Raw genomic sequence first — 70,404 nt, forward strand, 5'->3', positions numbered from 1 at the left:
AGTTGTGTGTTCGGGGCGAACACGGGATGCTTAATTTTATCGGGAGACCAAAACCAATTCCTCCTCTCGAGTCTCTTATTTATAGAGTTCTATACCCACCTTCTATACCCACCAATAAGGGGTCGGCCAAGCTAGCTTGGGAACCAAGCTAGGGCCGGCCTAGGTATATTATTGGGTGGCCGGCCCTAGCTTGAACCCAAGCTAGTGGGGGCCGGCCAAATTAAATTAAAAGGGATTTTAATTTTGGTTTTTATTATGTGGAAGAAATAATTTTTTAAAGAGGATTAAAATTAAAATATCTCTCTTGTAAAAGATCTACAAAAGATTAAAGAAAGAGATTAGTTCTCTTTCCTTATTTGTAGATTGGTGAGTTATTTTATTTTCTCTTTAAAAATTATTCACATGTTATAAAATTAAAATTATAGAAATTTCCTTTTATCAACCATGAAGAGATTTTTAAAGAGAAATTTTATTTTTTAAAATTTCCGGAAACAAATTAGGAAGTTTTAATTGTTGATTGAAACTTGTCCAATTTGTTCTCCAATGATGTGGCCGGCCAATGAAGATTTATTTGGGAAATTTTATTTTATTTTTCTCAAATAAATCATGTCAAGGAAATTAAGGAAATTTTATTGTAATTAAATTTCCTAATTTGCCTAGGCCAAGGAATATAAAAGAAGGGGTAGGGGTGCCTTCATGAGACACAATCTCTATTATTCTCTCTCCCTCTTTTCCTTAGTGTTGTGGCCGGCCATCATCTCTTCTCTTCTTCCTCTTTGTGGTGGCCGAAACTCTCTATTGCTTGGAGCTCTTGTGGAGGCCGGATACTACTTGGAGAAGAAGAAGAAGAAGGAGAGGAAGCTTGCATCTCTTAGAGCTTGGTTGGTGTTTTTCTTCTTCCTTGGTGAAGCTTTCTTGTTTTGGCTGAACCTAGCTAGGAGGAGAAGAAGGTGCTTGGTGGTTTCTCATCTCGGAAGATCGTTGCCCACACAACGTCTGAGGTTAGAAGAAGATCAAGAGGTTTTTCTACAAGGTATAACTAGTAATTTTTCTTTCCGCATCATGCTAGTTATTTATGGAAATAATACCAAATACAAGAGGCTTACGTTCTAGAATTTCGAATATGTTTTTCGATGTTGTGTTCTTTTATTTTTTCTTTTCCTTGTGATTTGATTGTTCTCTTTGGTTAACCTAAAGTTATTAGCTTTCTATTAAAGGTTTTGTCTAGTCGGTGGTGGTTGCTCCCATATCCAAGAAGGCCATGTGCCTCGCCACGTCAGTACTGGGAACCTTTTATGGAAATTAATATTTAATGGAATTAATAACTTAAGGAGACTTGGGTCGAACGTGTTAAGTTCCGCAGGAGATCCAAGTCAAAACCTAAAAGAACAAATAGATTAAGTTTTGGATCAAACGTGTTAAGTTGCAGGCGATCCAAAATTTAATTTAAAAGAACACATGGTAGCTAGGAAAGGTTCAGACCTTTGTACAAAATTTTTGCAATGGAACCTATAGGTTTTCCGAGTAGCAACCCTGTTGGTATCTGAAAAAGGCTTCCCCAGTACAAAATTTTGTACAAAGGTCTGAACCTTTCCTAGCTACCATGTGTTCTTTAAATTAAATTTTGGATCGTCATGAACTTAACACGCTTGATCCAAAACTTAATTTGTTCTTTGGTTTTGACTTGGATCTCTTGCGGAACTACCTAAGTCATTAATTCCATTAAATATTTCCATAAAGGTTCCCAGTATTGACGTGGCACATGGCCTTCTTGGATATGGGAGCAACCACCACCGACTAGACAAAACCTTTAATAGAAAGCTAATATTTAATTTCCTAAAATAACTTTAGGTTAACCAAAAGAACAATCAAATCACAAGGAAAAGAAAGAAACAAAGAACACAACTTCGAAAAACATATTCGAAATTCTAGAACGTAAGCCTCTTGTATTTGGTATTATTTCCATAAATAACTAGCATGATGCGGAAATAGAAATTACTAGTTATACCTTGTAGAAAAACCTCTTGATCTTCTACCGTATTCCTCTTCTAACCTCGGACGTTGTGTGGGCAACGATCTTCCGAGACGAGAAACCACCAATCACCTTCTTCTCCTCCTAGCTAGGTTCGGCCAACAAAGAGGAAGCTTCACCAAGGAAGAAAAACAAAATACTAACCAAGCTCCAAGAGATGCTAGCTTTCTCTCCTTCTTCTTCTTCTTCTTCTCCGAGTAGTATCCGGCCACCACAAGAGCTCCAATAGAAGGGTAGGGTTCGGCCACCACAAGAGGAAGAGAGGGAGAGGTTGGCCGGCCACACCAAGGAACAAAAGAGGGAGAGGAATAATTGATGTTGTCTCTTATGAAGGCACCCTCACCCCTTCTTTTATATTCCTTGGCCTAGACAAATTAGGAAATTTAATTACAATAAAATTTCCTTAATTTCCTTGACATGATTTAATTGAGAAAAATTAAATAAAATTTCCCAATTTAATCTCTAATGGCCGGCCACTTCTAGAGGAAATAAATTAGACAAGTTTTAATCAACAAATTAAAACTTCCTAATTTGTTTCCGGAAATTTTAAAAATAAAATTTCTCTTTAAAAATCTCTTCATGGTTGATAAAGGAAATTTCTATAATTTTAATTTTATCAACATGTGGATAATTTTTAAAGAGAAAATAAAATAACTCATCAATCTACAAATAAGGAAAGAGATCTAATCTCTTTCTTTAATCTTTTGTAGATCTTTTACAAGAGAGATATTTTAATTTTAATTCTCTTTAAAAATTATTTCTTCCACATAATAAAAACTAAAATTAAAATCCTTTTATTTAATTTGGCCGGCCCCACTAGCTTGGGTTCAAGCTAGGGCCACCAATATATACCTAGGCGGCCCTAGCTTGGTTCCCAAGCTAGCTTGGCCCGCCCATAGTGGGTATGAAGGTGGGTATAGGTGGTATAAAACTTCTACAAATAAGAGGCTACGATAGGGACCGAGAGGAGGAATTGGTTTTGGTCTCCGATAAAATTAAGCATTCCGTCGCCAACACACAACTTAATTTTATCAATGATAATTCATTCCACTAGAGAATTATCATTGAACTACCGCACCAATCCCAAATTACATTTTGGGCTCCTTCTTATTATGAGTGTGTTAGTCTCCGTGTTTAAGATATCAAATGTCCACTAATTAAGTGAGTTACTGACAACTCATTTAATTAATATCTAAGTCCAAGAGTAGTACCACTCAACCTTATTATCATGTCGGACTAAGTCCACCTGCAAGGTTTAACATGACAATCTTTATGAGCTCCTCTTGAGGACATTATCAACCTAGTATCTCTAGGACACAGTTTCCTTCTATAATCAACAACACACACTATAAGTGATACCATTTCCCAACTTATCGGGTTTATTGATTCAACGAACTAAATCTCACCCATTGATAAATTAAAGAAATAAATATCAAATATATGAGCTTGTTATTACATTAGGATTAAGAGCACACACTTCCATAATAACCGAGGTCTTTGTTTCTTTATAAAGTCAGTATAAAAGAAACGACCTCAAATGGTCCTACTCAATACACTCTGAGTGTACTAGTGTAATTATATAGTCAAGATAAACTAATACCTAATTACACTACGACCTTCCAATGGTTTGTTCCTTTCCATCATGGTCGTGAGCTACTGTTTATAATTTATAAGCTACTGATAACATGATCTTCTGTGTGTGACACCACACACCATGTCATCTACAATATAAATTAATTGAACAACTACATTTATCATAAATGTAGACATTCGACCAATGTGATTCTTATTTCTAGATAAATGTTTATACCAAAAGCTAGGCTTTTAGTATACACTCCAACACAACCAACAAAAAGTACCCAGCCAGAAGAAGTTCTTCTTAGTGGTGGTTGATTATTTATCTAAGTGGGTGGAAATTGAACCTTTAGCAAGGATTATGAAAGAAATAGTATTTAAATTTTTGTGGAAGAACATTATCTGTCGGTACGTCCTTCCTCGTAGGTTGGTGTCTGACAATGATCGACACTGTCAGGAGCACAAGCTTATGGAGTGGTGAGATGACTTTGACATTCCGCAGTCTTTTACCTCAATCACTTATCCTCAAAGTAATGGGCATGCAGAGGTAACTAATAGAGAAATCAATTGAGTTCTCAAGATAAATCTTGCTCATGTTGGCGGCAGTTGGGTTAACGAACTATCAAATATCTTATGGGCTTACAAAACTACTCATTGGGAAAGCATGAGGATGACTCATTTTCACTTGATTTAGGGAGGAGAAGCACTGGTCCAGCTCAGTCGCTCAACTCTCCCAACTTAGTCGCTCGACTCCTCCAGCTCATTTAGGATTTGCCTCTTACATGGTTTGTTGAGCCGCTACCCCCATAAGATGCAAACAATATAGTCATTACCTCTTGAAGGACGTAGAGAATGTAGCCGTTTATTTCGAAAACATGGATAATGTAGTTGTTTCATCTAGAGGACATGGGCAACGTAAGTGTTCATCTCGAAGCACACAGAGAAGGGGTGGTATAGCTATACCTCTCTGTAAAAGGACGCCCGCTCTCATGAGCGCAAGTATGCAGACACAACTATTGAGACCCTTTGACTACTCCATTGCTTTCATCTTCCCTGAGTCCTTTGGCTAATTTGAGTGTCGAAGTGGTCATGTTCAGTCCAACTTTGGCGTCCATTCTAACTCCTTTTGTTGAGTGTATGTAGGGTCTTGGTGCAACCTCCTCATCATTGTGTTACCTGTAATCTTCTCCATGACAATTGCTCTTTGATGACTTATTAGATCGTGATCTCATACAAGAATAGCGTAGATGTACTTCTTCTTAGTGACCATGTAGCCGAAACATTAGGCAGGATTAGTCAAGAATGCGATTGATGTTGCTGCGGTCGTAGAGATTGTACTCGAATGCATGGATTAGTGGCATCTGTATTCATCGAACTTTGAAATTAGCTAGTACGCCTCTTGAATTGGTATATCAACAGAACATATTTTTTGACTACACAGATATTTCAGCAATAAGTTAACAAGTGTAGTTCACTTGCAATCTAAAGCTAACAAGTCTCCATGTTGCCGAGCAATGCTCTTCTGTCGACCCAATTACCAATAATCCATGTTAAATTTGGCCCGGTTGGATCCAAGATCTAGCCAAACCTATAAAGCAAAGCATGGTAGTTAATGCTCACTTGCTCTAGATGATCTATTAATTGTGCTTTAAGTGCCAGAGATTAATTTATTAGAACTTTCCACTGCAAGCTTCACGGATTTATTTATTTGAAACCTCCATAAATAATGAGAGAATATATGAACAAAGATCACCGGCCAATGGACCAACTCTGTGTTTGAGGAATTAAATTAAAGTTGGTTCGATCTACCACCACTATTGTTATTCTTCCTTCAAAATTAGTAGATTAGTTAGAAGATTCAGAATGGTTGCTCTCATGCAAAGATGATTAGTTGGAACCTGAATTATATAAAGAATTACTGTTTCGAGTGATTCAATAATTTACCAAAAGCTAAGCTAGTTAGGTGCTAACTAAATCTTATATATATTATTCTCTCATCACTTTGTAGTAGATATATTCTGGAGGAGATTAGCTTTTCTATTACTACAATCTAACCACTCGAATTAGTCCCTAATCAATAACTAAATCGATTTGCTTTATAGACTGTCACTTCTCGAATTAAGTGCATATTCTTTTGCCTATCAATAAATATTCTTTGTTCTCCCTTTGTTTGACATATCCTAGTTTCTCTTTAATATGTTACATCTTGTCTTCCTATATATCACTGAATGGGCTTCGAAAGTAATTAATTATACTATTATTAAATTTAGAAAAATTCACTGCTTTAATTAATCACTAGCTCTCTTCTCTTAGTGCTACTTGCGTCGAACCTTTTGCTCATTAGTGCATGATTAGTATATGATGTGGAGTGCGGGTTAAAGGATGGAGATAGCAGTCAACATGGAAATCAAAGTTAAGGAAGTCAATATTAGAGAACCAACGAACTCACCAAAAGGAGGTGAGTGGAGCTCTCTTGTAATGGCCGATCGGGCATGTACCGCCCGACCGAGAAAGGACTGGTCCAAAGAGAACACCCGCCCGATCATCAGGCACTCATCATGGAGCAGAGGAACGTTGGGACGGCCGGAGCGTTAGTCCGGTCAAGCAAAACAAGCTACCGAGTCAAATCATCGCAGGGAAGAGCAGCGGAGTCCGACTGACCGAAACAGTTCACAGCCGAGTGACTATCCCGCTCAGGCGAACAGAGGGATCATCGATGTATCTCTTAATATCCTTCTGGGAGATAGTATTATTGACATAAGGTATAGTCAACAGGCGGATCGTATGACGGAATCTTATATTATCTTGTCAGAGATATGCATGCCTTGTTAAAGTATGGTATCAGAGGTATTTTCCTGACAGGTCCTTTCATAGGACAAATTGGAGAGCATACTCATGTCTCGAGAAACGTGCACATCGCTTACTGAGGCGTTATATAAAGGGGGTCCATACACTAGCGGAGGTACTCATTATTCATTATTCATGCTTGCGTTCACTATTGCTATACTTTCTTCTACTATTTCAATGATTGATTTGAGCGTCGGAGGACTAACACCGAGGACTCCTTTCCTAACTTGGCATTGACGAATCTTTTATTGCAGAGTGGAGTAGAGTCTATATCCAATCAATATAGTAATCACATCTCTAATTAATCATCTTCTTAATTTTCGGACAGAATCAGTATACATGAATATTCACTCAGGGACAAAACCTGTTGCTCGCACTCATTTAACACCCTTGATCACAAAGCCATGAGACAATATATAATTCCCTAGCTTTCAAACCTAGTCCATGGTCAATACTGAAGAGATTTCCATATCTTAAATTTTATGGTTGTCAACCACATAACTGGAACCTACTTGGGAGTGGAGGATGAATAAGAGATAAGGGCAGTTAAAGTGAAGCATATTTATATAAAAAAGATCACTTTAATCTTTGAAGTTGTAGGATATATAGTTAATTAGTATATTCAATATCCGCGTTCCATAGGTATTCTTTGCTGGCAAATATCGAAAGTTGTATAACTTTTGAAGAGGTGTAAATTAATATTCCATGGTGATATGACACCACAAAAGTGGTACATTGGACCCATAATTGGGTGCTTATCCCTCAATCATTGGATAGCAAAGAACAGCTCAGAGAAAATCTAGAGATGACTTTTAAGAGTGCATCAGTATCGTACAAATGTGAATGCCAACATAAAAGAGATATCACGATTAAAAAGTCTATGAAGCTATCACGATGTAGAGATTTGATGGATTAAACTTTGAGTGAAATATAAAAATAAAATAAATAAAAAGAAAGAAAGAACATATCAATTCTCTTTGGTATCAATTTGTAGTTATAAAATACCTATATAAGGTTTTTTTGATTGGACTAGAGCCCAGGACAGTCTTATTTTAAATCCGTCTTTGGCTATTGCAAAGGAGACGATGCGTTTTGTTAGCTTGACTAAGTTGAAGTTCAGCTAAATTGGTTGAATTCACTTATAGGTAGGAGAATAATTGCGATGTGTAGTGGATTGAAGTGGTGTTTGAAATATGATATGGCACCAAGTATGGGAGATATGTTTTTCAGTAATTTACTAAACCGCGTAGTTAACTTTTCGTAATACTAAAACACATTCAAATTTTATACTTGTTTCTCATTATATCTTCACCAATAGTTGATTGTTATATATGAACTTACTGTAATTTTTTTTGGATGTCAGTTAACTATTAATCTGATTTATCATAGATCTTAATACCCTAATTTTAATATCTCAATTCATATTTGAGGATAGAGTTATCCTAAGGATGATGATGATGCAAAGAATATATAATAACTTAGTTTGAAATGTTTCTAAAGTGTTTATCCTTAGTGAATTTGGATCAAATTTGATGAATTTATAATATTTAAAATTGTAAAATATTGTATGAATAAGAGGAATCCCGAAACTGTGTGATCGATGTCAATGAGTGGATTGAAGTGATGTTTGAAATATGATGTGGCACCAATTGTATGGAAGATATATTTTTTTTGCTTTGTAGACAGTTCAATATAATCACAAGTGATTTGAATTTTCATCCCTAGTCAAAATATTTCGGGGTCTGGAACCCTCCTAACCAAAATATATATATATATATATATATATTAACTGGTTACTCAATTTGGGCGACAAGAATGAACGACCCTCATAGCCAAATTATATGGGGTGCCCGAGACCCTCATAGCTAAAATATTCAGGGCATCCGGAACCCTCATAGCCAAAAAATTTGGAGCACCCAGATTTAGTCGAGGCACCCCGAGCTATCAGAGTCATCCACCCTAGTCATCCAAATTGGACGCCTAGGATAACACTTAACCCAGGGTGCTATTAGTCAATATAATAATTGGATGGGAAAGGAAGTAAGGGCGTAACCTTCGAGCGGCTAAGATTAGTCCATACGTTAACTTCTTGAGTGCGGTGTAGTGACACTCGGTATCTTGTAATAAATGACTTGATAAATACACTGGTTGTTACATATTTCCCTCTTGCAGTACTAAAATAGACCTGACTGTGCTCTCGATAGTCGACAAATATACCCATAACGGTTTGCTGACCATTAGTTTGGCAAACACGAGCAGGGTGGACATATAATCTTTCAACTCTTCGAATGCCTTGTCACACTCAGCATCCCATTGAAATTTAGTAGCTATGCGGAGTATCTTGAAGAAGGGTAGACTCTGATCAACCGATCTTGAGATGAAGCGTGATAGCTCCGTGATTCGCCCGGTCAACCATTGAGCTTCCTTCAAGTTGCACAGTGGAGCCATGTCTCTGAAAGCGCGTATACCTTGCTTGGATTGACTTCAATCCCTCGTTCGGTCACTATGTAGTCAAGGAACCAGCCACTCTTGTCTCCAAACAAGCACTAAAGAGGGTTGAGCCCGAGTCCATATTTTCTTAGTGTTTGACATGTCTCGTCGATATTAGCACAAAGATTCGTCGGCCGGAGGGACTTAATAAGGATATCGTTCACGTTTACTTCTATGTTGCGGTCGATCTACTTTCGAAACACTTTATTCATGAGTTGTTGGTAAGTGACACTTGTATTTTTTAGTCCAAATATCATAAAATTGTAACAATAGGTTTCTTCGGTCATGATGAAACTTACCTTCTCTTGATCCTTTCAGGTTAACAGGACTTGGTGGTAGCCTTGGTATGCATCCAACATACATATCAATTCGCAACCTATCATCTCCACCAGTTGATCAATGCATGGCAAAGGATAATAAGCCTTTGGACATGCCTTATTCAAGTCCCTGAAGTCAATGCAAACTCATCATTTATTTTCCGGCTTAGACACCAACACTACATTGGCTAACCAGCTCGGAAATTAGGCTTTTGTCAACCTCCGCTCGAATGATTTTGTTCTGCTCAGCTCCAAAATCTTGCTTTCTCTATTTGACCAGTTGGGTGTACAGGAAGACACGGAGTACATGTTCAATGACCTTGGATGAGATGCTAGTAATTTCCTTAGGTGCCTAGGCGAACACATCATTGTTGCACATTAAGAACTTCACTAAGTTGGCCTTGAGTTCGGGCATCAAATCGACCGCTATCTAAGTGATGGCCTCTGATCAGTCGGGGTATATCTAAACTTCCTCTTTTTCTTCATAGACTAGAGTTAGGATGCTTCGTGTATGACATTTACCCCTATCCGCTGGATCTTTAGCGCTGCTCGAGCTTCATTCTTGACAACATTCACATAGTACTTATGCACAACTAGATGGTTTCCTTTTACTTCCCCGACCTAATCATCCATGGGGAATTTGATTTTCTAACAAAAGGTTGAGACAACTGCTCGAAACTTATTCAAGGTCGGTCGCCCCAAGATTACATTGTAAGCCAAGGGAACGTCTACCACGATGAAGATTGATCGGCAAGTCCTCATTAGAGGATTCTCCCCTAAGGATATGACAAGCTTAATTTGTTTGAGCGGCTAAACTTTCCATACAAGGGTGTTATCATGGGCAGAAGTTTGCTCTTCTCTATTTACAACTGCTTGAACGCCATCTTGAAAAAAAATGTTAGCTGAGCTACCTATGTCAACAAAAGTACGATATATGTTATAATTAACTATAACAACCTTAATGATAAGAGCATCATCATGGGGATACTTCCACTCCTTCTAAGTCTCTGGGCCCATAGCTAATTTCGGCCCCTTGTGCTTGCTTTGGTTGCATCGGATCGCATGGATTTTCAGTCGATGGGCGTGTGACTTTCTTGCCCAGTTGGAGTCTCTATCGATCGGCCTTCCAGCTATCATACTGATGTCTCCCCGAACCACGTTGCTGCGGTTTTCTTCTTGTCGAGTAGGGGGACACTCTTGTTCAACTCGGGAGGGGGTCGGGGCCCTATCCTAGCCGTTGGGGTTCTCGCAGGCGCTGCTCAGCATCTCGGTGATCTCTTCTAGTTGTTTCGTTTGGCCGTTGATAGCGCCGATTATTAGGAGATGATGAGCACTGGTGAAACCCATGGTCGACCGACGCGTCTCCTGCATGTATTAATAACAGTTCCTAGTGTTATGGGTTCCTGAGCGATGGTATAGTGCATAATATCGGGGTTCATCGAGGGGGCTCAGGGAATCGCGTTCGTTCGACCTCTACGTGTTGTGAAATATTAAGCCTTTGCTCTTGGTGGTGCGGTTGGGGTCTTGATTGGGACCTTTATGCAATAGAGGTGGGAGAGAGGCTCGACACTCGGGGGCAGAGACAGGAACGAGCACGACAACCTCCTTCTTCTGAGAGGATTGTGCCTCCTCTATATTGATGTATTTAGTTGCCCTTCCGAGTAAATGATTGAAGTCTCTTGGGGGCTTTTTGATCAGGGACCAAAAGAAATCCTCATTTGTGATCCTTTGGGAGAAGACACTTACTAAGATCTTTGGGGTGGCCATGGGGATGTCTATGACCACCTGATTGAATCTTTTGATGGACACAAGACCCATCATTGACGCAACCGGGTTGTTCTGCAAGGGACACCCGGCTATTGCTTGTTGTTGTTGTACCATCCTCCACACTCAAGCAACTATTAGTAGCTCCAAGTCTTCTTGCGACAAAGTAACAGTGATGAGTTGTTCAATCTCTTCTATCTCCGCATTTCAGAGTCAGGCGAAGATTCTCACAGAAAGTGCCAAATTTGATCCTAGCTATATGAAATTGGGAGAGACGGAGATGTCGTGCAATCCTACGTATCAAAAACAGATAATAGAAGGAAAAACGTCATTAATCGAGACAGGGAGGGGTCCCCAGCTTAGACACTTCAACGCTCAAGTCAGGTGTCCGAGAGGAAATGCAATGAACAACAGTAATGAACAATGGAATCCAAGTGTCTTTATTTGTGTGAAATAGCGTAATGCAACGTTAGCGTACCAACACATGTAGATAGAGACCCTTCTTTTATAGTGTTAATTTTACCCTGCACGAATCTCGAAATATTGCCAAAAAAAGACCAACCCTTCTAGCATTCTGACATTCTTTCCAAAAATGGGCCTACCATCTCTATGTTTTGCAGAGTAGAAGTTTATTTCATAAAGACTGCATAGGGAATATTCCTTTGACAACTGTCCCACAAAATACCAAAGGGAATATTAAGTCATTGGGTTGGTGGGTCAGCTATATGCTTGATGGATAAACTAGTCGGTCGACTAACTGAGTCCCCTTTGGAGTCCAATCTGCTCTTGTTTGCAGGTGCGAAACGGATGGATGCCATTCTTAAGAACTTGGCCTGCACTCAACCTTCACATTGATATAAAAATCCTAGTCCGATCGGGCTGCGTGTCTAGTGTGTCCGATCGGACTTCCGGTTCGATTGGCTAGAGCATTTGGTGGGGACACTTGACTTATCTTTGAATGACACTCATACGACTCAAGGTTTCGTTGACTTTGAGGAACTTAGGATCCGATTGGACCCGCGATCTGATCGACCAAACCAATCAGTCGAGACATATGACCGTGCAAACCCTGAGTGTTTGACCTCTTCTAGGCCCCTTAGATCCGACAGGCTATAGGGCTGCCCGGGTTTATGCTAGGAGTCTTGCCCGTAAGAAGTGGGGAGCTGGTCCCCATTGGAAGTGGTCTGTTCAGATACATGCACATTGATTTTGACTGTCACCCTATCAACCAGCTTCCTTGACTTTAACCCGACGTAGGGCCCTAGTTTATTCGCTGTATAAATATTGATTTGTAGAAAACCAGCACTAAGTGGTGCACCAAGACTACAAACCAACGCTGGTTTGTAGAAATCAACAAAAAGATGATATTGATTTGTAGAAATCAACACTAAGTGGTGCACCAAGACTATAAACCAGTATCTACAAATCAACACCAATTTGTAGAAACCAACAGTAAGATTATAAACTAGCACCACCTTAATACTAATTTCTACAAACTAGCACAAGTACTAGTAAGTTATGCTCATTAGTCATTTCTATAAACCAGCAGTTTTAGAAATCTTGGTGCTAATTTAAATCAGCACCATCACTTAGTACTAGCTTCTATCAATACCATCTTACTACTGGTTTGTCAAGATACTGGTTTCTATAAATTAACACCACCCCTTGATGCTGATGGTTGGTAAAAAACACTAAATGGTGATACTGATTTCTCCATATCATTTTTACAGGTACGAAAGAGAAGAAAATTATTATGCTCTTTTAAATATGTACAGGTATCCTTATAGATATATTCCGTACATAAACTAATTCTGATTTTTCTTCTTTGACAATAAGTATATATTTTTCTGCTTTATAGATTATAATTCCAGTGGATTGGAATCTTCCTTTTTACAAAATTTTCATAATGTGCATCAAGTCATTCATATATATATTCTGTTTGTTTTTCTTATAAGCATGTATGGTATCTAATGCAATTGTAAATTTACTTGAACAAAACTGTGGAATCAAGACAAGGTCACAATATATTAAGATTGGAACCTGCTAATTTACTTGCACACTACAAACTCAAACATTTCAAACAGAACTACTCTTAAACTTGCTAATTAAGATAAGGACATAGGCTCGCATTAACTTTGACTATATATGATCACTACATTACCACTGCTTCGTATAGATGGATACTGCGGAAAGCTTTTGTTTAGTATCTACGGCTCCGTAGCATCTATCTACAAGTGTTGCAAAATTAGTCTGGTGCTTGATTAGCCTAGTCGTTGTTGCATTCGGATCTTGGCAAGGCTCTGCAAACGAGAGGGTTCTTCATCTCCATGGACATCTTCAAGCACTCGGTCAAGTCCACTCCATTCTCGCAGGCAGGGACCCAATCAAAGCGCTGAAGCAGCTGTGCCACCCACAGGTGGACGGTGGCCAGAGCCAGGGCCTTCCCCGGGCACACCCTCCTGCGGTAGTCCTGCCGGACCCGAATGGCGCCAGCCTCAGGTCAACCCCCAGAACGCTCACGCTCTCCTCTATGAATCGCTCCGGCTTGAAGGTTTCGGGGGCATCCCACACGCTCTCGTCGTGGGTGATCGCGTACATGTTCACCATGGCGGTGGTCCCGGCAGGGACGAAGTGGTCGCCGACGTGGGTGTCGTGGATAGCGAGGCGCGCCCAGGAGAGCAGGGGACCCGGCGGGTGCAGCCGCAGGGTTTCCTTCACGATGGACTGGAGATAGGGGAGGCGAGGTACGTCGGAGTCGGAGATTGGCCGGCGCGAGGAGCCAACGACGCCGTCGATCTCCGATTGGGCCTTGCGTTGTATATCCGGGTGCAGGACCATTCTCGCCATGATCCATTCGAGGAGGATGGCCACTGTGTCCGTTCCTCGAAAGATCATTTCCTGTAACAAATTAAATGAATTCAAGATTAATTGGTATATATCGAAAGAATCTGGACACGGCGGAATTCTAACTCACCCAGAGGACAGCGATCATATCGGAATCACAAAGACTCTCTTCTTTCTGCAACTTTAGCAGCACATCCACGAAGGAATCGCCAGTTACATCATTGGACACAACCCCATCGACCCTCCTTCGACGGTGCTTTTCTATGATTCTTCCGACGAAGTTATTGACCCTGTCCACTAATCTCCTGCATCTCTTCCTGATGCCCTGAGGATCCATCCACCTCAACAGAGGAAAATGGTCGCTCCAGTTGAAGGCACCGAGAAGCTCGTACCCTTCCTTGACAAGTTCTTCCAATTCCGCGCCCTCTCCGTTGCCAAAATCGAATCTTTGGCCGAAAACGCTCATTACAATGTTGTTAAGAGAAGCAAAGTGGAGAATTTTCCTCATACCGATGACCTCATTCGAGTCCCTGCTCGTCATTATGTCCAGGATCATTTTCTGCCCGATCTCTATCCGGTGCTGCTCGAAGGAGGCGATTCTCATGGGGCTGAACAAGTAGGTGGCGGAGATCCTTCTGAGTTTGCGCCAGTACTCACCGAAGGGTGCGAAGCCGATCGCTCTGTGGAATAGGAGCTCGTAGGCGGATTCCTTGACTGGGCGGTCCGCGAAGGCAGAGCTATTGAGGATCTCGCGGGCGGTTTCGGGTTGGCTCGCGAGGACGAAGCGGGTGAGGCCGACGGAGAAGGCCATCAAGTCGGCGGCTTGGAGGGAGTGGGCGAGCGCGGCGAGGACGCGGTGCGCCAGGGAGCCTGAGAGGGCAAGGACTACGCCGTGGGGGCCAGGTATGGATCGGCCAGTCCTGGACAGAGCCCACGCGAGGCCGCCTGGGTGGAACCAGAGAACCGCGAGGGCGACGGCGATGACTGCGGCCATTGAAGGGAGCGCCGCCGACGTCGGCAGGAAGACGAGGTGCAAATAGGAGTCGAGGACGGAGAGCGAATCCATTGGAGGAAGAAAGAAGCGAGGTCGCGGTGGGAGTCGATCGGGTGGAGGTTTTAAGGATGGGAAACGGGAGTAGTATGAGGCGATCGAGGTGGGTTGCGAGGGGAGAAGGGCGTGATGCAACGGTTATATAGCAACCGCCGCTTGTGAAATATTCTCCGTAGATTTTTCTTTATAATCTTCTGGCTCTTCACCTTCGGATTGAGAGACCCTTTACGCTCGCTATTAATATGGGGGACGGCGGCGGCACCTCGCGCGGCTACGGTTACTCTTGCTTTAATTATATTTTTCCATCGTTCGAAGTAAACGCCCTCCTATGAACTCCGATGAAGGACATGGGGGGCAGGTACACGTGGCTATACGTAAGCGGTGGATCGTGAGGCGGGCACGTGCGGCCCAGTGGTCCGGTCCGGTTCACTATGCCAACTAGAATACGACGCCCCCTAAGTCTATACCTTGTCATTTGTAGAAAACCGGACCCACGAGGAGCTGTTCGTCCATTGGAAAGTTGGGTAGGGAATTGAGATATACGGAACGAGTATCGCCCGCTCGGCCTCTCCTTCAAAGTCGTAACCGTGGTGAGTATGGGGACGGGCGACGGGGCCGGAGGCGGATCGGGACCCATCCCGACACCGGGACCGCCGCGGCATTAAAGGCATCGTCCTCGTCGCCTCCTCGGAACGTCGCCGCGTGGCGGCGGCGTCACCGCTGCCGTTACCCATTCCCGACGGCGCTGCAGGTTGTTAGTTGCAGCGCCGCGCGTAATGATGACGAGGCGTTAACGTTGTGGTGGGTCGAAACGGACCCCCTTTCCGCCGCCTCGCGGTTTTGTAGAGTTCGAAGGAGGGACTGGCTGGCAGGAGATGATAGATGGAGAGGAGAGGTGGCGGCTATGGTACAGGAGTAATATCACACAGTGATGGCGGTATATGCGGGGAGCTTACTTTAGACGGCGGAAAGGGGATCACTGATTAGCAGGGTATCGAGTTTATTGTCTTCCTGATGTGATCTGGATGGGGGCAGGGATGAGACGACGATTACGGAACACGTATCGTTTTCACTTTTGGGGGAAAGCAGATCCTCCTCCTTGATCTTCCCACGGATCACCATTCCTTTTTTTTTTTTTTTTTTTGGCTCTAAATGAGATAACGAGAATGGACACAGTTGTTGCTGTTTTAATTTAATCGTGTCATCGCAATCTCCATGGAACATCTGTCCTCGATCAATATGTTCGGGGTAGCATGAAAATGATAAAGTTGTACTAGGAGCTGCCCGCGATGTTAAGCTCGATTACTGCGAGAACATGTAAACAAAAAGGAGACGCAGATATCGCAGCAGCATATTCTTGGTCGTCTTCAATCCTCATCCGGTGGGCTTTCATGCTTTTTGCAAAGTGGGAGATGCCATTCCAGTTTTGAGCGTGATAATTGTAAAAGTGAGATTCATAGAAATCGAGTGAGTGAGTGAGTGCAAACATCATTTTCCGGAGAATTGAGAATGTTGTTGTTATAGAATATCAGCCTCACCCTCATGTTCTCGCTCATCTGAAAGGTATGAATTCTCTATTCGACTTGTTTGTGTGTGGGCTTAGAATATCCAGCCCAATCCGAAGCCCATTACAAAGAGCAGTGGAATTAATGGGAGAAAATTGAGTTCTTTCCACCTCCCAAGCCCTATCGCCTGCCGTCCGTCGTCCGCTCCTCCACCACAATTGCGCCTGTGAAAGAGGACAGTGGACCACTGCTTCAAAAACGATGTTGGATGTCTCTCCCGTGAATTATTCAAGGCCTACCCTTCACATCTGAATGGATCTGACAAGGTTAGTTCCTGTTGATGTATCTGTGTGCTTCGTTACTCGGAGCTTTCGACATGGAGATGATCTTTGTATATTTTGATTTATTATTATATTAATTAAGTAGAAGTTGATGGTCCCTTTCAAGTTTAAACATGTTGTATAGTCAATGCTGCATTAGTATCTGACCCTGCGGTTATAAGTTTTCCTTTGATTCAGAATACTAAAAACGACATATAATCTCCTGTTTGTAATTTATTTTGTTTGCAGTAAAGCTTAAGTGACACAATCTAGTTAAATAATTCGGAGTGGTTGTGGGAAAATATAGTCTTGGAGGATGATTGTGTTTCTCGTTTGGTGCATGGATTTGAGGTTAATAAGATACCAACATTTCTATAAGTTTAATCTGGCAATTCTACTATTTAAAAGGATTCTGCTTTCTATCTATCATCGGTAAGTATGGATCAGAATGAGTGTCATGTGCCTCATAATGGTGTGCATATGTGCTCTCTGTCACTGCTTAAGTCAATTGGAGTGCATCCACATGATATTCAGTAACTATACGTTTACAATCTGTTTCACAATCTATCTATTTAACTATTTCTTTTTTCTTGCACTGAGTTTTACTCTTATTTCTTATTTAAAATATAATTCATAGGAGAAAACTTGTATCCTATGTGCTGCTCCTTGCTGCTCTTTCTAAATTTCTGTGCCTCCCCAATTGATACCATTACCATGGTAAATTGTTCATCTAGTATGGGGGAAATCGGCATGCGAGGTGATCTCTTCTACACTCCTCGCTCAAGAAGCCTTCCCTTTTTTTCAGCTAGCTTTGCTGCAAAGGTAGGCAATTCATAGTATTAGAAAAGTTTGCTTTTATCAATATGGAATCCGATCGACCCTATGTTTATCACTTTTTTGCAGATTATAGTAAGTCAATCCGTGCGGCATTCGAGAAGAGATCCATCTCTGTTAGTGCATTTTTATCTTTTATTTCAGATATCAATCTCAAAATTTTAGTTTCTATCGTTTTAATTTAGATTACATTCATGTTGTTACTGGATTGTCCTTTCCTGTGTCTATGATGTACTATAGTAATCACTGTGTTCAATAAGAAGGGGTGGATAATCATAATTTTGTACATATTTAAAAAGGGTAGAGTAAATGGTTAACATAGCTTCCAAACAAACTCTAGATCCCTTATCTTGCTATGGACGTTTCTTTACCTTTTGTGTGATCTGCAGTAAAATAAAAAGGGTAAGCAAAAGGGAGCATCATTTGTGGATGAAGAGAGATTCAGCAGGGTCTGGACAAAAAGCTCTGAATCTTGTCCATACTGTAAGATATTAAAATACTATTGTTTTCATTTGGAACCTATGTTTCATAAACCTTGACTATTTCCTACTGGCTGCCTTTGTTCCCTTGCTACCATTTGATGAAATTTACAAATCCATGTAACTCAGGAATCCAAATAAAGAGCTTAAGATGGATGTATAAAGGTATAAACTATAAACTAGTCAGAAACATGATGGCTTAGTCATCAATATGAATATAGTGCATGGTTTGACATTTATATATTAGAAAAAACTGTATGAAACCCTGAACATATAGCATGTCTTGTATGGTTTTGGTTCTGACCCTCTTACCCCATCCCTAGCAGCATTTTTCTAGTATGGAACTATTGACATCTTGTGCCGTGCTGAGTGGCATGACCAAAATGTATGATTTGGTATGCATAAATTCTTAGATGCATGTTGAGTGTCAAAACATTAACACATAACAATATTTTAACTTCGCTGCATATCAGCATAATACTCATCATTTATCTTCAAGTATTGTTTTTTTTTTGCCTTTTTGAGTGAAGGAAAGGCCATTGACCTTCCTTTATATTATTAAGAAGTTATATACACAAATGTGATATTTACTTTTAATGGTCTAAACTATGCTTGTGGAGAGATGGGAGCTGAATTGAACCAAAGTAATGTTCCTTCTGGTACCTGGTTTAAGTTTCCAAGGTTACGAGTTTTTTCTTTCTAGTGTTGTGATCCAAATCCAACCAATGGCAAATCTCTCTAGGAATAGTTATGAGTATTGTGCTGCCTGGTTTAAAGAGAAGATCTTTTATGTCTTTGTTATCATTTGGATTTTTATTTTTCTCAATGTTTCAGCCATTTAGGCACTGTCCCTACTCTAAAAACATTTAGCTCATTAAGTATAATTTTAACAGATTGAGAAACTTCCCAATGAGAAAGAGGTTATTTATTGTATGTTGGACAAGTGGAGTGCTTTTGAAACTGAATTCCCTGTTATTGCTGCTGCAAAAGCCTTGGAAATTCTTCGAAGACGAAGAAAGTGGCTTCGAATCATTCAGGTAAGGCATGCTCATAATGTTTCATGTCTAAGGACAAATCCATGGTTTTATTGTTGACAAATCACTTGTATTCAAGAAAATTTTCATCAATTGAATAACTATTCTGTCACTAGATTTTAGTTGATTAGCTTTAACAAGTCAATTCAATAAACTTCCTAAGAAATCCAATAAAAATTCAGAAGTAGAGCAGTTAGCAACTTCAAGACAAAAGATTTCTTATGGATATATTAACTGGCTTGTTCAATAACCATTATGATTCAGCATTCTTAGCACTCTGCAGACTAAATAAGTTTTGATGTCTGGCATCTCATGTAAAGCACATTATGATAACTTTTTCTTATTTGGTTTTTGCATGAACCAGGTTACCAAGTGGTTGTTCAGCAAAGGCCAAGTACTTACAATGGGAACATTTGACACATTGCTCTTGGCATTTGATATGGATGGGAGAGTGGATGAAGCTGAATCCGTATGGAAAATCATTTTACAAACAAGCACTCGTTCAGTCTCCAAAAAGTTGTTTTCAAGGATGATTGCTTTGTACGACCATCATCACCATCCTGATAAAATTTTGGAGGTAACCAAAATTAGCAGAATTGGCAGTTGTTGGATTCACAGCTAATTTTTTCTCGGTTCTCAACTGCATTAGTGTATTTTGCTGATTAAAAAAATGATAGCATTAAAAATTTTACATTATGTTTGCTAGAAGAAGGGGAGCCTTGGCGCAATGATAAAGTTGTTGCCATGTGATCAAAAGGTCACGGGTTCGAATCCTGGAAACAACCTCTTGCAAAAAATAGGATAAGGTTGCGTACAATGGATCCTTCCTCGAGACCCCGCATGGCGGGAGCTTCGTGCACCGGGGTGCCCTTTCTTATGTTTGCTAGAAATTATTGTTGTTTTCCTGAAATACCCTTAAAAACTCTTTTTACTAAATTTGAGACTTTGTTTTTTTTAGGTTTTTGCAGATATGGAGGAATTAGGAGTAACACCTGATAACGATAGTGTTACAAGGATAGGAAGAGCCTTTGAAATGTTGGGACAAAATGATAAGCGAGATCTGTTGTTTAAAAGATACAAGAGCAACTGGAGGTACCTCCACTTCAATGGCGAGCATGTCAGAGTTCGCTCAACAGAAACATATAACTAAGTATCCAGTTTCATGGGATCGACTTATTATCAAACACAACACAAATCAGAACAGAATGGTGCACCCACTTTTTGGGACGAAACCCGAAGGCAGAACAGAACTATGAGTAAATACCGTTTTAGAGTATATCCGCCATCTTGATGGCTTGTGGCTGAACGTATGGATGTTCTATGTTTGTAGTATTTCATTGTGAATACAATATGCATCTCCAGTTATACTGAAAATGAAATTTGTTCTCCTTTTTGTAATTTTTGCAGACAACAATCTATCTATTTAACTATTTCTTTTTTATTGCACTGAGTTTTACTCTGATTTTCTATTTAATCTATAATTCATAGGAAAATAACTTGTAAAAAATAATCTATAATTCATAGGAAAAAAACTTGTATCCTATGTGCTGCTCCTTGCCGCTCTTTCTAAATTTCCGTGCCTCCCAATTGATACCACTACCATCGTAAATTGTTCATCTGGTATGGGGGAAATCTGCATACGAGGTGATCTCTTCTACACTCCTCGCTCAACAAGCCTTCCCTTTTTTTTCAGCTAGCTTTGCTCCAAAGGTAAGCAATTCATAGTATTAGAAAAGTTTACTTTTATCAATATGGAATCTGACCGACCCTGTGTTTATCATTTTTTTACAGATTATAGTAAGTCAATCCGTGCAGCATTCGAGAAGAGATCCATCTCTGTTAGTGCATTTTTATCTTTTATTTCAGATATCAATCTCAAGATTTTAGTTTCTATCATTTTAATTTAGATTACATTAATGTAGTTACTGGATTGTCCTTTCCTGTGACTATGATGTACTATAGTAATCACTGTGTTCAATAAGAAGGGGTCGATAATCATAATTTTGTACATATTTGAAAAGGGCAGAGTCAATGGTTAACTGAGCTTCCAAACAAACTCTAGATCCCTTATCTTGCTATGAACGGTTCTTTACCTTTGTGTGATCTGCAGCAAAATAAAAAGGGCAAGCAAAAGGGAGCATCATTTGTGGATGAAGAGAGATTCAGCCGGGTCTGGACAAAAAGCTCTGAATCTTGTCCATACTGTAAGATATTAAAATACTATTGTTTTCATTTGGAACCTATGTTTCATAAACCTTGACTATTTCCTGCTGGCTGCCTTTTTTTCCCCTGCTACCATTTGATGAAATTTACAAATCCCTGAACTCAAGAATCTCAATAAAGGGCCTAAGATGGATGTATAAAGGTATAAACTAAACATGATGGCTTGGTCATCAATATGAATATAGTGCACAGTTTAACATTTATATATAAAAAAAAAGTGTATGAAAACCTGAACATATAGCATGTCTGTCATTAGCTTTTCTTTGATTTCTTTTGGCTTTGTATTATGCTTCATATCTTTCTTATAACTGCTAAATCCTTAATATCCCCATATAGTTAATCTTTGAATCAATATATTAGGAATGGGATATCTATGATACTAGTTGACATTTAGAACAACAGTAAATCTTGATGGCTAGAATCTGGCCCGCTAGAAATCTCCATATTCCAATTATAATGCATGCATGTACATGCATGTAATTAATATATACATATGATATTACTAAAATACCCATGTATATGCATGCATGTATGTATTCTAGCTGATCAGATTCTGGCCATTTAGCAATACCCTTAGAACAATTGCTCACTTGTACCATTATTTAGCTTTTGTTGAGTGCTGATTGGGGAGAGGAAATGGTGTCTATCATTTAATGAAAGGTCATTCAACAGCAACATTCCAATTGTTGCCACCAAAGACATGACAACCTTCCATGCTAGCATTAATGATATCCTCATTAATTACGTGTCCAATCTCACCTCTGGTCATTCAATACAAGATCATTACCACTCATTCTATAAATATGTTACTTATTAAGTGACCGAGGCCATGAGAATTTCCCCTCAAGTTTCAATCCAACTTGTGATCAGTGTTTAGACCTAAAAGCGTCAGAGTTCCTACTGGCCCCATTCCTGGCGACACTTGGACACAACCACTTCAGTTACCTCTATCAAAGACAACCCAATTTTGGACCCAATCTCCTTCACACCTAGGGTTTTGGTTCTGACCCTCTTACCCCATCGCTAGCAGCATTTTTCTTGTATGGAACTGTTGATATCTTGTGTCATGCTGAGTGGCATGACCAAAATGTATGATTTGGTATGCATAAATACTTAGATGCATATTGAGTGTCGAAAGATTATCACATAACAATATTTTAAACTTCGCTGCATATCAGCGTAATATTCAACATTTGTCTTCAAGTCTTGTGTTTTTTTTTTTGCCTTTTTGCCTTTTTGGGTGAAGGAGAGCCCATTGACCTTCCTTTATATTATTAAGAAGTTATATGCACAAATGTGATATTTACTTTTAATGGTCTAAACTATGCTTGTGGAGAGATGGGAGCTGAATTGAACCAAAGTAATGTTCCTTTTGGTATTTGGTTTAAGTTTTCAAGGTAATGAGTTTTTCTTTCTAGTGTTGTGATCCAACCAATGGCAACTCTCTCTAGTAAAGCCCAATAAAATTATCCTATTAATTATATATATATATATATATATAGATTATCTTTTATATTTTTAGTTAATATATTTTATAGTATTTTTTTTAAAAAAATTTATCCTTTATTTATTTTTTTATCCTTTAGTTAATATATTATTTAATTATGTATAAAAATAGTAAAAAAAATCAACCTCCTAGGCACCGCCTAGGCGGTATACGGTCATTGACTGCACCGCCACCGTATACCGCCATTTACAACACTGTCATTTGGATTTTTATTTTTCTCCATGTTTCAGACATTTAGGCACTGTCCCAACTCTAAAAACATTTAGCTCATTAAACATAATTTTGACCGGTTGAGAAACTTCCCAATGAGAAAGAGGTTATTTATGGTATGTTGGACAAGTGGAGTGCTTTTGAAACTGAATTTCCTGTTATTGCTGCTGCAAAAGCCATAATGTTTCATGTCTATGGACAAATCCATGGTTTTATTGTTGACAAATTACTTGTATTCAAGAAAATTTTCATCAATTGAATAACCATGCTGTCACTAGATTTTAGTTGATTAGCTTTAACAAGTCAATTCAATAAACTTCCCAAGAAATCCAATAAAAATTCAGAAGTAGAGCAGTTAGCAGCTTCAAGACAAAAGATTTCTTATGGATTTATTAACTGGCTTGTTCAATAACCATTATGATGCAGCATTAGCACTTTGCAGACCAAATAAGTTTTGATGTTTCGACATTTCGTGTAAAGCACATTTTGATAACATTTTCTTATTTGGTTTTTGCATGGACCAGGTTATCAAGTGGTTGTTGAGCAAAGGCTAAGTACTTACAATGGGAACATTTGACACATTGCTCTTGGCATTTGATATGGCTGGAGAGTGGATGAGGCTGAATCCGTATGGGAAATCATTTTACAAACATACACTCGTTCAGTCTCCAAAAGGTTGTTTTCAAGGATGATTGCTTTGTACGACCATCTTCGCCATCCTGATAAAATTTTGGAGGTAAACAAAATTAGCAGAATTGGCAGTTGTTGGATTCACAGCTAATTCTTTCTCAGCTTCTCAACTGCATTTGTGTCTTTTGCTGATTAAAAAACGATAGCATTAAAAAATTTCACATTATGGTTGCTAGAAATTATTGTTGTTTTTCTGAACTGTAGATATGGAGGAATTAGGAGTAACCCCTGAAGATGATACTGTTACAAGGATAAGAAGAGCCTTTGAAATGTTGGGACAAAATGATAAGCGAGATCTGTTGTTTAAAAGATACAAGAGCAAGTGGAGGTACCTCCACTTCAATGGCGAGCATGTCAGAGTTCACTCAACAGAAACATATAACTAAGTATCCAGTTACTTATTATCAAACGCAACACAAATCAGAGCAGTGCATTGTTGCAGAATGGCACTTTTTGGGACGAGATACAAAGTTGCTCGTTAGCAAGCAAGTAGGAAACCTGAAGGCAGAAGCTCGACTATGAGTAAATACCGTTTGAGTATTGGCTGCATCTGCCATCTTGACAGCTTGTGGCTGAATGTCTGGATGTTCTCTGTTTGTAGTATTTCATTGTGAATATAAAATGCATCTCCATTTACAAATGTTTTGTCAATTAGGCATGATAATTTCCTTTGAATATGATGGAAGATTCATGGATGGAAGAGGATATGGAGGAATTTTTTGAAGCCGATTAAATAATTAGATAATCAGATATGAGTATTCCAATAATCAGGTATGAGTCCATACTCAAATTTGAATATCTGATTATTATTACCTAAATATTCAATTAAATAATATATTAAAGTAAAGAATCGGTATAAAAAGTCTCAAGGAGTTATAATTCTTTTTAAATTCAATCTATTTAAATTAGAATTTAATATATATTTTATCAATCAAATTGAGTATTATTTTTTTTTCTATCCACCAATCGATTGAGAGTTCATATCAATCAATTGCGTAAATGTGTTGAGTTGATAAGAATTATATTTTTTTAGATTTTTTATATATATAAAAAATAAAGAATAATTAGATATATAAGAGTTAAAATATAGAAAATTTTATATACAGAGAAGAAAGAGGAAAGAGTTCTTATCCTTTGTTTTTAAATTTGTCTGTCCCCATGTCCCTTAAGGATGTGTGTGATATCCTCGTGATGTGCAAGATATCCTTAAGATGTAATCTGATCTGTCCGATCGGCAAAGAGACACGGGGACAGTCAAATTTGGAGGCAGAGAATCCGAACTCTCGTTTGATTTGTAGAAAAAGAGAGAGCGTTTTCTATAAAAAAATAGAAAATACGGAAAAATCATTTTTCAAAAAAATGATTTTCTAAAAATGAAAATATAAATAAATCAAACGCCCCTCAACTTTTTGTCACGAGGAGTAAGAATAATTTGTTATTAGGGAGTTGCGAACAATTTTCTCAAATAAATTAGCTTCGTGAGTAACATTTCTAGCCCAATCCGAAGGGACTTAAGCCCGTTAGGCCTGGCCATTAATTTCGCTCTCCGCTTCTTACATCTACCTATTTATTTCTAGCGTCTCAGTTGCCCAAGCCCTAACGCCTGGCTTCCATCGCCCGCCGTCTCCGCAGAGGGAAAGAGAAGGTAGAACCATGGAGAACAACGTCTCAAAGACCGTCAAGGACGTCTCACCCCATGAATTTGTCAAGGCGTACTCCGCCCATTTGAAGAGATCCGGCAAGGTTAGTTCCTAATGATGGATCTTAGTGCCCTGTTGCTTTTGATATGGCGTTCCGTTTTTATGTTTGCGTGTGTGCGGTGGAGGGGTGGGGTGGGGTGCGTCAAATAAGTTTGAGAAACGTATCTAATCCCGCACTCACAAGTGTTCTTCTGATTCAGAACTTCCAGCGTAGGATACTGAAATCTAAATATGCTCTCCTTTTTGTTATTTGTGCTGAGAAACGTCTGTAATACAATATAGCTAAATAATTTGAAAATTTTAATTTTTGCAATAATCCGAAGTGATTATGGCAAACATTGTCTTCTAGGAAGATTGTATCTCTCACAGGGTGCAGTTTTTGAACTGAATGACGGACCAGGATTTCTTTAAGATGAATATGAGAATTCGACTTTTAAAATGATTTTATCCTCAATTTATCATCAACAAATATCAGAATAAGTGTGTTCTCCATAATAGTGGTGTGTGTATGTGGTTTCTATAGGTGTTTAAGTCACTCCATCATATTTTATCAATGAATTAGTAAATAGTTGCAATTTGTTTCATAATGTGCCCTGTGTTTCAGACATAGTTTATGCTTGAACAATAATTCATATTAAAAAATTGCATGTTTTCTTTAGGCGATGTCATGTATATATTCTTAAATAGAGTAAGGGGGAACTTTGTTCGCGGAAGGGAATGGAAATGGGAATGAGATTGATAGAAGTGGAGAATGGGTATAGGTATGATTTGAATCTGAATAGTATTTTTTTTCCCATTCCCCTCCTTTTGTAAGGTAATGGCTCATTCCCATGTTTAGGGTAATGAATCCGTGGGACCCACCACCAATCCTCCAAACCAAACACTCACTTTCAATCCCTTTCCTATTCCCTACTCTCATTCCATCCAACCAAGCATCTCCTAATTCTACAAAATATTTATATATATATATATTGTAGACATGTTTCAAATTCAATTTTCGCCCTCTGTTATATATGACTTCTTTTATGTAGTTATGCTTATTTTATGTAGTCGTATAAAGCATAATCAAATTTCAAAATCTAATTCTAAGCTAATGTTTCTTCTGCCGCATGTAGTTTAGTTTTATTTGATACTGTATTGAAATGTTCAGTGTAGGATGTCAACAGCTCATGAATAGCTGCATGAGCATTATATAAAAGAACAGTATTTGTATTTGTCCACATTATCTTGTCCAAGTTTCTTTTGTGATTTTATGTTTGCTGTTCTTTTAAACAGATGGAACTTCCTGAATGGACAGACATTGTGAAGACTGGAAGATTCAAGGAACTTGCTCCTTACGATCCTGATTGGTACTACATCAGAGCTGGTAATACCATGCATATGATACTTACATTTCAACAAGAGATTGCCACAAGAAATCTTATTTGTATCTAATCTGTTTGAGTGATTATTGTTGTAGCGTCAATGGCAAGAAAGATATACCTGAGTCAGGGAATTGGAGTAGGTGGTTTTCAGAAGATCTATGGGGGTCGCAAGAGGAATGGAAGCCGCCCACCACATTTCTGTAAAAGCAGCGGGGCAATTGCCCGTAATATTTTGCAACAATTGGAGAGGATGGGCATTATCGAAATTAACCCTAAAGGGTAAGCATATTTCATCATTATTGCTTCTCTTCTCCACTCCAATTCTACTATACATCTGGCTTCCTTCGTCTATCAAATTATGTGTGTTGCAATAGGGGATATGTCATGCATTATATTTCAGTGAACAGGAAATCTTGACACTTTTTGTTTCATAAAACAATCCTTCTTGCATGCTTACTTCAGTTTTATTGCAAGGTTTGTTGCTTGTTTTTTCTTGCTACACCGCAATGATACTTTTCCCTTTTTGAATTCAGTGGAAGGAAGATTACTTCTCAAGGGCAGAGGGACCTTGATCAAGTAGCCGGACGTGTCTAGGTGCACCCAAATCTGCTCCATTTTTAATCATCTCGGAGATGTGAGTTAATGTTTGCTCGGAAACACTGAAGTTATCTTGCTGCTGTGGATTGTTGAACTAATCCATGAAAATTGGAAAAATACCCTTAAAATTTCTTGCTATTTTTCTGACTATTAAGAATTAATCAGGTTAATGGATTAGATGTTTGCTCAAGCAGCAGGTTGTTAACGTTGCTGCTTTCAGGCAATTGCCGGTCTTGCTCTTTGCTTGCTCATATTATTCTCCACTTGCATTCCTCATCCATTGCTTTCTTGGGGAGCGGGATTTTAGTGCATACTTAGTTAAATTTTTTGAACTTATTTATTAAAAATTTTATCCAGGTTGATTTTTTTTAGTCAATTAGAGGCGTTATTCTCTTTGAATTTAATTAAAATATTAATTTGAATAAATTAAATCGACCTTAATTTAAAATTTCAACAATATATATATATATATATATACACACACATAATCGTTCTCCTGCGGATATGCTCTCGCGGAGTTTTCGCGTCAATTTTTTTTTTCCGCGTCAGCTTTTTATCCTAGCCCTAATTTCTAATGTGCACAAATCTTCCTTTCGCCTTCCTTCTCGTCTCCGTCGTCCTCTACTTCTGGTTCTGCTCGTGGCTTTTAGCAAATCTATAGGAGACTCTGCTGCCCTCCGCTTCCTTCCCTCGCAAGTTCTGCTTGCGATCGATGTTGTCGTGGCCGTGCGTCTCCCTTTGTTCTACCGTTTGACTCGCCGCGTCCTCCTTTGTCAACGACGCACTCGCCAAAATGTACTCCTTCCTCCTTCGTCGAAGAGTCCTCCTTCCTCATTCGTCGCGACACACCTGTCGAAATGTACTCCTTCCTCCTTCGTCGAAGAGTCCTCCTTCCTCATTCCTCATTCGTCGCGTCGCACCTAGCGCAACGAAAATCCACAATCGCAACGAAAATCCTCGCTCTTCTTCTCGCTTTCGCCGTGAGCAGAACAGAAGATTCCGCCGCCCCTCATCGACTCCGCCGCCCCTCCGCGACTCCGCCACCCTCCGCTTCCTTGGCTTGCAAGTTCTGCTCACGACCGACGCCCCCGCGGCCTCGTCTCGGCTTGTGGAACGGAGCTAGGGTTCCCGTCCCTCACTTGTCGCAGCCTTCCTCGTCCAGAAGTCGTCGGTGTATCTAGGGTTCCCGTCTCTCAATGCGATGAATTTCATGGAGCTAGCGTTCCGCACGAATCGTTCCGCAGGGAAACTCCACGGAGCTAGGGTTCCCGTCCCTCACTTGCCGCAGCCTCCCTCGTCCAGAAATCATCGGTGTATCTAGGGTTCCCATCTCTTAGCGCGACGAATTTCATTGCAAGTAAAACCTCATTTTTAGAAATGTTATTGTTTCTGTTTTTTTATGGTATCTGTTTGAAACTGTAGCAGCGTCCACACCTAATTGATGTTCGGTCTTAGGACTTTGTTCAGATTGACTCTTCAAATTTTTCCAATGATAGTATTTTGTTCAAGTAAGAGAATTTAATTGAACTTGCAGTTTTGATTTTATAATAAGTGCATGATCAATGTGACATCAATTAATAATATCAGTGCAGATGAATCTATGATTTGGTATGTGACATCACTTAATTTACTTAATTTTTTTTATTTGACATTGTATCATCAAGTCTAATTGAAATTAATTGTATCATATTATACATTAAAATGATATATAATTATTGTGTTGTAATTTTGTGCTGTAAGGAGTGACAATTGTGGCAAAAGGCGAATACGCTCGCCCTCAGCGCCCCCGCCAACCTATCCTAGGGCCAACACGGAGGAGGTAAATCACGGGCGGCTACTAGCCTTTAGAATAGTGACTAGCATATAAGGGAGGCATTTACCTCGACTTTGTCGAGATTCGAACCCTAGACCTCATTGTGATAACACCTCATGCGCTAGCCACTAGACCCATCCGAGGGGGCGCTGTAAGGAATGACTATGAATGACTAGCACATGAACTAAAGATGATTATTTCATTTTCAAATAAAAGTATGTTGTCTTAAAAATGTTTCACTTTTTTGTGAATTGAAGGAAATTTTAGGCCTGATATGATGTATGAATTGCTTACTTCCATCATGGTGACAACCGTGTGTTTCCCAACTTGCTACTTTTTTTTGTTGACCGTAACGTTTATTTTTTAGTTGGATAACATCAGTTGCCTGATTATTATATAGCATCTATTCATTATCATTGCTTAATCTTCCTGATTGCATTCTTCAAAATGACACTGGTCCGTTATCATGAATCTGTTACTGCTTCATGACACTTTTTCATTAATTTGTCTCACTATAAACACTGATATTTATTTATTACAAAATATGATGTCATACAATTTAGGTATTTTAATGCAAATTATGGCTACTTTTAATGCAAATGGGTCAAATTTATCATAAAATTGTGTGATTTCCTATTACTTAAGCAAATTGCTATTGTTTAGCTTAATTTGGTCAAATTTATCATAAAATTGTGTGATTTCTCATTACTTAAGCAAATTGCTATTGTTTAGCTTAGTTTGGTTAAATTTTACTTTTTAGATTATGCTTGAATGACATCATCAAGTAACAGCAGCATCAACCATACCAAATATGAAACTCTGCGATGCAGGGACTGCGGATTAAGAGCATTGGTGCTAGTCTCTAGATCGATCAAGAACCCAGGAAGACTATATTATGGATGTAAGCATCATGGATGGTTAAAGTGGGTGATGTCTGATACTATACTAAATGAAGACACTAATAATATACATTTTAGGATGTTGCCAACAGCGGAGTTAAGGGTGGGGAGTGATCACATTGCTTATCCTGGTCATAATATGGGAAATTAGAATGTACCGCTTATGGTCTGGATATTAGTGATAGTGAACTTAATTATTTTGGCTATATACTTGTTTTATTTGTTGGTTGGCCTAGTTAAGTAGTACTAGTGTTGTAATGTGATAAAGAAATGTAATTATGGATGATGTTGACATTAATTTTTTTATTTATTTATGGATGATGTTGACATTTATTTCTCAAAATTTATGTTGTAAACATGTCTCTTGAACTTGTTCAGATTGCATGAAGCTTGTGCTATTGAGTTTGTATTCCACCAACATTATTCACTCTAATATTGTGAAATGAGATTTTGACAACCTTGCATTTATCTTTTCTTTGGGAATTTGGGGATGAAATCGTAGTAATTGTATGTATTGATGGTATTGGATTCGTATATATTTACTGATCAAGTTAGATTCCTGTCTTTTTATTTCCACGAACTTAATGCGAACACCTATTTATCTAAACCATCATCCCATGGCTTGTTCTCAAATTTTTTGTACTAAGTAGTATTTCAGTCACTACTTGAGTTTTTATATATCTTAAAACTGAATTAAACATTTCACAAAGTGATTTTCCTATAAAAATTATACTGTCAAATTGGCATCAGTTATACGTAACAGCTCACTTTACAATAATTGATACTCATACAGTATCAACTAGAAAAATGCATGTGAGCCTTCAGATCTTTGGCTACTTGACATTTCTGTAGAAAATACATGACTAAAATATGTTGGCACTCATCTGTGTCTCAATTCATATATCAAGGACAACCAATCATTTTTCTCTAAGTTAGCATCCTTGATAGTCTCTTTCCATGACTTCTTAAAATCAGCAGGTGTTGTAGAATTTACAATGACGTTCTTTATGCTGTGATATTGGTTTTGAAAAGTCAAAGGGTCTAATTTATCTGAGAATTTATTCAATATGTGCCACAAATAATATCGATGCATTGTTTGAGGGAAAACTTGTACAATTACTTTTGTCATAGCAGGATCTTGATCAATGATGATAATGTTTGGTGCACCTTTAGACATGACTTCTAAGAACTTTGTAAGCAACCAAATAAAAGACTCAGTTTTCTCATCACTAAGAAATCCACAATCAAAAAGAATTGTCTGATGATGATGATTAACCCCTACAAAGGGTGCCAAAATCAAGTCATATTTGTTGGTGTTATATGTCGTATCAAATACAACTACATCACCAAATACACTGTATGCCCTCCTTGATACATGATCAACCCAAAAATACCTACTAAATCTGTTATCTGAATCTGTCTTATAATCAAAGAAAAAAGCTGAATTTTTCTCTTGCTCAGATGTAAAAAAACTCTATTAGTGTTTCGATATCAATACCCTTTTGTTTATCTCTTAGACTTTTTTCTAAACTTCTAATATCTCTTTCTGTGCAACCGACTCCCTCAGGCCCTTCATACTCTATCTCCAATATTCGCATTTGTTGACAAGTTGGTACATTGGTCTCTGAAAACTGTTTTGTCAATGTTTTCTTTGCTGCTGAAATATTACGATGTGAGCGTAGCAAATACACCTTTGATGGAGTCGAGAGTGGATGATTATGGGCTTTTATGAAGTTACTGACAACCCAATTAGGTCCGGCCTGTTTCTTGATAAATGCAATATTCAACTTACAACCCGTTCTAACTGCACAACGTGCTCTTTCCCTTGATACATGATCAACTTTTGCATGTTTATTCCACCGCATTAGATCTGCATGACTCTCTTTAAAGCAAACAAATTATTTCCGCGTCACTTCATTTGTTATCTTATTTTTCTTGCTTGTGTTTATCCTTGAACTAAATCCAGCTTCTCGTGAATATTGATTATAAAACAAATATGCCTCCTTTAGTGATGAAAATTTCATTCCAATTTTTGGCTTTCTATCATCTACAACTTGGGGAATGAATTCTTGATCATCAACTGTATTTTCTTTCATTTCTGAAGCTCCTCGCATTACATTTGACAATATATAAGTAGATAAATAAATAAAAAAATATAAGTTATTTTTTATAGAGTCAAATTTGCAAACAATTTAATAGAGAAAACGCCTAAATTGAATAAGAAAAAATAAATAACCCCTACAAAACTAGATAAGTCCCTAAAGATGTCCTCTAAGTTAAACACAGCACTCTCGTTTTTCAACTATTTAGTTATTTTTATTATTATATTTCTGCTATTCTGTTCGTTTCTAACTTATTGACATCAATTAACAATATGCCCATAATGATTTTTTCCCTTATTTTTAATCCTAGTTTTCTATTAGCAATCATGTTGAATCGTTTAAGACTTGGGATAGGGATTGCAAAGCTAAACTAGTTGGTTTATGGAGAACTGTCTAAGGGTAAATTAATTATTGAACTCCCAAGGCATGAGCAATTTGTCTATCTCTGTTGCATTGAAAAACTAGATAAGTCCTTAAAGATATACTCTAAGTTAAACACAGTGCTCTCATTTTTCAACTATGAGAAGTCAAATTAGGTAAAATCAATATCGAACTAACATAAAGCCATAAATAACCAGATATTATAGTGTACTGTCGAGGAGAACAAATGAAGGGGCGTGAGGTGTGGTAAACCCTAACTTCAGCTTGCTGAGCAAGTAACAACAGATAGGAAACCCCAACTATTCCACGACGAAGGAGGAAGGCGCCTGTGGGTTATCCTCTTCGACGGGTGCGTTGCGACGAAGGAGGAAGGGGCGGAAACCCTAGCTTCGAGCGCAGTGGAGAAGAATCGCGAGGGGCACGACGAGGGAAGGCGCTTGTGGATTTTCGTTGCGGCGGGTGCGTCGCGATGAGGAATGAGGAAGGAGGACTCTTCGACGAAGGAGGGAGGAAGGAGTACGTTTCGGCGGGTGCGTCGCGACGAAGGAGGATGCGGCGAGTCAGACTGTAGAACAAAGGGAGACACAAGGCCGCGACAACGTCGATCGCGAGCAGGACTTGCGAGGGAGGGAAGCGGAGGGCGGCAGAGTCTCTTGTAGATTCGCTAAAGGTCGCGAGCAAAACTCGAAGTAGAGGGCGGCGGAGGCGAGAAGGAAGGCGAGAGGAAGATTTGTGCGCGTTAGAAATTAGGGCTAGGATAAAAAACTGACACGGGAAAAAAAAGTTGACTCGGAAACTCCACGGGAGTAGGTTCGCAGCATTCCACAGAATCGTTCCGCAGAGGTATATATATATATATATTTGGAAATTTTAATAAATATTTTAGAGTTTTTTATTTAAACCGGATGAGTTCATTAATATGTAAACTTTATCATTTTTTATATATATTTTAGATTAGTGGACAAATATAAATTTTAATGAGTTTTTATCAAGTTGAATGTAAAGAGCAAGATTAGTCTTTTTTGTTTGTGTAGTTTAACCCAAGTCACATCCTCATGCACAAGAATATGAGCAACAAATCTGTTATCCATCAAACAGAGAAGTATACTGTCAAACTGATCATTCTTAAGTTTTTATTTACTTCCTCTGTTCTTTTCATAAGGGTTATGATGATTGTATGAGAATGCACAAAGTACATTTAAAAAAGGACTATTAGTTCGCCTGCTGTTTCCTAGTGTCATCTTTTTCTCCCAGAAACTTTCTTAACAACGCCAGCTGAAACCAAGAACTGATCAAGTGATGACAATGTCTTCATATCATCTGGTGGGAAGTAACTTGCTGCCCTACCCATTATCGACACAAATAGAAGTGACAATCGTCCAGGAACTCAACAAGAAATACAAAAGCCGCGAGGAAATCTGACCTACTAGCATTTATTGGAACTGCAAAATGGGCAGGAACTATCCTTCTAAATGGCCAATCTTTGCCAATTTTATCAACCCAGTCCCTCACCTGAAATTCAATTTAAACATACTTGGAAAGTTATATCATGAACAACAGATACATATTGAGCAAAGGTTACATAGATTTCTAAAAGCCACCATTTTAAATATTTGGAACTGGCACATACCTTTTCTGGAACTTGCTGAAAACCAATGTCTTGACGATAGGTGAAACTATCAACTTTTGTGACATCTGGGAAAAGCTGGCAGTTGGCTCCAGTAGATTTCAAAACAAAATCTGCAGAACCATTCGCTCCCAACCTAACACAAAGATACCATGAAAAACTGATGAATTCTCAGCATAAACAAATTACTTTGGCTGTTATATCTGAAAGGCGGCAATTTAACTTGTTGGCAACCTTTTTGGCGGTTCAACTTGTTGTCCACAACAGGTTCATTAGGAACTTCTTTTCCTTTGCTAAGGATCTTCACTGCCAAACCATTTTTAGCTGATGCCAACAGAGACTCTTTGCTAATACACTCTGGTGGCTGCCTCGGGACAAAGATGACAGCATCCGTCACTAGTAAAGTTCATGAACGCCCATGATAAAATGCTACCTCCACGTAGGGACCGATACCTACAGGAAAAGAAACCAACAAATTAGAATGATAAATCTGAAACTCCGAGGAAAAACAACCTATCATGTGAAGCAAGAATGTGTATAGTTTTTTGAGAAAGAAAAGCACACATGGTTCTAACTGGATAATCAGATACTTGCAGCGACTGTTTAGTCCACATATTTTCTTAAGAAATAAAATACAAAATGGCACATAAGCTGAAAAGGAATATTGGATCAAGAGGTAGCTAAAAAAGGAGGGGCTTTACCAACTTCAGGTGAACTGAACACCTTTTGCTCAATCTCATCAGCCCATGGGGTGGAATCATCCTCATCTTCCAAAGTTCTGGCATGAAAAATCCCAAAAAATTCAAGTGGCAAATTAATCGGCCAACTCCACTGTCTAGGAGCTACCCACACCTGTGCGTGTGGGAACTTTCTCGAGAATGGCCCGACGAAGATTTTATGTTCATATGCAAAAGTTGGTAGTACAATGTATTCAACAGGTGCATCCAACTCCTTCAAAAGCTGTAATTGGAGAAGAGGGAAAACTTCTTAAGTTTAACCCTGATGTATGAGCGTTGCCTTATAAAATCTGTTTTAAAATTATTAGACAGCAGCTGAAACTCTTCCATGGACTTTGAAATTGAACTGAGAAAACATAAGAGGAAACACTTCCCTAGAACATTATATTTAGGCAGATGCTAGACTTTGATAAAACTAATATTCCAATCAGATAAGAAATACACAGGAATCAGGATGGAGGAGTAATAAGATGACAAACCTTGATGCATTCATCAGTTGGTGCTATAGGCGCATGGACCCATAGTCCTCCAGACTGCAATTTGATGACAGTCATTCTAATATTTGTTGAGACACTACTGAAACCCAGTGCTTGTTCTTGTTCAAAGAGCCATATTGAGTTCTTGACAGCCTTCAGAAAAATCGACAACAATAAAAATAGATCACAAGAAAGTGACTGCCACTGAATGAGATGATATTTGTAGCAGATAGACTAAATGGCCATAAATAGCTTAGCCAGTTACTCTCGAGAGAAACATGGCTGATAATTGTGGTTTAGCTAATTTGGAAGGTTCCGATTGGTATTTTTAAAAGCATGGTTCATCCACATTGAAATGCCTCTAAATATTTGACCATGATTTATGGAACAATTTGAAAGGTTTCAATTGTGTGGTAGTCTATTACGAGTATATGTTAAGAGGGTGGTCCTCTTGATGGAATGAGCTCTACTCAATTCAACAAATGCAATCTAAAACTATTCATGCAGACATGTTCTCTATGAATATCAAAGTTATGTCAGTGAACGCTATTCTTTTTTAGTGTCTGTACTCTAAATTCTAGGTATGTTTTGCAGTGTTTTTTTATCTGTTCCATCTACGCCGTTCTCATGGAATGGATCAAAACACAAAATTTGCTTAAAGAAAGTATCACTCTTTGCTAGTCTTACATAGACTGTTAGTCTTCTGTTATCACCAGATTTCTCACTTCATAAACCTAAAGTACTTCAATTTGGCATACCTGAAGATCTCGTCGAACACATTTGCCAATTAAAGAGATTTTTTGCTAATCATCTTCTTATAAAATCAAAGGTATTCTTTCTTCCGCTCCATCATGTTTCCGATGTTTAATGTTCTCAAATAACTGAACAAGCTTAATAGAGACTGCTAAAGGGCAAAGGGGCGACCTCCGTCCTGATGGTACGCCGATTGATGAAGGGGCCGAGCGGGAAGGGAAACCCAGTGATGTTGAAGTAAAACCTCCCCGCGCCTCTTCCGCTGCGTCTGCCGCCTTCACCGTCATAGGCGGAAGCGACCACCGAAAAAATCGCACCTTTTCGCCGGCCCCGACTTGGATCTTGATCCGAGAAGAGATTCTTCGCGAAGGCGTCGAGGAAGCCTTGCCGTCTTTGGCTCCGCAAAGAGATCGGTCCGAGGATAACAGCAGCAGATGCAGCCATCGTCGCCCGCCTCTCTTCTCCACTTCCTCTCTCAGTAGGGATCCTCTGTTGGGTCGGGATCTTCTGGACCCCTTATTCTTGGTCCCCTGGACGGTATAAAATCTCTCTCACGTTCTCTCACGTGCGAAACGCGTGCATGCGCCAACGCACAAAAGCCCTAGCCTCTCGAACTCCAGCGTCGCCTCCCTCCCGCTAACTCCAGCGTCGCCTGCAGCCTCCCTCCAACGTCGTCTCCTCCCTCCATCGACCTCCTGAGGCCTCCCTCTAACGGCGTCTCCCTCCAGCGACCTCCCTCCAGCATCGTCTCCCTCCCGCGACCTCCATCGGCCTCCCTCCCTGTCACCGTGTGGAAGAAAGCGAGGACCTTTTCTGGAATTAGGTAATCGTGGTTGAAAAACTTCTAATTTATTGCTACAATTTTGATTCCCCTTTTCATTCGACCTCCTATTTCCTCCTGATCATGATTTAATCTTTTTTTTGTGCCGATGATCCTTCTCATAAAGCATATCTTTCGAACAATAGTTGATTTGGTTAAAGGTATTACAGTTCATGTTAGATGATTTAATCTTTGTCTGCATATCAGTCAGTTGCAAACCTGAACTTTGTTTGCTTGGAACATTACTTAGTAGCACAGCAACAATTCTATTTTACCTAAATTTTTTATATTTAAAATTTGATTTTGAATATACAATTTGAGTATTGTTACTTGAAACAAGTTATTTATCTAAATAAATATGCTCAACCATGATAACAACACGTCAAATACCGTCAAGGACGTCTCACCCCATCATTTTGTCAAGGCGTACTCTGCCAATTTGAAGAGATCCGCCCCTTTTAACTTGGAGCTTTTGATATGGTAAGTTTGAGAAACGTATCTAATCCCGCACTCATAAGTGTTCTTCGGATCAGAACTTCTAGTGTAGGATAAAACGAAATTTGTTCTCCTTTTTGTAATTTTTGCAGACAACAATCTATCTATTTAACTATTTATTTTTTATTGCACTGAGTTTTACTCTTATTTTATATTTAAACTGTAATTCATAGGAAAAAAATTGTATCCTATGTGCTGCTCCTGGCCGCTCTTTCTAAATTTCCGTGCCTCCCCAATTGATACCACTACCATGGCAAATTGTTCATCTAGTATGGGAGAAATCTGCATGCGAGGTGATCTCTTCTGCACTCCTCGCTCAACGGGCCTTCTCTTTTTTTCAGCTAGCTTTGCTCCAAAGGTAGGCAATTTATAGTATTAGAAAAGTTTGCTTTTATCAATATGGAATCTGAACCCTATGTTTATCACTTTTTTTGCAGATTATAGTAAGCCAATCCGTGCGGCATTCGAGAAGAGATCCATCTCTGTTAGTGCATTTTTATCTTTTATTTCAGATATCAATATCAAGATTTTAGTTTCTATCATTTTAATTTAGATTACATTCATGTAGTTACTGGATTGTCATTTCCTGAGACTATGATGTAGTATAGTAATCAGTGTAAAATAAGGAGTGGATAATCATAATTTTGTACATATTTGAAAAGGGCAGAGTCAATGGTTAACTAAGGCTTCAAACAAACTCTAGATCCCTTGTCTTGTTATGAACCTTTCTTTACCGTTGTGTGATCTACAGCAAAATAAAAAAAGCAAGCAAAAGGGAGCATCATTTGTGGATGAAGAGAGATTCAGCAGGGTCTGGACAAAAAGCTCTGAATCTTGTGCATACTGTAAGATATTAAAATGCTATTGTTTCCGGTTGGAACCTATGTTTCATAAACCGTGACTATTTCATGCTGGCTGCATTTTTATCCCTTGCTACCATTCGATGAAATTTACAAATCCATGAACTCAAGAATCTTAATAAAGGGCATAAGATGGATGTATAAAGGTATAAACTAGCCAGAAACATGATGGCTTAGTCATCAATATAAATATATTGTATGGTTTGACATTTATATGTTAGAAAAAAACTATATGAAACCCCGAACATATAGCATGTCTGCCATTAGCTTTTCTTTAATTTCTTCTTGGTTTGTTTTATGCTTCGCATCTTTTTTATAAATGCTAAATCCTTAATCTCCCCATTTAGTTGATCTTTGAATCAATATATTAGGAATGGGAAATCAATGAGACTACTTGACATTTAAAACAATTTTGTTTGCTCACTTGTGCCATTATTTAGCTTTTGTTGAGTGCTGATTGGGGAGAGGAAATGGTGTTTATCATTTAATAAAAGGTCATTCAATAGCAACATACCAACTGCCACCAAAGACATGACAACCTTCCATGCTAACATTAATGATATCCTCATTAGTCCCCAGGGCGTAGCACAGATGCGGAGTGCATGGTTCTGTGGCCGAAAGGTCCAGGGGTCGATCCCCGGGGTGTCACTGCCTGAGGTTAACGTCTCCGCCATGCACTTTCCACCCGTGTACCTGCATTTACCTCCCTCCATATCCGTGGGACCGGTTCTAGGGGGGCCGCTGATGTGACGGTTCCACAATTAATGATATCTTCATTAATTACGTGTCCAATCTCACCTTTGGTCATTCAATAAAAAATCATTATCTCTCATTCTATAAATATGTTACTTCTCAGGTGACCAAGGCAATGAGAATTTCCCCTCAAGTTTTGGTCCAACTTGTGATCAGTATTTAGACCTAAGCATCAGAGTTCCTAGTGGCCCCATTCCTGGTGACACTTGGACACAATCACTTCAGTTGCCTCTATCAAAGTCAAAGACAACCCAATTTGGACCCAATCTCCTTCACACCTAGGGTTTTGGTTCTGACCCTCTTCCCCCATCACTAGCAACATTTATCTTGTATAGAATTGTTGATATCTTGTGTCATGCTGAGTGGAATGACGAAAATGTATGATTTGGTATGCATAAATATATAGATGCATGTTGAGTGTCGAAACATTAGCACGGAACAATATTTTAAACCTCACTGCATTGCAACATTTATCTTCAAGTCTTGTTTTTTTTCCCCTTTTTTATGAAGGAAAGCCCATTGATCTTCCTTTATATTATTAAGAAGTTATATGCACAAATGTGATATTTACATTTATATAGTTTAATCTATCGCTCGTGAAGAGATGGCAGCTGAATTGAACCAAAGTAATGTTCCTTCTGGTATCTGGTTTAAGTTTTCAAGGTTATGGGTTTTTTCTTTCTAATGTTGTGATCCAAATCTAACCAATACCAAATCTCTCTAGGAATAGGTGTGAGTACTGTGCAGACTGGTTTTAAGTGAAAATCTGTTTTAGATTATGTCTTTGTTATCACTTGGATTTTTATTTTTCTCCATGTTTTAGACATTTAGGCATTGCCCCTACTGTAAAAACATTTATCTCATTAAGCATAATTTTGACAGGTTGAGAAACTTACTAATGAGAAAGATGTTATTTATAATACGTTGGACAAGTGGTGTGCTTTTGAAACTGAATTCCCTGTTATTGCTGTTGCAAAAGCCTTGGAAATTCTACGAAGACGAAGAAAGTGGCTTCGAATCATTCAGGTTAGGCATATTCATAATGTTTCGTGTTTATGTGTCGACGAATCTATAGTTTTATTGTCGACAAATTACTTCTTGTTTTCAAGAAATTTTCATCAATTGAATAACTAACTGTTCTGTCACTAGATTTTAGTTGATTATCTTTAAAAAGTCAATTCAATAAACTTCCCAAGAAATCCAACAAAAGTTCAGAAGTAGAATAGTAGCAGCTTCAGGACAAATGATTTCTTAAGGATTTATAAACTGGTTTGTTCATTAACACTTATGATTGGGCATTCTGAGTTGGCGCTTTGCAGACCAATGATTTCTTAATGATTTATAAACTGGTTTGTTCATTAACACTTATGATTGGGCATTCTTAGTTGGCGCTTTGCAGACCAAATAATTTTTGATGTTTCTACATCTCATGTAAAGCACATTATGATAACTTTTTCTTATTTGGTTTTTTGCACGAACCAGGTTACCAAGTGGTTGTTGAGCAAAGGCCAAGTACTTACAATGGGAACATTTGACACATTACTCTTGGCATTTGATATGGATGGGAGAGTGGATGAGGCTGAATCCGTATGGAAAATCATTTTACAAACATACACTCGTTCAGTCTCCAAAAAGTTGTTTTCAAGGATGATTGCTTTGTACGACCATCTTCACCATCCTGATAAAATTTTGGAGGTAAACAAAATTAGCAGAATTGGCAGTTGTTAAATTCACAGCTAATTCTTTCTCAGCTTCTCAACTGCATTTGAGTGATTAAAAAATGATAGCATTAAACGATTTACATTATGGTTGCTAGAAGTTATTATTGTTTTTCTGAAATACCCTAAAAAATTCTTTTGCTAAATTTGAGAGTTCTTTTTTTTAGGTTTTTGCAGATATGGAGGAATTAGGAGTAACCCTTGATGATGACACTGTTTCAAGAATAGGAAGAGCCTTTGAAATTTTGGGGCAAAATGATAAGCGAGATTTGTTGTTTAAAAGATACAAGTGCAAGTGGAGGTACCTCCACTTCAAGGGCGAGCATGTCAGAGTTCGCTCAACAGAAACATATAACTAAGGATCCAGTTTCATGGGATCGACTTTTTATCAAACACAACACAAATCAGAGCAGTGCATTGTTGCAGAATGGTATACCCAATTTTTGGGACGAGATACAAAGTTTCTCCTTAGCAAGCAAGTAGGAAACTCAAAGACAGAGCTGAACTATCATTAAATACCGTTTTAGAGTATCAGCTGCATCTGCCATCTTGATGGCTTGTGGCTGAACGTCTGGATATTCTCTGTTTGTAGTATTTCATTGTGAATACAATATGTATCTTCAGTACAAATGTTAAGTGCCAATATGATTAAACTTGTTCAGTGTGTAATATTTGCAGAGAGACATAAGTGAATCGATGTAGGTAAATAATTCAAAGTGATTATGATAAACATTGTCTTGGAGGAATATTGTCTCTCTCATAGGGTGCAGGTTTTTGAACTCCATGACGAAACAGGATTTCTTTAGGATGAATCTGAAATCTTGACTATTTAAAATGATTTTATCTTCTATTTATCATCAACGAATATCAGAATGAGTGTGTTCTGCCTAATAATGCTGTGCATATATGGTTTCTATTGGTGTTTAAGTCACTTGGAGTGCTATCATACTGTATCATATAATTAGTTAATACTTGCAATTTGTTTGATAATGTTCTCTGAGTTTTAGTTATATTTTATGCTTAAACAATAATTCATACTAAAAACTTGCATGTTTTCTTCATGCAATGTTATGTATGTATATCTTAGTCACGTTTCTAAATAGAGTAGTTCTACATTATATATACTCGTAGACATATTTCAAAATCAATTTTTGCCCAAGGTTATATATGACTTATTTTATGTAGTCATATAAGCAAGCATGATCAATTTTTAAAATCTAATTCTAATCCAATGTTTCTTCCACCGTATGTAGTTTAAGTTTTATTTGATTGAATGTTGTTCTTTATATTATCACAAGAGAGTTTTTCTAAATCTTTATATGCAGTATCTTGTATAATAGTTGATGCTTGTTCTGAATCTTTTGTAGAAAAGACCTTTCTTATTTGTGATAGAATGTGATCCGGCGGTAAGAATGGGGGACCCCATTTAGCAGAGTCAACACCACGTGGAGGTCGAAAGGTAAAAGGCCAACCAGAAGCTTGGCCGAGCTGATTATGATGGTGATAACCGGCTGAATCTTCCGAGCGGAAGCGATACACCCCGGCGGGGAGTCGGGGTTCCGACGCTCATGATAAACAGTATAGTAGAGCCGAGCGGATGGCCCGCTCGGTCGAAAGAATGAAACACTGCGAACAGTCCCGAGCACGCGACCAGGAAGCTCCCAAGCGGATCAGGAAGCTCCGACCGGTCGGACGTGAGGAAACCGCCGACCGGTCGGACGCTCGGCATGGAGACAAGGACAGAAACATCCTCTGACAGCAGGTGATACGCAGGATCTTAAGGCATGGGCTCACTGTCCCATCAATGACGTGCTCAGACTGTAGCAGTAAGGGGTCAGGCAAGCCCATCTGACAAGCCCATACTAAGGTATGACACATAACACGTGTGCACCTCGGTATGAGTGCACATGCCTCTTCACAGCCCTATATAAGGGTCCTCACCCTTCGCCGGAGGTACGCTCTCTCGCATGTTGGAGCCTCATATCTACTGTCTGCTTGCCTGACTTGAGCGTCGGAGGGTCGTCGCCGGGGACCCCTCCCCGGCCCGACTTCTGTGCAGGTTCGCCGGAGGTCGATGCAGCTGGCCGAAGATAGGGGAGAGCGCCACGTGCCCAGCGTCCGTCGATTCAGCGACTCGGACGGGATCAGAATGTTTTGCGTAATCCAAGTAATAAATTCCCATTAGCAGCTCAGGCTGCTCCATGAACTAAAGAAACAAGAATATTTACGAAGGAGTTCTAAGGATAATTGGTGGGGTGATTGGTACCCAGCTGTTAAGTAGACTGATAACAGTTAGCCCGAGTGACATACCTATTACAAGATGCTGTTACAAGAATTAACTCCTTCCACCTTGATTCCACGAAAGTGGTGGACCTTTCAAATCCAATAACATCCAATATCTATAAAGAAGATTTCCTCTTATCTATATAATGTGTGAATAGTGTGTTGTAAAGTAAAGCATATGTATAGTGTGCTGTAAAATAAAGCATATACGTAGTGTGCTGTAAAAAAAAGATTCCCTCTTATCTTGATAACGGAGCATGTGACGATGGGACCCAATGAGCACCCGACATCTCCGCTATAAATAGGAGAGGTTTCCAACCCTTGTAGGGCGTTCAAGCAGAACTTGAACCCTACTTGGGAAAGCATGTAAGCAAGATCTTTGAAAGTAATAATATCTATGATTTATTATTATTATTATTATTATTTTCCCAATACCATCACACCACCCTCTGCCCGAAATCACCTGGTGTCATCCATTGAAATGTTCAGTGTAAACCCCGTGGGTCATCCGGATTGATATGTGACGAAACTTGCCACAATTGAAATGTTCAGTGTAGATGCCAGCAGCTCATGAATAGCTGCATGAGCATTATGTAAAAGAACAAAGTATTTGTATTTGTCGCCATTATCTTAAACAGATGGAACTTCCTTAATGGACAGACATTGTGAAGACTTGAACATTCAAGCTAAGGAACTTGCTCCTTACGATCCAGATTGGTTCTACATCAGAGCTGGTAATACGATGCATAAGATACTTGCATTTCAACAAGTGCTTGCCACAAGAAATCTTATTTGTATCTAATCTGTTTGATTCATTATTGTTGTAGCGTCAATGGCAAGAAAGATGCACCTGAGGCAGGGAATCGGAGTAGGTGGTTTTCATAAGATGTATGGGGGTCACAGGATGAATGGAAGCCGCCCACCACATTTTTGTAAAAGCAGCGCGGCAATTGCCCGTAATATTTTGTTGCTATTTTTCTGACTATTAAGAATTAATCAGGTTAATTGATTGGATGTTTGCTCGAGCAGCAGGTTGCTAACGTTGCTGCTTTCAGGCAATTGCCGTTCTTGCTCTTTGCTTGCTCATATTATTCTCCACTTGCGTTCCTCATCCATTGCTTTCTTGTGGGGCTGGATTTGAGAGCCTAATTATTTAAATTTTTTGAACTTATTTATTAAAAATTTTATCCAGGTTGTATTTTTTGCGTATGTTAACCCAAGTCACATCCTCATGCACAAGAACATGAGCAACAAATCAATAAACATTGCAGTGTCTCTGTTATCAATCAAACAGAGAAGTATACTGTCAAACTGATCATTCTTAAGTTTTTATTTACTTCCTCTGTTCTTTTCATAAGGGTTATGATGATTGTATGAGAATGCACAAAGTACATTTAAAAAAGGACTATTAGTTCGCCTGCTGTTTCCTAGTGTCATCTTTTTCTCCCAGAAACTGTCTTCTTAACAACGCCAGCTGAAACCAAGAACTGATCAAGTGATGACAATGTCTTCATATCATCTGGTGGGAAGTAACTTGCTGCCCTACCCATTATCGACGCAAACATAAGTGACAATGATGGTCTCGTGGCATAGCGATCGTCCAGGAACTCATCAAGAAATACAAAAGCCGCCAGGAAATCTGACCTACTAGCACTTATTGGAGCTGCAAAATGGGCAGGAATTATCCTTCTGAATGGCCAATCTTTGGCAATTTTATCAACCCAGGCCCTCACCTGAAATTCAATTTAAACATACTTGGAAAGTTATATCATGAACATCAGATACATATTGAACAAAGGTTACATAGATTTTTAAAAGCCGCCATTTTAAATATTTGGAACTGGCACACACCTTTTCTGGAACTTTGCTGAAAACCAATGTCTTGACGATAGGTGAAACTATCAACTTCTGTGACATCTGGGAAAAGCTGGCAGTTGGCTCCAGTAGATTTGAGGGCCCTAAAAACAATATCTGCAGTACCATTCGCTCCCAACCTAACACAAAGATACCATGAAAAACTTATAAATTCTCAGCATAAACAAATTACTTTGGCTGTTATATCTGAAAGGAGGCAATTTAACTTGTTGGCAACCTTTTTGGCGGTTCAACTTGTTGTCCACAACAGGTTCATTAGGAACTTCTTTTCCTTTGCTAAGGAGCTTCACTGCCAAACCATTTTTAGCCGATGCCAACAGTGACTCTTTGCTAATACACTCTGGTGGCTGCCTCGGGACAAAGATGACAGCGTCCGTCACTAGTAAAGTTCGTGAACGCCCATGATAAAATGCTACCTCCACGTAGGGACCGATACCTACAGGAAAAGAAACCAACAAATTAGAATGATGGATCTGAAACTCCAAGGAAAAACAACCTATCATGTGAAGCAAGAATGTGTATAGTTTTTTGAGAAAGAAAAGCACACATGGTTCTAACTGGATAATCAGATACTTGCAGCAACTGTTTAGTCCACATATTTTCTTAAGAAATAAAATTCAAAATGGCACATAAGCTGAAAAGGAATATTGGATAGAGAGGTAGCTAAAAAAGAAGGGACTTTACCAACTTCAGGTGAACTGAACACCTTTTGCTCAATCTCATCAGCCCATGGGGTGGAATCATCCTCATCTTCCAAAGCTCTGGCACGAAAAATTCCAAAAAATTCAAGTGGCAAATTAATCGGCCAACTCCACTGTCTAGGAGCTACCCACACCTGTGCGCGTGGGAACTTTCTTGAGAACGGCCGACGAAGATTTTATGTTCATATGCAAAAGTTGGTAGTACAATGTATTCAACAGGTGCATCCAACTCCTTCAAAAGCTGTAATTGGAGAAGAGGGAAAACTTCTTAAGTTTAACCCTGATGTATGAGCATTGCCTTATAAAATCTGTTTTAAAGTTATTAGACAGCAGCTGAAACTCTTCCATGGACATTGAAATTGAACTGAGAAAACATAAGAGGAAACAATTCCCTAGAACATTATATTTAGGCAGATGCTAGACTTTGATAAAACTAATATTCCAATCAGATAAGAAATACACAGGAATCAGGATGGAGGAGTAACAAGATGACAAACCTTGATGCATTCATCAGTTGGTGCTATAGGCGCATGGACCCATAATCCTCCAGACTTCAATTTGATGACAGTCATTCTAATATTTGTTGAGACACTACTGAAACCCAGTGCTTGTTCTTGTTCAAAGAGCCATATTGAGTTCTTGACAGCCTTCAGAAAAATCAACAACAATAAAAATAGATCACAAGAAAGTGACTGCCACTGAATGAGATGATATTTGTAGCAGATAGACTAAATGGCCATAAATAGCTTAGCCAGTTACTCTCGAGAGAAACATGGCTGATAATTGTGGTTTAGCTAATTTGGAAGGTTCCGATTGGTATTTTTAAAAGCATGGTTCATCCACATTGAAATGCCTCTAAATATTTGACCATGATTTATGGAACAATTTGAAAGGTTTCAATTGTGTGGTAGTCTATTACGAGTATATGTAAAGAGGGTGGTCCTCTTGATGGAATGAGCTCTACTCAATTCAACAAATGCAATCCAAAACTATTCATGCAGACATGTTCTCTATGAACATCAAAGTTATGTCAGTGAACGCTATTCTTTTTTAGTGTCTGTACTCTAAATTCTAGGTATATTTTGCAGTGTTTTTTTATCTGTTCCATCTCCGCCGTTCTCATGGAATAGATCAAATCACAAAATTTGCTTAAAGAAAGTATCACTCTTTGCTAGTCTTACATAGACTGTTAGTCTTCTGTTATCACCAGATTTCTCACTTCATAAACCTAAAGTACTTCAATTTGGCATACCTGAAGATCTCGTCGAACACATTTTCCAATTAAAGAGATTTTTTGCTAATCATCTTCTTATAAAATCAAAGGTATTCTTTCTTCCGCTCCATCATGTTTCCGATGTTTAATGTTCTCAAATAACTGAACAAGCTTAATAGAAACTGCTAAAGGGCAAAGGGGCGACCTCCGTCCTGATGGTACGCCGATTGAGGAAGGGGCCGAGCGGGAAAGGAACCCCAGTGATGTTGAAGTAAAACCTCGCCGCGCCTCTTCCGTTGCGTCTGCCGCCTTCACCGTCATTGGCGGAAGCGACCACCGAAAAAATCGCACCTTTTCGCCGGCCCCGACTTGGATGTTGATCCGAGAAGAGATTCTTCGCGAAGGCGTCGAGGAAGCCTTGCCGTCTTTGGCTCCGCAAAGAGATCGGTCCGACGATAACAGCAGCAGATGCAGCCAGCGTCGCCCGCCTCTCTTCTCCACTTCCTCTCTCAGTAGGGATCCTCTGTTGGGTCGGGATCTTCTGGACCTCCTGGTCCCCTGGACGGTATAAAATCTCTCTCACGTTCTCTCACGTGCGAAACGCGTGCATGCGCCAACGAACAAAAGCCCTAGCCTCTCGAACTCCAGCGTCGCCTCCCTCCCGCTAACTCCAGCGTCGCCTGCAGCCTCCCTCCAACGTCGTCTCCTCCCTCCATCGACCTCCTGAGGCCTCCCTCTAACGGCGTCTCCCTCCAGCGACACCTCTCCAACGACATCTCCCTCCAGCATCGTCTCCCTCCCGCGACCTCCATCGGCCTCCCTCCCTGGCACCGTGTGGAAGAAAGCGAGGACCTTTTCTGGAATTAGGTAATCGTGGTTGAAAAACTTCTAATTTATTGCTACAATTTCGATTCCCCTTTTCATTCGACCTCCTGGTTTATGTTTCCTTCTGATCATGATTTAATCTTTTTTTTTGTGCCGATGATCCTTCTCAGAAAGCATATCTTTTGAACTATAGTTGGTTTGGTTAAAGGTATTACAGTTCATGTTAGATGATTTAATCTTTGTCTGCATATCAGTCAGTTTCAAACCTGAATTTTGTTTGCTTGGAACATTATTTAGTAGCACAGCAACAATTCTATTTTACCTAAATTTTTTATATTTAAAATTTGATTTTGAATATACAATTTGAGTATTGTTACTTGAAACAAGTTATTTATCTAAATAAATATGCTCAACCATGATAACAACACGTCAAATACTGTCAAGGACATCTCACCCCATCATTTTGTCAAGGCGTACTCTGCCAATTTGAAGAGATCCGCCCCTTGTAACTTGGAGCTTTTGATATGGTAAGTTTGAGAAACGTATCTAATCCCGCACTCATAAGTGTTCTTCGGATCAGAACTTCTAGTGTAGGATAAAACGAAATTTGTTCTCCTTTTTGTAATTTTTGCAGACAACAATCTATCTATTTAACTATTTATTTTTTATTGCACTGAGTTTTACTCTTATTTTATATTTAAACTGTAATTCATAGGAAAAAACTTGTATCCTATGTGCTGCTCCTGGCCGCTCTTTCTAAATTTCCGTGCCTCCCCAATTGATACCACTACCATGGCAAATTGTTCATCTAGTATGGGAGAAATCTGCATGCGAGGTGATCTCTTCTGCACTCCTCGCTCAACAAGCCTTCTCTTTTTTTCAGCTAGCTTTGCTCCAAAGGTAGGCAATTTATAGTATTAGAAAAGTTTGCTTTTATCAATATGGAATCTGAACCCTATGTTTATCACTTTTTTTGCAGATTATAGTAAGCCAATCCGTGCGGCATTCGAGAAGAGATCCATCTCTGTTAGTGCATTTTTATCTTTTATTTCAGATATCAATATCAAGATTTTAGTTTCTATCGTTTTAATTTAGATTACATTCATGTAGTTACTGGATTGTCATTTCCTGAGACTATGATGTAGTATAGTAATCAGTGTAAAATAAGGAGTGGATAATCATAATTTTGTACATATTTGAAAAGGGCAGAGTCAATGGTTAACTAAGGCTTCAAACAAACTCTAGATCCCTTGTCTTGTTATGAACCTTTCTTTACCGTTGTGTGATCTACAGCAAAATAAAAAAAGCAAGCAAAAGGGAGCATCATTTGTGGATGAAGAGAGATTCAGCAGGGTCTGGACAAAAAGCTCTGAATCTTGTGCATACTGTAAGATATTAAAATGCTATTGTTTCCGGTTGGAACCTATGTTTCATAAACCGTGACTATTTCATGCTGGCTGCATTTTTATCCCTTGCTACCATTCGATGAAATTTACAAATCCATGAACTCAAGAATCTTAATAAAGGGCATGAGATGGATGTATAAAGGTATAAACTAGCCAGAAACATGATGGCTTAGTCATCAATATAAATATATTGTATGGTTTGACATTTATATGTTAGAAAAAAACTATATGAAACCCTGAACATATAGCATGTCTGCCATTAGCTTTTCTTTAATTTCTTCTTGGTTTGTTTTATGCTTCGCATCTTTTTTATAAATGCTAAATCCTTAATCTCCCCATTTAGTTGATCTTTGAATCAATATATTAGGAATGGGAAATCAATGAGACTACTTGACATGTAAAACAATTTTGTTTGCTCACTTGTGCCATTATTTAGCTTTTGTTGAGTGCTGATTGGGGAGAGGAAATGGTGTTTATCATTTAATAAAAGGTCATTCAATAGCAACATACCAACTGCCACCAAAGACATGACAACCTTCCATGCTAACATTAATGATATCCTCATTAGTCCCCAGGGGGAGTGCATGGTTCTGTGGCCGAAAGGTCCAGGGGTCGATCCCCGGGGTGTCACTGCCTGGGGTTAACGTCTCCGCCATGCACTTTCCACCTGTGTACCTGCATTTACCTCCCTCCATATCCGTGGGACCGGTTCTAGGGGGGCCGCTGATGTGACGGTTCCACAATTAATGATATCTTCATTAATTACGTGTCCAATCTCACCTTTGGTCATTCAATAAAAAATCATTATCTCTCATTCTATAAATATGTTACTTCTCAGGTGACCAAGGCAATGAGAATTTCCCCTCAAGTTTTGGTCCAACTTGTGATCAGTATTTAGACCTAAGCATCAGAGTTCCTAGTGGCCCCATTCCTGGTGACACTTGGACACAATCACTTCAGTTGCCTATATCAAAGTCAAAGACAACCCAATTTGGACCCAATCTCCTTCACACCTAGGGTTTTGGTTCTGACCCTCTTCCCCCATCACTAGCAACATTTATCTTGTATAGAATTGTTGATATCTTGTGTCATGCTGAGTGGAATGACGAAAATGTATGATTTGGTATGCATAAATATATAGATGCATGTTGAGTGTCGAAACATTAGCACGGAACAATATTTTAAACCTCACTGCATTGCAACATTTATCTTCAAGTCTTGTTTTTTTTCCCCTTTTTTATGAAGGAAAGCCCATTGATCTTCCTTTATATTATTAAGAAGTTATATGCACAAATGTGATATTTACATTTATATAGTTTAATCTATCGCTCGTGAAGAGATGGCAGCTGAATTGAACCAAAGTAATGTTCCTTCTGGTATCTGGTTTAAGTTTTCAAGGTTATGGGTTTTTTCTTTCTAATGTTGTGATCCAAATCTAACCAATACCAAATCTCTCTAGGAATAGGTGTGAGTACTGTGCAGACTGGTTTTAAGTGAAAATCTGTTTTAGATTATGTCTTTGTTATCACTTGGATTTTTATTTTTCTCCATGTTTTAGACATTTAGGCATTGCCCCTACTGTAAAAACATTTATCTCATTAAGCATAATTTTGACAGGTTGAGAAACTTACTAATGAGAAAGATGTTATTTATAATACGTTGGACAAGTGGTGTGCTTTTGAAACTGAATTCCCTGTTATTGCTGTTGCAAAAGCCTTGGAAATTCTACGAAGACGAAGAAAGTGGCTTCGAATCATTCAGGTTAGGCATATTCATAATGTTTCGTGTTTATGTGTCGACGAATCTATAGTTTTATTGTCGACAAATTACTTCTTGTTTTCAAGAAATTTTCATCAATTGAATAACTAACTGTTCTGTCACTAGATTTTAGTTGATTATCTTTAAAAAGTCAATTCAATAAACTTCCCAAGAAATCCAACAAAAGTTCAGAAGTAGAATAGTAGCAGCTTCAGGACAAATGATTTCTTAAGGATTTATAAACTGGTTTGTTCATTAACACTTATGATTGGGCATTCTGAGTTGGCGCTTTGCAGACCAATGATTTCTTAATGATTTATAAACTGGTTTGTTCATTAACACTTATGATTGGGCATTCTTAGTTGGCGCTTTGCAGACCAAATAATTTTTGATGTTTCTACATCTCATGTAAAGCACATTATGATAACTTTTTCTTATTTGGTTTTTTGCACGAACCAGGTTACCAAGTGGTTGTTGAGCAAAGGCCAAGTACTTACAATGGGAACATTTGACACATTGCTCTTGGCATTTGATATGGATGGGAGAGTGGATGAGGCTGAATCCGTATGGAAAATCATTTTACAAACATACACTCGTTCAGTCTCCAAAAAGTTGTTTTCGAGGATGATTGCTTTGTACGACCATCATCACCATCCTGATAAAATTTTGGAGGTAAACAAAATTAGCAGAATGGGCAGTTGTTGGATTTACAGCTAATTCTTTCTCAGCTTCTCAACTGCATTTGAGTGATTAAAAAATGGTAGCATTAAACGATTTACATTATGGTTGCTAGAAGTTATTATTATTTTTCTGAAATACCCTAAAAAATTCTTTTGCTAAATTTGAGAGTTCTTTTTTTAGGTTTTTGCAGATATGGAGGAATTAGGAGTAACCCCTGATGATGACACTGTTTCAAGAATAGGAAGAGCCTTTGAAATTTTGGGGCAAAATGATAAGCGAGATTTGTTGTTTAAAAGATACAAGTGCAAGTGGAGGTACCTCCACTTCAAGGGCGAGCATGTCAGAGTTCGCTCAACAGAAACATATAACTAAGGATCCAATTTCATGGGATCGACTTTTTATCAAACACAACACAAATCAGAGCAGTGCATTGTTGCAGAATGGTGCACCCAATTTTTGGGACGAGAGCAAGTAGGAAACTCAAAGACAGAGCTGAACTATCAGTAAATACCGTTTTAGAGTATCAGCTGCATCTGCCATCTTGATGGCTTGTGGCTGAACGTCTGGATATTCTCTGTTTGTAGTATTTCATTGTGAATACAATATGTATCTTCAGTACAAATGTTAAGTGCCAATATGATTAAACTTGTTCGGTGTGTAATATTTGCAGAGAAACATAAGTGAATCGATGTAGGTAAATAATTCAAAGTGATTATGATAAACATTGTCTTGGAGGAATATTGTCTCTCTCATAGGGTGCAGGTTTTTGAACTCCATGACGAAACAGGATTTCTTTAGGATGAATCTGAAATTTTGACTATTTAAAATGATTTTATCTTCTATTTATCATCAACAAATATCAGAATGAGTGTGTTCTGCCTAATAATGCTGTGCATATATGGTGTCTATTGGTGTTTAAGTCACTTGGAGTGCTATCATACTGTATCATATAATTAGTTAATACTTGCAATTTGTTTGATAATGTTCTCTGAGTTTTAGTTATATTTTATGCTTAAACAATAATTCATACTAAAAACTTGCATGTTTTCTTCCTGCAATGTTATGTATGTATATCTTAGTCACGTTTCTAAATAGAGTAGTTCTAGATTATATATACTCGTTGACATATTTCAAAATCAATTTTTAAAATCTAATTCTAAGCTAATGTTTCTTCGGCCGTATGTTGTTTAAGTTTTATTTGATTGAATGTTGTTCTTTATATTATCACAAGAGAGTTTTTCTAAATCTTTATATGCAGTATCTTGTATAATAGTTGATGCTTGTGCTAAATTTTTTTTTGTAGAAAAGACCCTTTTTATTTGTGATAGAATGTTTTGCGTAATCCAAATAATAAATTCTCTTTAGCAGCTCAGGCTGCTCCATGAACTAAAGAAACAAGAATATTTATGAAAGAATTCTAAGGATAATTGGTGAGGTGATTGGTACCCAGCTGTTAAGTAGACTGATGAATAGTTAGCCCAGGTGACATACCTATTACAAAATGTTGTTACAAGAATGAACTCCTTCCACCTTTAATCCCGCGAAAGTGGTGGACCCTCCAAATCCAATAACATCCAATATCTATAAAGAAGATTCCCTCTTATCTATATAATGTGTGGATAGTGTGCTGTAAAGTGCTATAAAGTAAAGCATATGCATAGTGTGTTGTAAAATAAAGCATATGCATAGTGTGCTGTAAAAAAGAGATTCCCTCTTATCTTGATAACGGAGCATGTGACGATGGGGCCCAATGAGCACCCGACATCTCCGCTATAAATAAGAGAGGTTTCCAACTCTTGCAAGGCGTTCAAGAAGAACTTGAACTCTACTTAGGAAAGTATGTAAGCAAGATCTTTGAAAGTAATAATATCTGAGTTATTATTATTATTATTATTATTATTATTATTATTATTATTATTTTCCCAATACCACCACACCACCCTCCGCCCGAAACCACCTGGTATCATCTATTGAAATGATCAGTGTAGATCCCGTGGGTCATCCGGGTTGGTATGTGACGGAACTTGCCACAATTGAAATGTTCAGTGTAAATGCCAGCAGCTCATGAATAGCTGCATGAGCATTATATAAAAGAACAAGTATTTGTATTTGTCGACATTATCTGAAACAGATGGAGCTTCCTTAATGGACAGACATTGTGAAGACTTGAACATTCAAGCTAAGGAACTTGCTCCTTACGATCCAGATTGGTTCTACATCAGAGCTGGTAATACCATGCATAAGATACATGCATTTCAACAAGTGCTTGCCACAAGAAATCTTATTTGTATCTAATCTGTTTGATTCATTATTGTTGTAGCGTCAATGGCAAGAAAGATGCACCTGAGGCAGGGAATCGGAGTAGGTGGTTTTCATAAGATCTATGGGGGTCACAAGAGGACTACAAGAGGACTGGAAGCCGCCCACCACATTTTGTAAAAGCAGCGGGGCAATTGCCCGTAATATTTTGTTGCTATTTTTCTGACTATTAAGAATTAATCAGGTTAATCGATTGAATGTTTGCTCGAGCAGCAGGTTGCTAACGTTGCTGCTTTCAGGCAATTGCCGTTCTTGCTCTTTGCTTGCTCATAGTATTCTCCACTTGCGTTCCTCATCCATTGCTTTCTTGTGGGGCTGGATTTGAGAGCCTACTTATTTAAATTTTTTGAACTTATTTATTAAAAATTTTATCCAGGTTGTATTTTTTTTTTCTTTTGTGTATGTTAACCCAAGTCACATCCTCATGCACAAGAACATGAGCAACAAATCAATAAACATTGCTAATACAGTACATGTTTTGTGGGGTTAGTATGATGATGTGATTATAAATCAATACCACAAGAGAGGTAGGAGTCAAGCTGATTGGGAGGTCAGGAAGGTCAGAAGTCAAGCCTCCGTGACTGGTCAGCAGTCAAGCTGACGTGGAGAGCAGGGAGGTCAAAAGTCAAGTTTACGTGGTCAAAGTCAAAGTCTCAGCTGACGAGGTGGTCAAAGGAGGGGATTATAAGGCCAGCCCTGATAGTGGGCAATAAACGGGTCCGCGGGCCAGATATAGCTGAGAACTGAGACTACAAGTTAATTAAATGTCTGGACATAGACATGACGTGCAAGTCTGGACATTCAAGCCAAGGATCACAGGTCTGGCACAGACTTGGTGTGCAGGTCGAGACATCTAAGCCAAGGATCACAGGGCTGGCACAGACTTGGTGTACAGGTCAGGACATCCAAGCCAAGGATCAGAGGTCTGACACAGACCCAGCGTGCAGGTCGGGACGTACAAGCCATGGATAGCAGTGAATAGTAAACGGGTCAGGACACAGACCCAGCGTACGGGTCGGGACGTACAGACCATGGATAGCAAAACAGTAAACAAGTAGAAACATAGATCTAGCTGGCAGATCGGGAGGTAGAGACCGTAAATCGCAGATGACAAAGGCGGGTCGGAATGCAAGCTTAACACACAGATCGGGACATACAAGTCAGGGATAATAGTATATAAAAGAAGGACGGGTACAGATCTCGGAAGGCAGACTTGGCGTCCAGACGCTACAAGACGAACAAGCCAAGGAATCGTAACCGCTTGTCAGAGAATGTCAGAAAATAATCAGCATGTCAGGGAATAGTCTCACAGTCAGGGCTCATTACCCCTTTTGATTCCGTCGCCAGCCTATGAAAAGGTGTCACCTGTCATCCACCATCAGACAAAGCCTGACAGCCCACATTCCCTGACATCCGTCAGAACCAGAAACTTTCGTTGCAGTATAAAAAGGGAGGTTTTGTCCCTTGCGCAGGTACGCTCACTCATCATTTCTCACTAGTCTTTACTTTTCGTTATTTTTCTGTGATTTCTGGAGAAAAAATACCTGACTTGAGCGTCGGAGGGCATGACCCGGGGACTTTTTCCCTAGTTTCTGGTCTCTAACGACTGGTGGGCTCGTCTAAGTGTGCACAGAGCGACAGCGTCATCGTCCTGGTCATCTCTCTCCGTCAGCCGCCCGTGCGAACCTTTCCAGGGGGACACCCGGTAGATTCAACTCTTCAGCGACTTTCCGTCAACTTCCAGTACAACAAGGCCCGTCTTCATCTGACTCAGATTCCGGACGGGATCAATTGCAGTGTCTGTTATCAATCAAACAGAGAAGTATACTGTCAAACTGATCATTCTTAAGTTTTTATTTACTTCCTCTGTTCTTTTCATAAGGGTTATGATGATTGTATGAGAATGCACAAAGTACATTTAAAAAAGGACTATTAGTTCGCCTGCTGTTTCCTAGTGTCATCTTTTTCTCCCAGAAACTGTCTTCTTAACAACGCCAGCTGAAACCAAGAACTGATCAAGTGATGACAATGTCTTCATATCATCTGGTGGGAAGTAACTTGCTGCCCTACCCATTATCGACGCAAACAGAAGTGACAATGATGGTCTCGTGGCATAGCGATCGTCCAGGAACTCATCAAGAAATACAAAAGCCGCCAGGAAATCTGACCTACTAGCACTTATTGGAGCTGCAAAATGGGCAGGAATTATCCTTCTGAATGGCCAATCTTTGGCAATTTTATCAACCCAGTCCCTCACCTGAAATTCAATTTAAACATACTTGGAAAGTTATATCATGAACATCAGATGCCATATTGAGCAAAGGTTACATAGCTTTTTAAAAACCACCATTTTAAAGATTTGGAACTGGCACACACCTTTTCTGGAACTTTGCTGAAAACCAATGTCTTGACGATAGGTGAAACTATCAACTTCTGTGACATCTGGGAAAAGCTGGCAGTTGGCTCCAGTAGATTTGAAGGCCCTAAAAACAAAATCTGCAGTACCATTCGCTCCCAACCTAACACAAAGATACCATGAAAAACTTATAAATTCTCAGCATAAACAAATTACTTTGGCTGTTATATCTGAAAGGCGGCAATTTAACTTGTTGGTAACCTTTTTGGCGGTTCAACTTGTTGTCCACAACAGGTTCATTAGGAACTTCTTTTCCTTTGCTAAGGAGCTTCACTGCCAAACCATTTTTTGCCGATGCCAACAGTGACTCTTTGCTAATACACTCTGGTGGCTGCCTTGGGACAAAGATGACAGCATCCGTCACTAGTAAAGTTCGTGAACGCCCATGATAAAATGCTACCTCCACGTAGGGACCGATACCTACAGGAAAAGAAACCAACAAATTAGAATGATGGATCTGAAACTCCAAGGAAAAATAACCTATCATGTGAAGCGAGAATGTGTATAGTTTTTTGAGAAAGAAAAGCACACATGGTTCTAACTGGATAATCAGATACTTGCAGCAACTGTTTAGTCCATATATTTTCTTAAGAAATAAAATACAAAATGGCACATGAGCTGAAAAGGAATATTGGATCGAGAGGTAGCTAAAAAAGGAGGGGCTTTACCAACTTCAGGTGAACTGAACACCTTTTGCTCAATCTCATCGGCCCATGGGGTGGAATCATCCTCATCTTCCAAAGCTCTGGCACGAAAAATTCCAAAAAATTCAAGTGGCAAATTAATAGGCCAACTCCACTGTCTAGGAGCTACCCACACCTGTGCGCGTGGGAACTTTCTTGAGAACGGCCCGACGAAGATTTTATGTTCATATGCAAAAGTTGGTAGTACAATGTATTCAACAGGTGCATCCAACTCCTTCAAAAGCTGTAATTGGAGAAGAGGGAAAACTTCCTAAGTTTAACCCTGATGTATGAGCATTGCCTTATAAAATCTGTTTTAAAGTTATTAGACAGCAGCTGAAACTCTTCCATGGACTTTGAAATTGAACTGAGAAAACATAAGAGGAAACAATTCCCTAGAACATTATATTTAGGCAGATGCTAGACTTTGATAAAACTAATATTCCAATCAGATAAGAAATACACAAGAATCAGGATGGAGTAATAAGATGACAAACCTTGATGCATTCATCAGTTGGTGCTATAGGCGCATGGACCCATAGTCCTCCAGACTTCAATTTGATGACAGTCATTCTAATATTTGTTGAGACACTACTGAAACCCAGTGCTTGTTCTTGTTCAAAGAGCCATATTGAGTTCTTGACAGCCTTCAGAAAAATTGACAAAAATAAAAATAGATCACAAGAAAGTGACTGCCACTGAATGAGATGATATTTGTAGCAGATAGACTAAATGGCTGGAAATAGCTTAGCCAGTAACTCTCGAGAGAAACATGGCTGATAATTGTGGTTTAGCTAATTTGGAAGGTTCCGATTGGTATTTTTAAAAGCATGGTTCATCCACATTAAAATGCCTCTAAATATTTGACCATGATTTATGGAACAATTTGAAAGGTTTCAATTGTGTGGTAGTCTATTACGAGTATATGTTAAGAGGAGTTCCTTCTCTTGATGGAATGAGCTCTACTTAATTCAACAAATGCAATCCAAAACTCTTCATGCAGACATGTTCTCTATGAATATCAAAGTTATGTCAGTGAACGTTATTCTTTTTTAGTGTCTGTACTCTAAATTCTAGGTATGTTTTGTTTATCTGTTCCATCTACGCCGTTCTTATGGAATAGATCAAATTACAAAATTTGCTTATAGAAAGTCTGTTCTGACTAAAGGTAAAAAAAACCACTCTTTTCTAGTTGTACATAGACTGTTAGTCTTCTGTTATCACCAGATTTATCACTTCATAAACCTAAAGTACTTCAATTTGGCATACTTGAAGATCTCGTAGAAGTTGAAGTGCAACACATTTGCTAATTAAAAAGATTTTTTTGCTAATCATCTTCTTGTAAAATCAAAGGTATTCTTTCTTCCGCTCCATCATGTTTCCGATGTTTAATGTTCTCAAATAACTGAACAAGCTTAATAGTAACTGCTAAAAGGCAAAGGGGCGACCTCCGTCCTGATGGTACGCCGATTGAGGAAGGGACCGAGCGGGAAGGGAAACCCAGTGATGTTGAAGTAAAACCTCCCCGCGCCTCTTCCGCTGCGTCTGCCGCCTTCACCGTCATTGGCGGAAGCGACCACCGAAAAAATCGCACCTTTTCGCCGGCCCCGATTTGGATCTTGATCCGAGAAGAGATTCTTCGGGAAGGCGTCGAGGAAGCCTTGCCGTCTTTGGCTCCGCAAAGAGATCGGTCCGAGGGTAACAGCAGCAGAAGCAGCCATCGTCGGCCGCCTTGCTCTTCTCGACTTCCTCTCTCGCGTGCTCGATAAAATCGAGACGCAGAGTCCAGTGATTGGGCTGTGGCGCCTACGTTACTTGGTCCCACTGGATCCGAATTGCTGGACCAAACTTTGCCACGTGTGAGATCAGGAAAATAAATAATTATTTTTTAAAAAATGACGGCCTTGTGAAATTTATATTTTACCCTTTAGACTTCGACAATTTATATATTTTTTTAAAAAAGTAGTAAGTTCTAACAATTTTATGATTTTTTTTTCTAAAGTACATCTTGATTTTTAAAGTCATTAAAATTCATTAAAAAATTTTTAAATTAGCATTTTTTTTTTCCAAATCATTAGTAATATTAATTCACATATTTAATAAGAGCATCCCAGCAATAAGATAGAATTTCTCTTAAATATTTATGATATATATATATATATATATATATATATATATATATATATATATATATATATATATACAAAAACGCTACGCTGCGGACTAAATGGTGCGAACCGCTGCGGACAGCCCTCGTGGCAAACTCCGTGTCACAACGCAACCCTCTTCCTCCCCCGACGCAGCCCCACTATTCGCCGCAGAGAAGCCCTCCTCTTCCTCCTCCTCCTCCCTCCCTGTTCCCTAGCGTCTCTTCCTTCCTCCCTGCGACTCTTCCTTCCTCCCTGTGCCCTAGCTCGTCGCTCTCCTCTTCCTCCCGACGCCGCCCCAACCGCAGATCCTCTTCCTCTCGCCCCAACTCCCGACAGATCCTCTTCCCCGCCGCAGAGAATCCCTCCTCTTCCTCCTCCCGACACTGCCCCAACTCGCCGCAGAAAAGCCCTCCTCTTCCTACTCCCGACGCTGCCCCCGTGCAGAAGCCCTCCTCTTCTTTGATCTGAAGTGCAGAATCACAGCAAGGAGTGGAACCTCTCGCAGGCGCAACATATCTCGCGGTCCTCCTCTTTGAAGCTGTCTTCACTAGCTCGTGTAACACCTCGCTGTCCTCGTCCCTTCATTGCCGGTATATTTTGATTGTGTTTGGCTAAGCCACCCAAGTTCAAAATTGAGTTGCAAGACTCTAATATAATCTAGAAAGAATATTATGAACTAAGTCTCAGGCTTCTTCCAGTATTTTACACTGTGCAGAATTGAGTTGCTCCTAAATTATGTTCACACACCTTCTAAATACTGGACACCTTCTAAATTATGGTCACACACCTCCTAAATACTGGTATATAATCAAAAGATTTTGATCTACAAGTGAAAAATATTATTGCTTTTCCGCGTTATTTTTGGACCTATACAGTGATGAGCGAGATAGATCTCAGTTTTTTGATAATTTGCAAGATTATGTTGAATGCCTATTAGTTGTTCTGTATTTGAATTCAGACCTCTTTTTTTAAAGCATATCTATAATAATCCCAATTGTTTGCTCAAAAGTCAATTGAACCAACCAATTGTTTTAAAGCTATCAGAGTATTTACGATTCGATTTATTTTTATTTATGTTGTAAATTTCATCATATTGTTACAATAGTTTTATTGTTACCATAATGTTTTTGTTTCTTTTTTACATTATCTACAATAAATTGTATTTTTTTAGTTGTTTATCTAATTACCTATTGTCAATTATAATGTGAGGGCATCCAGAAATGGAAGAAAATCGAGTTGGTGATCAGGAATACATTCCCCAAGTTTCAGATGATCAGGAATTTATCAAATTGATAGTTGATATGGGAAATTAACCCTCTTGTCTACCCAAGCACCAAGTGCATCTAACTCTAATAGATTTGAGAAATTAATCGTCCATAGGGAAATATTAAAGGAGTGTCGGGGATGTTGATGGCTGAACCTCCATTATTTTTAGCAACCAAAAGGTTGGACGGTCTTATTAGGAGTTGCAATCACTAATTTCTAAGTGTTTGTGTTGTTGTTCATTGTTTTTTTAATTAAATTACAAAGATTTTAATGGCACTGTAGAGTTAGGACTATGTTGTTTAGGGATCTTCCATTATATATTTTTGAGTTTTGTTATAGGACTTTAATTTTTTTATTTTTTTTGGCAGAAATCACAGACAACTTTAACACTACTGGGCCTTCGAGTTCGCGGTCAGCACACAAAAACTTTTGGGAGGGGAAAAACTATTGATGTCTCTAAGAAGCGATGAGCTTGAGCTTGATTTATTTTCCATTGGATCTTTACTTATATGTCATGTTTGTAGCTATTGTGAAGCTTGTAGCTTCAGACTGATAGTTTTATATTCTCATATTCTGAAACTATATGAGTGCAATGTTTAGATCAGTTGTTGGTATTATACATGCTGGGTTTCACATCCATTAATTGAAAATTTGAGATGTGGAAAATTACAAGTGCTGGAGTATGTAAAATGTTTCTGGTTTCAGCTGAATCTTTGTTTATATCAGAAACTATGTCCAACTATTGTATGTTTGTTATCAATATATATTATAGAAAGGCTAAAAGCTAGTCCTGCAAATAGTTGATGAGTTTTATTCATTTATTTGCAAAAATGGATTAAATGTGCACTCAGCACTCAATGATAAATCAATGCACAGCTTGTATGTGTTAATACAGTCTGACCTGGCTGTTGTTTTGTTGTTTTGATGTTGACACTGATTTAAGTTTGTATCAGATATTAATTAAACTCAGACTGATTGATGATCAAGGTTGATCTAAAACCAACTGATTGATGATCAAGGTTGATCTAAAACCAACAAAGGCATTGGATCGGTCTGTTGACCGATCTAGTGATACTTTGGCTGTCTGGATTGGTCTGTCGACCGATCCAGTGATACCTTAGTTATCTGATCGGTCTCATGACCGATCAGTAACCACACAGTAGCTCTCTATGGGTTATCTGATCGGTCTGGTGACCGATCAGTAAGAAGCGATGTGATTCAGAGAAATAGGGGGATCGGTCTGTGGACCGATCCACCTATAGGCTGATCGGTCCACAGACCGATCAGCATCATCGAAGCGATTTGATTCAAAGAAATAGGGGGATCGGTCTGTGGACCGATCCACCTATAGGCTGATCGGTCCACAGACCGATCAGCATCATCCCAGACCGATTTGATTCAGAGAAATAGGGGGATCGGTCTGTGGACCGATCCACCTATAGGCTGATCGGTCCACAGACCGATCAACATCATCCCAGACCGATCAGGATGTGTCCTGATTGGTCCAGAGGGCAATGGAGGCTTCAGTGGCGGTGAAAAGAAATAGAATGAAATTCTGCAACTTGTAGTACGTATTCTTTATGCTTTGTTTATAACAAAAATAGATTATATAAAGCTGTCGATTCTCTTTTAGCAACCATCGTCAGTTTCTTTTGATTGTAAGTTGTAGAGGCCATATGAGTTATTGACATGCATGATGAAAGATTTAATCTTCCTGTCATTGGTTGACAACTATACTTATTCATTTGCCTTCTTCTTTGGCATCACTCTAATGTGACAGCTACATTTGGAGGATGCTCTCCACCACCAGCAACAATTTTACATTTGGAGGATGCTCTCCACACTAGCAACAATTTTGAAATGAAGAATACAATTTACAATAAGAAAAAATAGTAAGCATAATTGATCCTGTCCGAACCAGGGATCAACGAACGCTGGGGATGCGGCGCTCCCTGCTAGATCCTCAGGTGCTCCGGCGAACCTGCAACAAAACCAGGTCGGGAGGAGTGTCCCGGCGACGACCCTCCGACGCTCAAGTCAGGCGAGGAATAACAAAGAAGTGGCTTAGAAGCAGAAGACTCGTGTACCTCCGGTTGAAGAAGTGGAGGCCTTATATAGACTTCTGAGGAGGCTGACGTACATATACCGAGGCACACACACACGTGTCCTCAACCCATACCCAGTATGGGCTTGTCAGAGGAGCTTGCCTGACTCCTTACTGCTACAGTACGAGCACGTCTTTGATGGGACAGTGAGCATGTCTTTGATGGGACAGTGAGCCCATGTCCTTGATGGGACAGTGAGCCCATGTCCTAGGATCCCGCATATCATCTGCTGTCAGAAGATGTTCCTATCCTTGCCTTTTCTCACTCCCCGTCAATCGTCCGACCGGTCGGCCGTTTCCTCGCGTCCGGCCGATCGGATGTTCTGATCCGCACGGGAGCTTCCGGGTCATGTGCTCTGGACTGTTCGCAGCGTTGATGTTTTATTCCTTCGGCCGAGCAGGCCCTCTGCTCTGCCTTTCCTACTGTTCATCATGAGCATCGGAACCCCGCCTCCGGCGAGGTATATTGCTTCCGCTCGGAAGCCTCAGCTGGTCGTCACCCTCCTTATCCGCTCGGCCGAGGCCTGTGGCCCTCCTCGCGACATTGACTCTGCTAAATGGGGTCCTCCATTCTTACTGCCGGATCACTTGCCTCCTCTTCAAGTCTAGTCGAAGGAGGCAGTGAGTCCGACTGACTAGACTATGTGTCCGAACGGGCGGTCGTCATCTTACCGCCGCTTATGATATACCTAGAGCTGTTCGGCCCTCATAACTCATCATCCGCTCGGCTCTTCGTTCTGAATGTCTTGGCCTCCAGCGTGGATGTTTGCTTGTCTAAATCTTCTCGAAAATCGCGCAAATCTTTTCCATTAAGTCGAAGCATGCGCGGTGTGGGCGCATTAATTGCGCCTGGTGATAGAGTGCCACGTGGCTCTTCTCGCGTGGCGGTGATGATCCGTACGATGGGACGCGATTACTTTGAAATGGACGGTTAGATGATAACCTCGTCTCTCGTGACCTGCATCCGACGGACGAGGTCGATCAGCCTCGTTCGCATAAAGCCTTCGTCTCCACCCTTACGCCGCATTTCTCTGTTTCATCGCTCGTCCTCCGTCGAAGGTGCCCGCGGCTGCTTCATTCCGGTTGTCCTAGCTTTCGCCTCTTGGTGGTTTTCGGCTTTCTGGTGATCTTCTCCGTTCACCTTTCCTCAGTAAGCTTCTCCCTTCCTTTCGTTCGGCCTTTCCTTTTCGCGTGGAACTCCTTTCGTTCCCCTGCTTGCGAACTCTTGTCTATCCTCCGTTTCCGAGTTTCCTTCGGCTTCCTTCTTTCTTTTTCTTGATACTTCAGTTATGGCAAGTACTTCCGTACCCACTGTGGATGTTCATGGCCCTTGGTATATGACCATGGAGAGTCGGTTTGATGAAGAGGGTGCTCGGCGTCTTGCTCGGACGTATGGGATCCCTGATAACCATGAAATAATTATAGCCGACCCGTTCGATCGGCCCCATAACCCGCCGATCGGCACCATTTGCTTTTTTCTAGACCAATTCCAGGGCGGCCTTAGATTTCCTACCCATCCATCCATTTTGGAGGTTTGTAATTATTTCCGCATCCCGCTCGGCCAACTTGTGCCGAACTCCGTTAGGTTGCTGAGCGGGGTGGTTGTCCTCTTTAAGCTGCATAGTATCCCACTTGACCCCAAAATATTCCACTTCTTCTTCTACCCCAAACAATCCGAGTTGGGCACTTTTATTTTCCAGAGTAGAATAGACTTTAAATTTTTTGATAATATGCCGACCTCCAACAAGCACTGGAAGGAATTTTTCTTCTATATCCGACTTCCCGGGCGGCCAGCATTTCGAACCAAATGGCGGACCGCCGTGCCGACCCAGCCGGAGCTCGGCAAATTCAGAAGCAACCCGGCTTACCTTCATGCGGCGAATTGGTTGTCCGGTCAGCGGTACAAGATCGACCAGTTGCTTCTCAAGGGGGTGTTGTATATTTTCGGATTATCTCCCGTTCGGGCCAATCTCCCCTACCGCATGAGTAAGGACTTTTTACTCTCCTCGCCTTTTTTGTCTAACTGATTTTAATTTCTTCTATTGCAGCTGAAGTCATGTGGCGCTCCAAGGCCACCGATCATCTGAAGTTGAAGTCCGTGGAAATTGAAGCGGCGACTAAAAAAGAACTCGCCGAGCGGGGTCTTATCCCCAGCCGCCCGGCAGCTACAGGAGAGGGGGGGACGCAGTCCGCCCCTGAAACAGAAGTTACCTCAGCCGCTTCAATGGAGGTTGAGGCGGATCCTGTTTCCTCTGCTCCAACAGATCTGGGAGTCCCCCAGGTCGGGGATCCCCCACTGAAACAGACTCCAGTCTTCCGCCGACCCAAGAGGTGGAACCACAGGTGCCGATCGGGGTAGATTCGCCAGACCGCACGCCGCCGCAGATCGGGACCCCCGTGGCTTCGCCCACCGCACAGCCCTCGGGCTCTCCTCCCCAAACTCGCCGTCGCTTACGACGGTTGGGCGAAACCTCTACCATAGGGGAGTCCTCAGGCCAGGCGACTGCGGCTGAGGAAGCGCCGGCCGGCCACCCGACCATCAAGACTACCCTTCGATTCCCATCGGAGGAATATTTGCTGTCAGCCGATCGGCCCGCAAGCCCCGTTCATGAAATAACCCTGACGGGTCCGCTCGCCAAGCTTTTCGAGGACGCGCAGATTCAAGTGGCCCTCATGACGCCCAAGCAGCTTGGCGATAACAACATGCAGCAGGCGACTCAGGTAAATTCATTTTTCTTCCTGTGTCACGCTTCAGTTGGGTCGCTGATCTTATTATTTCCCTTACAGCGTTGGGCTGAGCAAATCGCCACTAGCCATCGGCTAGCCGAGCTGGAGGGTCTTCTGGAAAAACTCCAAGTGTCGGAGGGTCCATTGGCCGAGCGGGAGAAACAAACCCTCGAGGCCGAACAGAAGAAGTCCGCCGACCTGGCTACAGAGGTGGCTCGGCTAGAGGGCCAAGTCAAGAAGCGCGAAGCGGATGTTGGTGCGGGAAGCATCCGACGATCGAACCTAAGTTTTGATAATGGAAAAGGATTCAAAGTTAAGGTGCTTTGTTTTCTGACAGCTTTTGCTGAGTGTTTCAGGAAAGTCCTAACTGCGGTTAGGTAAGGTAAAACCCTAGGGGGTGGTAACCCTAGGTCATAGGGGGTGGTAACCCTATGCGGAAAGCCTTGGCAGGTCGATGGCTTCAGGCAAAAGTCCTAGGGGGTGGTAACCCTAGGTGGAAAGTCCTGGTGTCGCGAACCAGGTGAAAGTCTGAACTGGCCGGTGAAGCGGATGTTCAGCAGAAAGTCCGGGAGCATCGAGTGCCGAGCAAAAGTCCAGTCGATCTGGAGGATCGTACTGGCAACAGGTAAATCTCCTGAGTGGAGTAGGTGAGGACGCGTTCCCCGTAGAGGGAACAGTAGGCGTCGGGTCGACCTAGGGTTTTCGGCAGAAAATCCGAAGTCAGACTCGGACAGTCCGGAGACTGTCATAATTTCATATTCATACTATTATTTTGTGTTAACTTTGTGTTGCAGGTATTTTTGGATTAACATACTTGCAGGTACCAAAAACACAAAGAAGAACTCGGATGAACAGTGTCCGAAGCGCCTCCATGGAGCTTGGAGGCGCCTTGGGTGCGAGCCAGGAAAAGACCAGCGCAGCAGACTGGAGGCGCCTTGAATGGAGTTCAAGGCGCCTTGGACCGGAGGTTGAAGGCGCCTTGGATAGGCTGAAGGCGCCTTGAACCAGATAGAGTTCGACCAGGTCAGTGCTGATCCACGCGGGTGACTTGGCTCGTTCAAGGCGCCTTGGTGAACAGTATAAGGCGCCTTGAACCCCCTTTATAAGGGATCTCGACCAGCAGCTTCAAACATCTTCTTCCAAGTGATTCAAGTGCTACGTGCTGCTCCAAACGACGTTCCGAAGTGCTGCTACTTGTGCCCGACGACCAGGAGCTCCGAATCTTCATTTCTTTGTCGTTGGTATAATTATTTACTGTCGTTTATTGTACTTCAACTTGTAATCGTTTATCGAGCCTATAGTTGTTGCCCACCGGAAGCGATCAAGGATCGCGGGCCTTCGAGTAGGAGTCGCCTTAGGCTCCGAACGAAGTAAACAACCGTGTCTCTGTGTGTGTGTTTATTTACATTTTCCGCTGCGTATTTTACTCCGAGTGTTTTCCGAAAAACGAAATAGCCGCGAGCGCTATTCACCCCCCCTCTAGCGCGTCTCGATCCAACAATTGGTATCAGAGCGGGGTCGTTTTGAATTGGTGCAACCACCTTTCAAAACAAATTTTTTGCAGTTTTTTTTCGTTTTCGGAGTCGAATTAGAATTTAGCCTTATAGCTATATTCTAATTTTTGTTTCACTCGAATCGACTTTTGCTCGAAGTAGGTGCAACACCACTCGAGTTCGTTTTTATTATTCTTTATTCCAGCACTACTAATCCAAGACTTAGTCTTGGAACATATTCTGTTATTTTCTGTTGTTGCATATTATAAATGGCCCAACAAGAGGGTTTCAGCACTGTACGTCCCCCACTATTCTCCGGAGAGGATTTTGGCTACTGGAAGGGAAGAATGGAAACGTATCTAAAGATACAATTCGAAACGTGGATGATCATAAAGACGGGACTTCAGCTACCATCCGATGACGACGGCAAACCGACTCCCTGCGAGAAGTGGGATGCCTCTCTAATAAAAAAGGTGGAAGCCGACGCCAAAGCTACCTGCACCCTCCAGTGCGGCCTTACCAAGGAAGAGCTCAACAGGGTCGGCCCGTTCTCCTCTGCAAAGGAGCTCTGGGAAAAGCTCATCGAACTCCATGAAGGCACTGACGACACCAAGGTAAGTAAAAGAGATCTTTTGCTTAATAAATTATATAATCTAAAAATGCAGGAAGGCGAAACAGCGAGCTCTCTTCACGCGAGAATACAAGATATCCTTAACTCTCTTCACGGAATTGGCCAAAAGATAGAAAATCGGGACGTAATAAGGTATGCCCTAAACTCGTTTCCAAGGAATACATTGTGGGCATCAATGGTAGATGCCTACAAAGTTTCCAAGGATTTATCTTCTTTAAAACTAGATGAACTTTTTAGTGAATTTGAACTTCATGAGCAGACTAATGCACAGCCTACCGAGAAAGGTATTGCGTTGGTTGCAGGTACAAGCCGAACCCGGGAACCAAGACCACGACGGAGAACCGAACCAGCATCAGAAGTTGAACCAGATTCTGACGATGAAGAAGGTGACATTACAACCGAGCTGGTAAACCTCGTGAAGAAGCTCTACAAGACGAAAGGATTCGACAAAAGAGATCTAAAGAAGACAGTAAAATCAAAGGAAGGCCCACAAAATACAAAGATGAAGTTTGAAGTTACATGCTACGGGTGTAACCAAAAAGGGCACATCAAATCCAACTGCCCTAACTTGAAGGAGGTCAAAAAGCAAAGAAGGAAAAAGGTCCTTAAGGCAACATGGGACGAATCTTCATCGGAGGACGACGACAACGAGCTCGAACAAACGAGTCTACTCGCATTAATGGCCCGGGACCAAGTCGTTGAATATGGATGCGAGAGCGAGTCTGAGGCAGAGTCCGAGCAAAGCCAAGGATCCGTATTCGTTTCCGAAGGACCAGACCCCGCTGAATTGGATCAATCATTTTAGTTAGTTATTGCTCTAGACAAATAAGTCAAACCTGAAGTTAAGTCACTTCTAAAGGAAGTAAGTATCCTTAAAGAAGTGGCTAAACCCTCACCTGACCAGAGTCAGACTGAATTTCCAACTCAAGTTCAAAAACTTGAGGAAGAAAATTCAACTCTAAGAAATCAGGTTAAAGATTTAGAAAATACCTTAGAACGGTTTACTTTGGGCTCCAAGAATTTGGACTTGATTCTCGGGACACAAAGAGCCGTCTACAACAGAACTGGGCTGGGATACAAAAGTAAATATAGATCTTATTTATCATTAATAAACAAACAAAGTAGTAAATCAGTCCAAGCATGGGTCTCCAAGTCTAACTTGGTCAATCAAGTTGGACTTGACCAATACTGGGTTCCGAAGGATCAAATATACTACCTCGATAGACCATATCGAGGCCATGATCCAGGGGGAGCAAAAAGAAAAACAATCCTAAAATTCAAAATTCAAAATTAAATTCAAAATTCAAAATTGAAATTAAAAATTAAATTCAAAATTCGAAATTGAAATTAAAAATTAAATTCAAAATTCAAAATTCAAAATTAAATTCAAACTTCAAAATTCGAAATTGAAATTAAAAATTAAATTCAAAATTCGAAATTGAGATTAAAAATTTAAAATTCAAAATTCAAAATTAAATTCAAAATTCAAAATTCAAAATTGAAATTAAAAATTAAATTCAAAATTGAAATTAAAAATTAAATTCAAAATTCAAAATTCAAAATTAAATTCAAACTTCAAAATTCGAAATTGAAATTGAAAATTAAACTCAAAATTGAAATTAAAAATTCGAAATTGATATTAAAAATTAAATTCAAAATTCGAAATTGAAATTAGAAATTAAAATCAAAATTCGAAATTAAAAATTAAATTCAAAATTCAAAATTCAAAATTTGAAATTGAAATTAAAAAATTAAATTCAAAATTCAAAATTCAAAATTCAATTAACCTAATCTACCCAACTAAATTACCCGGCAGGGTAACTGAACCTAATCTACCCGAAATGGGTAAAACAAGAGTAGATCACCCGGCAGGGTAATTAAGGTTAGATTAAAACGGACTAAGGTTAACTTGAACCACAGTACTGGTGAAGTTTTTGGATGATAGTACGTTAGGGAAGCTTGGGCATCGCATGTCTAGGAAGATATGACTTCGACCTGGTGCATTTGGCCAAGTGGAACTGACCGAAGCTACCCTTAAATGGATCCTAACTAGTTAGACCAAGGTTTAGTACTAAGCTCAATGGGTAGGACTATTTGGGAAACCTCGAAGGCATGGTTACTTTAATGAGTTCCTTGTGACTCACCATAGCCCAGAAGTTTATTCAAAGAATGCTTACTTGTTGAACCCAAAGCTAAACCTGAATCTAACACAAAGTTAACCCAAACCTTAAAATTGAATTATAATTCATCTCACAACAATTATAGGATTCCCTGATTGAAAATTTAGATCGGGTGAGATGACTAAGAAATTAAAACTAAAACTAACTTAAATCAAGTTAATTCAAAATCATTTCAAAATTATTTTAAAAACTTAATTTCAAAATAATTTCAAAATTTTTAAAACTTAATTTCAAAATAATTTCAAAATTTTTAAAACTTAATTTCAAAATCATTTCAAAATTATTTTTAAAACTTAATTTCAAAATAATTTCAAAATTTTTAAAACTTAATTTCAAAATATTTTCAAAATTTTTAAAACTTAATTTCAAAATCATTTCAAAATTTTTAAAACTTAATTTCAAAATAATTTCAAAATTATTTTTAAAACTTAATTTCAAAATAATTTCAAAATTTTTAAAACTTAATTTCAAAATAATTTCAAAATTTTTAAAACTTAATTTCAAAATCATTTCAAAATTTTTAAAACTTAATTTCAAAATCATTTCAAAATTTTTAAAACTTAAATTCAAAATAATTTCAAAATTTTTTAAAACTTAATTTCAAAATCATTTCAAAATTTTTAAAACTTAATTTCAAAATAATTTCAAAATCTTTTAAAACTTAATTTCAAAATCTTTTAAAACCTAATTTTAAAATCATTTCAAAAATCTTTTAAAACCTAATTTCAAAAATCTTTTAAAACTTAATTTCAAAATAATTTCAAAACCTTTAAAACTTAATTTCAAAATTAATTTCAAAATTTTTAAAACTTAAAATTATTTCAAAACTCTTTCAAAATTTATCTCTGACAAGTTCACTTCAATTTAACTATCGTG

At 39.5% G+C, this 70,404-nt stretch overlaps 6 protein-coding genes and 3 pseudogenes across 10 annotated transcripts; 5 read left to right on the top strand and 4 right to left on the bottom strand.

The window, feature by feature from the left end:
• Positions 1-13,026: 13,026 nt before the first annotated feature.
• LOC122028662 lies at positions 13,027-15,147 on the bottom strand (annotated as a pseudogene).
• A 355-nt stretch (positions 15,148-15,502) lies between these two features.
• Positions 15,503-20,533, top strand: LOC122028663 (pentatricopeptide repeat-containing protein At4g18975, chloroplastic-like). 3 transcript variants are annotated; one of them, XM_042587508.1, is made up of 7 exons: positions 15,503-16,751; positions 17,383-17,567; positions 17,649-17,695; positions 17,969-18,062; positions 18,952-19,095; positions 19,457-19,669; positions 19,802-20,096. In XM_042587508.1, the coding sequence occupies exons 2-7, from the start codon at positions 17,400-17,402 to the stop codon at positions 19,895-19,897; spliced, it is 762 nt and encodes a 253-aa protein (XP_042443442.1). In that variant the 5' UTR covers positions 15,503-16,751; positions 17,383-17,399; the 3' UTR covers positions 19,898-20,096. The 3 variants fall into 3 exon arrangements, with proteins under 3 accessions (XP_042443442.1, XP_042443440.1, XP_042443441.1); XM_042587506.1 differs by having other exon boundaries at positions 15,528-16,751; positions 20,051-20,533; XM_042587507.1 differs by having other exon boundaries at positions 15,529-16,751; positions 17,480-17,567; positions 20,051-20,533.
• A 167-nt stretch (positions 20,534-20,700) lies between these two features.
• Positions 20,701-23,550, top strand: LOC122030360 (the record flags this gene model as incomplete). The annotated part of the gene is made up of 4 exons (XM_042589570.1): positions 20,701-20,802; positions 20,884-20,930; positions 21,203-21,296; positions 23,118-23,550. Coding segments are annotated over 4 exons (417 nt in total), but the record flags the coding sequence as incomplete, so codon positions are not given.
• A 1,746-nt stretch (positions 23,551-25,296) lies between these two features.
• On the top strand, positions 25,297-27,521 carry LOC122028665 (40S ribosomal protein S19). Its single transcript, XM_042587509.1, has 4 exons — positions 25,297-25,465; positions 26,698-26,788; positions 26,882-27,065; positions 27,320-27,521. The coding sequence occupies exons 1-4, from the start codon at positions 25,376-25,378 to the stop codon at positions 27,378-27,380; spliced, it is 426 nt and encodes a 141-aa protein (XP_042443443.1). The 5' UTR covers positions 25,297-25,375; the 3' UTR covers positions 27,381-27,521.
• A 6,162-nt stretch (positions 27,522-33,683) lies between these two features.
• LOC122030522 lies at positions 33,684-36,685 on the bottom strand (annotated as a pseudogene).
• Positions 36,686-36,771: 86 nt separating this feature from the next.
• On the top strand, positions 36,772-41,563 carry LOC122030519 (pentatricopeptide repeat-containing protein At4g18975, chloroplastic-like). 2 transcript variants are annotated; one of them, XM_042589732.1, is made up of 7 exons: positions 36,772-36,994; positions 37,660-37,844; positions 37,924-37,970; positions 38,238-38,331; positions 39,982-40,125; positions 40,582-40,794; positions 40,995-41,095. In XM_042589732.1, the coding sequence occupies exons 2-7, from the start codon at positions 37,677-37,679 to the stop codon at positions 41,007-41,009; spliced, it is 681 nt and encodes a 226-aa protein (XP_042445666.1). In that variant the 5' UTR covers positions 36,772-36,994; positions 37,660-37,676; the 3' UTR covers positions 41,010-41,095. The 2 variants fall into 2 exon arrangements, with proteins under 2 accessions (XP_042445666.1, XP_042445665.1); XM_042589731.1 differs by having other exon boundaries at positions 36,780-36,994; positions 40,985-41,563.
• A 2,838-nt stretch (positions 41,564-44,401) lies between these two features.
• LOC122030521 lies at positions 44,402-47,435 on the bottom strand (annotated as a pseudogene).
• Positions 47,436-47,467: 32 nt separating this feature from the next.
• Positions 47,468-52,297, top strand: LOC122030520 (pentatricopeptide repeat-containing protein At4g18975, chloroplastic-like). Of its 2 annotated transcripts, none has more exons than XM_042589733.1 (7): positions 47,468-47,756; positions 48,430-48,614; positions 48,694-48,740; positions 49,008-49,101; positions 50,738-50,881; positions 51,338-51,550; positions 51,740-52,297. In XM_042589733.1, exons 2-7 carry the CDS (start codon positions 48,447-48,449, stop codon positions 51,929-51,931), a joined length of 858 nt encoding a protein of 285 aa, XP_042445667.1. In that variant the 5' UTR covers positions 47,468-47,756; positions 48,430-48,446; the 3' UTR covers positions 51,932-52,297. The 2 variants fall into 2 exon arrangements, with proteins under 2 accessions (XP_042445667.1, XP_042445669.1); XM_042589735.1 differs by having other exon boundaries at positions 47,529-47,756; positions 51,750-51,904.
• Positions 52,298-55,703: 3,406 nt separating this feature from the next.
• On the bottom strand, positions 55,704-58,766 carry LOC122030517. Its single transcript, XM_042589730.1, has 6 exons — positions 58,426-58,766; positions 57,475-57,624; positions 56,963-57,221; positions 56,496-56,714; positions 56,255-56,397; positions 55,704-56,135 (listed from the first exon to the last, which is right to left on the bottom strand). Exons 1-6 carry the CDS (start codon positions 58,696-58,698, stop codon positions 55,836-55,838), a joined length of 1,344 nt encoding a protein of 447 aa, XP_042445664.1. The 5' UTR covers positions 58,699-58,766; the 3' UTR covers positions 55,704-55,835.
• Between the last annotated feature and the right edge of the window lie 11,638 nt (positions 58,767-70,404).

Source organism: Zingiber officinale, chromosome 10B (assembly GCF_018446385.1).
Source record: "Zingiber officinale cultivar Zhangliang chromosome 10B, Zo_v1.1, whole genome shotgun sequence".
In the NCBI taxonomy this organism is placed as follows: Eukaryota; Viridiplantae; Streptophyta; class Magnoliopsida; order Zingiberales; family Zingiberaceae; genus Zingiber; species Zingiber officinale.

Excerpts from the sequence above, each read along its gene's own strand:
- LOC122030520 (XM_042589733.1), top strand. The coding sequence starts at position 48,447 with ATGTGCTGCTCCTGGCCGCTCTTTCTAAATTTCCGTGCCTCCCCAATT. Across the intron at positions 48,615-48,693 it reads CAGCTAGCTTTGCTCCAAAG|ATTATAGTAAGCCAATCCGT; the intron begins GTAGGCAATTTA and ends CTTTTTTTGCAG. Across the intron at positions 49,102-50,737 it reads CTCTGAATCTTGTGCATACT|GTTGAGAAACTTACTAATGA; the intron begins GTAAGATATTAA and ends TAATTTTGACAG.
- LOC122030519 (XM_042589731.1), top strand. The coding sequence starts at position 37,677 with ATGTGCTGCTCCTGGCCGCTCTTTCTAAATTTCCGTGCCTCCCCAATT. Across the intron at positions 38,332-39,981 it reads CTCTGAATCTTGTGCATACT|GTTGAGAAACTTACTAATGA; the intron begins GTAAGATATTAA and ends TAATTTTGACAG. Across the intron at positions 40,795-40,984 it reads ATCCTGATAAAATTTTGGAG|GTTTTTGCAGATATGGAGGA; the intron begins GTAAACAAAATT and ends TCTTTTTTTTAG.
- LOC122030517 (XM_042589730.1), bottom strand. The coding sequence starts at position 58,698 with ATGGCTGCTTCTGCTGCTGTTACCCTCGGACCGATCTCTTTGCGGAGC. Across the intron at positions 57,625-58,425 it reads GGCGTACCATCAGGACGGAG|GCTGTCAAGAACTCAATATG; the intron begins GTCGCCCCTTTG and ends ATTTTTCTGAAG. Across the intron at positions 56,136-56,254 it reads TCAGCAAAGTTCCAGAAAAG|GTGAGGGACTGGGTTGATAA; the intron begins GTGTGTGCCAGT and ends ATTGAATTTCAG.
- LOC122028665 (XM_042587509.1), top strand. The coding sequence starts at position 25,376 with ATGGAGAACAACGTCTCAAAGACCGTCAAGGACGTCTCACCCCATGAA. Across the intron at positions 26,789-26,881 it reads TTGGTACTACATCAGAGCTG|CGTCAATGGCAAGAAAGATA; the intron begins GTAATACCATGC and ends TTATTGTTGTAG. Across the intron at positions 27,066-27,319 it reads ATCGAAATTAACCCTAAAGG|TGGAAGGAAGATTACTTCTC; the intron begins GTAAGCATATTT and ends TTTTGAATTCAG.
- LOC122028663 (XM_042587506.1), top strand. The coding sequence starts at position 17,400 with ATGTGCTGCTCCTTGCTGCTCTTTCTAAATTTCTGTGCCTCCCCAATT. Across the intron at positions 17,568-17,648 it reads CAGCTAGCTTTGCTGCAAAG|ATTATAGTAAGTCAATCCGT; the intron begins GTAGGCAATTCA and ends ACTTTTTTGCAG. Across the intron at positions 19,670-20,050 it reads ATCCTGATAAAATTTTGGAG|GTTTTTGCAGATATGGAGGA; the intron begins GTAACCAAAATT and ends TGTTTTTTTTAG.